The sequence below is a fragment of the Amborella trichopoda genome, chromosome 6 (genome assembly GCF_054954075.1).
Source record: "Amborella trichopoda isolate Santa Cruz 75 chromosome 6, AtrichopodaSantaCruz75HAP2 v2.0, whole genome shotgun sequence".
Classification (NCBI taxonomy): Eukaryota; Viridiplantae; Streptophyta; class Magnoliopsida; order Amborellales; family Amborellaceae; genus Amborella; species Amborella trichopoda.
Window position 1 is genome coordinate 19,768,631 of NC_142341.1, and position 72,089 is coordinate 19,840,719.

Sequence of the window (72,089 nt, forward strand, 5' to 3'; positions counted from 1 at the left end):
GATGCAGACAAAATTTGAATTGATAGTGGAGAAAGAGGAGGCGGGCTTTAAAAAGAGAGAGAGGAAGATGCAGACGTAATTTTAATTGATAGTTGAGAAAGAGCAGGCGGGTTTTAAAGAGAGAGAGAGGAAGATGAAAACAAAATTTTTGGAACGAATATGAGCCAACAACAGGGCAGACGGTCTTGAAATATCCCGACCTGAGATTTAAGGTTGGCGAGCTCAGATATGAGCTAAGACGAAGAGTCTACGACTCTGATACTATGTGAGAAACTCAGAATACTACGGGAACTCTCTGTATATTAAATTCATAAAAAATACAAGACTCCGTATAATTATATGGCTAGTAATAATTCTGGATAGATACCAACAGTTAGATAATTACTAATTAATATTATCATAATCAATAGATGCTAGACATCTAATCTTATCAAGAGATATATACCCAAGAGATATATACTCATACAACCATACAGATATGTATCCATACATATACTCATAAATATCCATAATGATGTATATCACTACGCTAACATTTTGCTATATATATATATATATATATATATATATATATATATATATATATATATATATAAATGGCAAACCATGATGGCCTCTGACCCAATAAACCATTCATTCACAGTGTGTGAAATCTGGATTTTCCGATGATCTTCGTGTCCAAACCTCTCTCATTAGCTTCTATTCCAAATTTGGGAAGTTGGGTTCAGCAAACCAAGTCTTCAATGGCATATGAAGACCCGATACCATCTCATGGAACTACACTTGCCAAATGAGAGAACAAAGCAATGTCTACGACTTTTTTGCAGCATGATGAGGACTGGCGCGAAGCCAAATTGCTTCACTTTTGCATTGGCTTTGAATGATTGTAGTAAAAGGATGGATGGGCTTGGAGGGAGAAGCATACATGGTGTTTTGCTGGTCATATTCGTAAATGGCTTTAAACACCACATTTCAGACTTGGTAGAATTGTCCTATATTGAAGAGATGTGGGAGAAAAGGGCCCTACAAAGTACCGTGAACTCAACCTCTCTCACAGGTGTGTGATGGGGATGCAATGGGCCACTTGAAAGCTACACAGGTGGAGTTAGGGACTTGGTGTGCTATCCTATATGCGGGGGACGATAGAATCAATATTTTCTCTATATCTAGGACGGTCTAGACAATACCTGATCCGCTTGATTCTAGATCAGGTCACTGATTTTTTAAACATTGATTCCTATAGACTCTTTTTTTAAGTGATGTGAATGATTTTTAAACACTAATTATTAGACTCTTTTTTCAGTGATATGAATGAATGATTAATACAATAGATATCTAGACAGGAAAACAGTAACTTAGACTCTCAATATTCACCTATTTTTACGAAGTACTAAAAGTACATAATGCACCACTCCTAAATTATTTTAAAAACTAAAAGAACGCTATTTTTAGAGATTTATAATGATTTTTTAAAGACTTTTTGAGACATAAATTTCCAATTCCACCAACTCTCCAATCCGATCCACCAATTCCCCGATCTGACATGGGTATGGATGTGATTGATTCGAGTCACGATCCTGTTTTTAAACACTGCTTCTATCTATTGGATTTAACTAAGAGTGAATGTACTTTCTTATACCCAAAATAAATAATAACATAATATACAATCCCTAAAGATAAATGGTCTCTTTGTAGACAATCTCTATTATTATAAGGGATGGTATATATTGAGACCATTTACCTTTTACACAAGGTGGTCATAATTAACCTTAACTGTTGGATGTGAAATTGGGTGGCTGCATTTATTTCATTGAACAAGCTCAAAGTTCAAACAAAGTTTTCTCAAACTTTGTGACACGCCTAAATTTTCAAATTTCATATCGGATAGTTGTAAATAATTGTGACATCTTTATACAAAAGGTAAATAGTCTCATTGTATACAATTCCTTATTATAAAGGTGTGATTTGTGTAAGGTTAACCAATTAGAGGATTTCCCAACATCAAAAAAGGTTATGAATTTTTGAGGTGCACCTCAATTATACACTTTTCAAAGTTGCAATCTTATATAAACCTTTTCCTTATTATAAGCCGCTGTTGAGATTGAACGGCTTCATTAAAGGATGATCTAACGGTCCAAGCAACTCAAATGGCAGAAACCAAAGAAACCTCGAAAAGGAACTCACCTACACAAATGGCCATTCTTCGAAAGATAATCCATAAGCACTCAAAGCACAAACTCCACGAAAATAAAAAAGAAAACCTAGACATTAATACTAAAAAAAACGCGCCACCAGCACTGGCACCAGCACCAGAGAATATCCTTCAGTGCGGGGTACTCCAATGGTGGTACTTGTAACAAAAAAAGCAAGCAAAGAAGGCCCCAACCTCAAACGCATGTATCACCCATAATTAGGAAAAGGTCTTTTTTCTTTCTTTTTTCTTTTTTTTTCTACTTTATAAGTAGGCCCCTTGGGAGCACAACCATTATTTTCTAACCCTACAAATGATCTTCAAATATAATAAGAATCAAACTCCAAATATGATACAGTAAATGTGGGGCTCCAAGACGCTTCCAAATCCACCGTTTATTTATACCGACGGTCAAGATTAGATCTAGGGGAGATGATACATTGAGCATTATCTCACGGTGAAAAAACATTCAAGGTGGATGTCCACCGCCCATCGTTTGTAGCAGATGTGGCCACGTTTGGATCCTAGAGTAGCCAAAACCATGTTATGTATACCCAAGGTATCTTGAATAAAAACATGTTTGGCAACTTTTTGGATACATACCCATGTTTTCTATAACCAAGAAAGAAGGCCAAAACATGTGTATAAAAAACCAAGAAAAAAATGGAGTTATCCAAAACATGGTTTTGTAAAGCATGAAATAGGGAATACAACTTGTGACAATACAATTTTAACACATCTGAGCTGCCCAATTTATTAAATGCAATTATTTATTCCAAAACATCCACACAAATTAGAAAGAGAAACCTCCTCAAATTTTAACTTTTAGAGAGAGAAATTATCTTATATTTTAAAAAGAGAAATTATATCAAATTTTAAAGATAAAAACTACGAAAATTTTTTTACAGAGAGAAACTATCTCAAATTCTTTAGAAAGAGAAACTATATCAAATTTTAAGTTTTCAAGAGAGAAAGTATCTTAAAATTTTAGAGAGAGAAACTATATCACATTTTAGAGAGAGAAATTACGTTAAAACTTTAGAGAGATAACCCTTCTCCAAAAAATTGGAGAGAGAAATTATATCAAATTATAAAATTTAGATGAATAAAATATCTTAAAATTTTAGAGAGAAAATAATATATCTAGGGAAAAGTTTATATAGAGCTGAGGCTCTAACCAATCAAATTTGAGCCTACCTCAAAAATTTCACTAAAAGATGTTGGTTTGATGCCCAAATATTTTTAGATTGATCAACTCGACATCATGATATATAGACATGAGAAAAAAAATAGATTGCAAATTTTGGAAATAGTGTATTTTGTAATGTATTTTTGGACCATCAACTTTCAAGATTATCAACTTTTCAAAGATATGTCAATCTACACTATTTTTGAAACTTTAAACTCTATAAATAAATATGAAAATATATTTTAAGGCTATCATGAAGATTTCCAATATTAAAACCACATTTCTCGACACTATTTGAAGGTAGACTCTAATTTGATTGTTTAGAGCTTAGGCTCTATGTTGGGTTTATGTGACTATTAAAGGCCTTATGAGTTCTTATAAAATGAAATGATATAGTGGAACATGAACTCAGTAGGGGTGTGGTCCCTCGTGGACCATACGAAGTAAACGATGTTTCCTGATACCGATCTAAGCCAGTCGGTTAGGAAAAAACCATGTTACCTGGGTATAAAGAACAAACCGGGAAGGGTTCTGATGGGTTAGCCCTTAATGAGGTCAGAGCATATGTTCGGATGAATGAGTCGAGGGACTGTGTGACCCTTGTGTGTAATGATGATTTATAGAGACGAGGGTCAAAGCCTCATCCATGTGCCAACACACGACATGCATATCGATAGATCGTTCAAGAAAGTCAGAAGTCCACATTTCAGGGTGAAGTGTATGCATGTACAAGAGATACCTCAACTGGCCATAGAGCTGCTGTCACTTTAGGTCTAGGTGACATTGACTCGTCTCTAGGGGGAAGACCTGTAATCCACAAACTCGGATTGCGACCCCTTGGCTCATCGGCCAGACTTTGGTGACCCACTAATGAACCCCTGCTTGAACTGTGGCTCATGGGAAACCGATGTTGGTCTTATAAAGCAAGTGTGATATGTAGTTCACAGTTGAAAGGTGGAGTACCCCATGATTGTTGATTTAATTCCTAAACCATATGAATCTTTTTCCCATCAAATTAATTTAATTATGCTTGTTTTATGATAGAAATTATTTTAGAATTATTATTTGAATTTGTATGAACCACTAGATATTTTATTTATAATTTTTGGATTTATAAAATTAAAGATGTTGATTTTACAATGGTTTAAATATTCAAATAATATTCTACTTTTTTTATTAATTTTGAAAATATAAAAATATCATGGGGGCCCATTGTGCATATGGGCCCACCATATTTCTAAAAGGTGGGGCCCATGAGTGCCTCCCTTGGATGGCACCCCCCACCCTTATTCTCTTTCCTATTTTTGTGGTGATGTGGCATGTGGCCATATGGTTGGAAAATATTGACTTGATATCTCCTTGAAAGACTTTGTAGAAAGATTGAGTAGACATGTACTATTTTATAGTATGCACAATATTTTGATTAAATTTATTTTATCTAATTTCTATTGATGAGAAAATGGTTTAGAAAATGGGAATAAGGGTTCATGCACCTTCCATAATATTAATGGCCCATCTATAGAATGGATGACTCAGATCTCTCACCCTACGAGTCACCCTTGATCGACGGTCCATGTTCAATCTTATAAGAAGAGGCAAGCCAAAGAAAACCCTAAAAAACCTTAATCTTGTTCAAGCCTATAAAAAATGGATTGTCTCTACCCAAAATTTCTACACCTTATCTTTCTATCTCTCTCTCTTAAAAAAATTTTCTCTATCTCGTAAAAAAGTTTCTCTCTCATGTTTGTTCTCTCTCTCTCAAATTGTGAAAAGGGGCTAAGGGTTTAGGCTATGGAGTTCTTCTATCTGCCATCTCTCAACTATAGATTTATGGCTAAGGGTTTTAGGGTTAGCAAAAAGAAAATCCATCTCTCTCAAACTGGGTTGATAATGGAATTCACTCAGGGTTTGAGTTTGTGATCAAAGAGGTTCATGTTCCATTGGTGTGGCTTGGCCTAAACTTGCTGTCCCAGTTTGAGATTGAAGCAAAATCGTCTATCCCGTGCCATCGGATGGTGGTGACTCGGTGTGAGGTATAATAAGCCTGATTGAGGTAATCTCTGACACTCTTTCTTTTTTATTTCTTGTAATCTTATCTCTTATTCTCAAGCATAGTGCATAGTTATTTCAATGGCATCAAGTTTTAATATATTTGTTTTATTGTTACGTTGATTTTATTTTGAAGCATATGTTGTTGTAATAAGACCACCTGTAAGTGATCTTTTGCCAAAATAAAATGGGTAAAATTAAAAAAAAAAAAAAATTTCCCTTATAAAAGATCACATAGGGTTTTCTTTCATTGGTAATAGAGCTATTGACACTTGATGTTATTAGTTATCTTTTCTATTTATTGAGTTTAGATCAAGCTTGGGAATGATATATACGAAAGCTAATGACCTTTGTGGTCAAGAAATACACCCACGGTAAAGAATTATTGAAATATTCCAACACCGAAAAGGCACACTGCATAATGGATATTTTGGGCTATTTTAGAGTAGTGATATGAAGAAGATAAAGATGTATTTTTTTATTACATACTTCAGTGATATTGTATGTCTTTAAGAGTAGGATCCACCTGCAAAATTTCAGTGGGAGATCATACGGGAATTGAGAGTTATGGACTCAACAATGAAAGGTATCAGTTCTGACCTTGCAAATTCCAGGAACTGCCTATTGAGTTTCGTGATTTTTCCCACCAATCATATGATTTTATTTATTGCTTAAATTTTACTATGACTTATAAAATTGTGTCTAATTTCAAACAAAAAATGTTTCATCAAGAAAGTCCATCTAGTTTGGAAGATATGGTCAATTTATTGAAGGGTACGCAAGGGTTGTTTTTTGCAACGAAAACTATTTCCATGACGTGGAAGTCATGATTTTATTTCTATTATTAAAAATAATATTTATGGCTCACACTAAGTTTTTAGACGTCCATTATGAGTCTAGTTTCTAATAAATATATTTGAGAGAGAAATATCTATGGTAAAGGAGGAATAAAAATTTTGGATTGAGTCTTCCTGAAGTTTCTTCAATTTTGGTATGTTCTTCATTGAGACATGAATTTCTATATTTATCAAGCCTACGTAACGGAGTCATATGAGGTTATGGAAATATATGTACTATCAGTATGTGTCTACTTTCAAACAAAATTGAATTGAAAGGGAAACTCTATGAAAGTAGAGAGAAAAGAAAATTTTACTAGATAGTGATCACCCTAGAATTCTGTAGTATGATTTATTTTTGTGATGTGAATGTTACTTATTTATTTCTTTAAAAAAAAATATTATTTGGGATTTACACCATGATGTTGTGAGTTGGTTTTGAGTCTAGTTTTGAACATAAACTATTTCAAGACTAAATTCCTTGAGGATTTAAAGAAACAAATTTTTTATTGAGATGTGCTCAACCTAATTTTCTGTTGAGAAAATTGCATTGTAACAGAAAAGTCACTATGACGATGACCCATTAAATGGTATGATCTAGCGATGAAACTTCGCACTATTTTATATTTTTGAGTCAATTTCAATACTCAAAAGGATTAGGAGATAAACTCTTTATAAGTTGAGAGATATCATATTTTTATTATGGGATGCTCATATTCAATTCTGCATTAAATTAAAAAGAAGTGGCATGCTAAGGCACATCTTTAGATTCCTAATTATGCAGACCTTTTTAGGGCTCATTTAAAAAGGTTTTAGAGTGTGCCATGAGAATGATTTATTATAATAAAATTTTAATCAGAGGTAATATAGAGATGACGAGATATGACACTATATAAAGAGTGTTCGATCTGAGAATAACAGAAAGAAGAAGAAACACAATACTATAAAAGCATCTTGGTTTCTTCGAAATAAAGGGATACATAGAGAGACTTAGTGGCAGCAAGGAAATGTTAAAGATCAGTGGGAGAATTGAATTTGTGATATTTGAAATAATAGGATAAAGAATAGTATTTCTTCATGGTATGAGAAAGGGAGAATCCAAGTGCCGAAGAGATGGACACTTCGTGACATGTGAAACCGATGTCCAATATATTCTCCATCAGTTACGTGCTCTTCCAAGATCACAAAAGCTTGTCAATAATTATGAGCAAAGAATCAAGAAAGCCCAAGTACCACATTACATGATTTTGAGATATGAAATTTATCATATATTACGTGGTAAGATCAAATAAGAAAAGAGAATTTAGTAAGCATTTTATTTTAAGTTTCATATACTTCTTTGGTTTTTGGCTATTTATTTTATGAATATATATGAAGTGTATAAACATTAGGTGATAGGCGCTAAAAAATTTGAAAGAGCCGGTGTTGAAGACCCTATGTTTTTTGTGCCTCCTTGTGCTTGAGTATGACTACTTAAGGTAGTGATACATATGGAGCTGTGGTTTGATCGAGGGTTTTAAGACTAAGAATAAAACACGAGATATATGTGTGGCTCATTCAAATATGTAAGCATGAAAGGAGTGATCTGATGGAACTCGGTCTTAGTGACCATCTTCTCAAGAATGTCTATAATATGATGTATTGTATGTGATGATAATCTCTTGATAAAATCTCCATATTTACCAAAAATGAAGTATTTTGTCAAGGCTTTAATAACCATTCTTTAGTCATGTTTTACTTTGGATAAAATTATAAGATGGTACTTATGATTTATTTTTGTGGCCATGAATTTGACTTGGTAGGAAATTAAAGGTGAATGTGATAAAATGATTTATGAAGGCTAAGCATGCATTTTAAAAATTAAAATGAATGATTTGAGAAAAACCTAACTCTATGAATATGGTCTTAAAAAAAACCACATAGCCTTGCAAGGTCTACTAATTCTTTATGAAAAATCATTTTAAACTGTCATTCTATTATCGATTGTTTGTGAATGCATATATATATTTATATACCAAGTCAATTTTTTTTCTTATTAAAGAGAAAAACATTGTGTCTTGAAGGTATTTATAAAATTTGGAGAAAAATTGTCATGCACTATTTTTTTTAAATACCCATATGCCTTGACCCATTTTTCTAATAATTTAGAACCTTCGATTACCTAAGACCTTGAACCATAAGAAATGTTGCAGGAATGCAAACTTGTTAGGCTTCCTTGACCTATGTTTTATTGTTTAGATAATTTGGTTTGTATGGATTTACTACCAAAACGACTAGTGTGGTTCAGGAAGGTTTTGCATATTGTGAAACCAACGGGCATTAAATTGCATATTGCATTAAACTTGCTATGCTACCTCATGATATAAGTATACGAATGTTGAGAATATATATTTTATATGTGTAATAATTGAGTGGGAGCTACTACAGTCCCATGTTTCTTTAGTTGCTTGGATATTCAGATATACAGGTACAAGCTATCTCACAAATCCAGATAATACAAACTCTACATCTAGATATGTGTTCATGCTTGGAGGAGGTAGAGTTTCTTGAAAATCAAAGAAGCAGGATGTGGTGGAATTGTCCACCATAGAGACAGAGTACGTGACGTGCTGCTTGGCGATTAAGGAGGCCGTAATTTCTCAATTGACTTGACCTTCACCTTGTGCATTGTGAGGCAGTAAGGTTTTTCTACTACAATACGACGGTGATATGCGTGTCAGAAGAGCCATGATTCCATAAGAGCTCCAAATATATAAAACTATGTTTCTATCACCTGAGGAATGAGGTGAGATCGAGAAAGATCGAGATATCGATAAACTAAATATTCCAATAAGAGCACCTTCTAGTATTTGGCAGGTCAGCTGGAACAACAGACTATGTTGTTGTTCACTCATGAAATCCGAATGTGTGGCGCTGGTTGTATGGCTACAAAAGGGAGCAGTTAGTTTGAAGAAATCCTTTGAGCCCATAAACATACGACCCCATACGATGAGGGTCCATGATGATCTTCTGCAACAATAGGTCCATGATTCGCGATGCGATATGAAAGATGGATGACGACCATTTTTGGGATGAGTTTTGAGTAGCAAAGAGAAAAAGATGTTACCTCTATAAGTCATTTTGTGAAAGGATTGGTGACAAAAGCATGATTAATGTATTGAGAGAGAATAAGTGAAAAATACTTGAGAGATATATTGTAAGTGGGAGAGAGAGATAGGGATGAGAGAAAGTGATGAAGAGATAATGTAAGGCCTTCAAAGGCCAAGTGGGAGATGTTAGGTTTATGTCGCCATTAAAGGCCAAGTGGGGGTGTGGTCCATCGTGGATCATACTAAAGAAACGATGTTTGCTAATACTGATCTGTGCTTGATAATCTAGGCCAGTCGGTTGGAAAAAACTCATGTTACCTGGGCATAAAGAACTGTAAGGACGACAAAATATTCCCCAGTCATGAGGAGGTCACGACGACAGAGTTCGTGGAGGGGTAGCACCGTGTGTATAGTAGAGGAGGCAGGCACCCGACGCTAAGACTGGACTATCGTCGCACGCATAAGGGACTCTCACCATGTGCGTAAGGGACTATCGACGCTCGCATAAGGGACTATCGCCGTGCGCGTAAGGGGCTATCGCCGCACGTGAACTGGAGCATCACCATGTGTGAAGGCAGAAAAGAGTTGACCTCGCGTGTGAAGGAAGATGTGACCGTGTTGTACGTGTCAGCATCGCGCCTGTCAAAACCATACACGTCAGCTATAGTGAACCTAACCCTTGAGTACTTTAGCCCTTCCCCTCCCTTCGAGCCACCACCTCCCTCATTCTCTCAACTTTCTCGACTCTCACTTTCTCTTTCTAGAGCTCAAGCGTGAGCCCTTTGCTGCTGTTGTGTCCTTGGAAAGCCTTTGCTTGGAGTTAAGGAAAGCCATTAAAAGCCATGAGGGAAGGTCAATGGCACTTTGAGAGGCAAGATAAGTGGGTTTAACTCTTATGCATCCATGGTGGGTAGGATGATAGAATGAAAATGCATTGTATGAATGGGTTGATGGGAGATTGAAATTTTAGATTAGTGCTTCTCAATATCATGACTATTTCAACCATGTAAACGATCTCGTTATTCATGAAAACTCATGATATAGTTCTTTGTGAGACTTGTTAACATGAACAAGGTTCCACGCCCCAAGGGTACCTTGGCCATGAAACATTTGAGTGTTTTTTTTTTAAAGGCATGCTAATTTGAGAATAAGAATATTCAGGACTGTTACTTTATTTGCATCAAATGTCAGTGAACAAATGGTATCCAAATAGGACCAAATTGGTCTCAAATGGAGGATATGTATGTCTAATTCAAGTTTGCTTTCCATTTCATGACAAAATCTCACACATATTCAAAGATACAGCCTAAAATGTAGAGATATGTCATTACTCATAGTCGCTGTAAATTCCAGCAAATGTGACCCTTGATGGGCCGTGTTTTTAGCCTAGCAAACAATGCCCAAAAAGCCTCAAATCATAACCAATGGAAAGGTCTTTGAATGTACTAAAAGTTACATGTTTTGAAGTTTTTGAATTTTCCCATACATTGAGAGTTATGCCCCGAAATTTGATGATATGTCATGATTCAGTGGAGCAGAAAGCGTGACGCCGTGCACGTAATGCCCGGCGTGTAACACCGTGTGCTTGATGCTATGTTCATAAGGTCGTGTGCTCAATGCCATGCGTGTAATGTCATGCGTGTAAATTCGAGCGCATAGCGCCTTGCGTGTAGCACTGTCTGTGTAACGCTGCCTATGTAAAGCCGTCTGTATTATCTTTGATAGGTAATAAGCATGAATGCGATGTAATAATTTTCATGTTATGAATATTAAATGCGATAATATTGTGTAAACGGTGCTATACGGCTATGCGTTATGTGAAAATTGATAAATGCCATGCCTATGTGATAGCTCTATGACGAATGTTACATAACAAGTGTAGTAAACGGTGCTATGCGGCTATGGGTTATGTGAAAATTGATAAATGCCATGCCTATGTGATAGCTCCATGATGAATGTTACATGACAAGTGTCGTAATGCTAATACTGCTTGTTAGGGTTATGTGAAAATTGATAAATGCCATGCCTATGTGATAGCTCCATGATGAATGTTACATGACAAGTGTCGTAATGCTAATACTGCTTGTTAAGCATAAACGCAATGTGATAGCTCTCACATAATGGGTGTTTTATGCTAAGTGTCATGACATTATGTGACTGCTGAATAGTTTTGAGTAAGACACAAACTTTGCATAATGAAACTTGGAATTATCTATCATAAGGCACTGAAGCATGAATGAATTAAATGCTTGAGCATGATATGGTGCCGTGATATTGGCTACGACGCAGTGGGATACTCACCAGTAGTGGATATTATTATGATGTTGTGATGAATGGCCACAATTTATGTTGATATTAACCACTACGTGGTGGGACACTCAACGGTAGTGGATACTGTTATGATATCACTTGCTACGCGATAGGACACTCATCGGTAGTGAGGAACATGATGTCGGCATATCCCCTAACTTGCAAAATGATAGGAATGGATTAGGGGAGAAGATAGAGGGTCGCACCCTTGATTCATGAAACGAAATGAAATGAGATGAGATATACGATTGATGGCTTGCAAGGTAAGGGCCTATCGAACCCCCATTGCGCGATGAGGACCGTGTGTGTGTGTTGAGGGTATTACGAAGTGGATTACCCCACTTGTCATTACTCTCCCTTCTGTGTATCGATAGAGGTCTTAAGCAATGAGATTGGCTTAGCCTGATGGATAGGGCCTCTACTGCAGTAGTATGTGATTTAAGGTGTGAGTGGGTGTTGATCAAATTTCTGGATAATGGATGTTTTATGATTGCACTAATTGAATGCTCATGATCGCATTGATTTAAATGTTAACTGCCATTTGAATGAAATGTTCATATTCGTTGTCTAGACCTGATATTCATATATGCTAATTATGACTTCGTATTGATGGATTGATTTGTAATCCCACATGGATAGAATTGTTATAGATGCATAACACTAGATCTGCTTACTGGGCTTTCTAGCTCATCCCATCATTTGTCTTTCCCCTCCTTATAGACTGAGAGGAATAAGAGTAGCCACCTCGAGAAGGAGTTCGTACTTGTATAAAGTTGGGCTCTTAGCCCTATTTGTAATTGTTTTATGTAAACTATGTAATCACGGGCCTTGGGTGCTTAGAACTTTATTGTAGAAATTTTGGGGAGGATTTAATGTAATATCTTTTGGATTATTGGGTTTGCCAAGGTTTTAAATTGTTTGTTGTATTTCCATGGTTTGCTCGTTTACTGAATTTAAAGGCGTTGAATCCACTCTGGCATGAGTGACAAACGTTACATTGGGATCACGAACCCACGCTCGAGTGCTTGTCACCGTGTAAGGTACGGTGGTCAGGGGCAGGGTCGTGACAGTTATGGTATCAGAGCAGCCATGATAGGATTCTTGGCTTAAGGAGTTTAGGAGAATCCTTAGATTAACAATGGGGTAGACAAGTGTCTGGGTGTTCTTGTGACTAGTTTAAAAGATACCGAGAGCTCGTAACCACAACGTGATTTCCAGTAATGAAAATATCAGGCACTCGACGAGTTCTACATGATTTTAGAGACTATGACCCAAATGATGAAGGAATCGATGCCAACCTAGTCTACCCCTACACCAGAGCAGAATGACAGTAGCCTCATGGAGAAGTTTAGGAGAATGGCACACCCAACCTTTTTGGGGCACGGAGGAGTGGAGAAGGCTGAGAGGTGGAAGAAGCAAATAAAGAAAATTTTAGAGGTGTTGCACTGCTCGGATGAGCAAAAAGTTAGGTTAGGGGCCTTAATGCTAGAAGGGGAAGCAAAATATTGGTGGGACTCGATGAATCAGACTTGAAGGGAGATAGGGATCGAGGTCACCTAGGAGAACGTTTGGCAACATTTGATGAGAAGTACTTCCCCGATTCAGTCAAGGAAAAGAAAGAAGTATAATTTATTGAACTCTAGCAAGGCAGTATGACTGTCGAAAAATATGCTGCCCAATTTGTTGAGCTCTCTAAGTATGCGCCCCACATCATAAATACTGAGGTGCGAAAGGCAGCTAAATTTGAAAGGGGCTTGCGACCAGATATCAGGAGTAGGGTGATGTCAGTCAATATAAAGTTGGACCCCCCGATGCTAGACCATGCCCTGAAGATTGAAGTAGACTGCGAGGATCACAGATCAAGGAAGGAAGGAAAAATGAAAGCCATGCAGTCGGGAAGGTTTGAGAAGAAACCCCAGCAGTTTTCAAGGAGAAACGCTAGAGGACGGCCATACCCACCTAATTTGAGGATCCCAAAGAGTCTCCCAGGCATTATGCACACTGATCGACGCCCGAATTGTACTTATTGTGGGAGAGACAACCACACTACCGCGGAATGTTACCGAAGGAAGAATGTGTGTTTGAAATGCGGCAAACCTGACCACTGGGCAAGGGGCTGCCCGATGATGAAGCCCAAGGATTGCCCAAAGACCCAAGGTCGAGTGTTCGCACGCACCGAACAAGAGGCCAAGACATTCACCTCGGTGATAAGAGGTACGCTATCAATTTGTGATATTGATGCTAAAGTCTTAATTGACCCTAGATCCCCTCATTCATTTGTTCCACCCCATTTTATCTGTTACATGAATGTTACACCTGCATGTCACAATTATACTTTAGTAGTATGCACACCTGTGGGAGGCTTTATGGAAACTGATACAGTATATAGACGGTGTAAGCTTACGATTGATGGTTGCGACCTACCTGTGGATCTAATCCACCTAGATATTCAGGATTTGTTGTGATTCTAGGCATGGATTGGTTGTTTAAACATCATGCCACTGTCAACTGCCATGAAAAGACGGTAACCTTTAAACATCCCGACCAAGCAAAAATACACTTCAAGGGCATTAAAGGCAAATCCCCAGTGCACCTCATCTCTGTCCTCCGGGCCTCTTGCCTTCTGGCTAAGGAGTGTGAAGGGTACCTAGCTTATGTTGTAGAGAATTGGGGTGTCCAGACTCAGTTGGAAGGGATATCAGTAGTAAAGGAATACCTTGAGGTGTTCTTAGAGGAACTGTCACCCCTACCATCAGGAAGAGAAATCGAATTTGAGATAGAAGTAGTACATGTCACTGCTGCCATCTCCAAAGTCTTGTATAGAATGGCTCCATAGGAATTAAAAGAGCTAAAAGAGCAGTCACAAGAATTATTGGATAAGGGATTCATTCGACCTAGCGTGTTGCCTTGGGTTGCACTAGTTTTGTTTGTGAAGAAGAAGGATGGGTCTTTGAGACTGTGTATTGACTATAGGTAGTTGAACCAAGTGACAGTGAAAAATAAGTACCCTGTACCTAGAATTGATGACCTCTTTGATCAACTCTGGGGGGGCCCAAGTGTTTTCAAAGATTGACGTTCGATCGGGGTATCATCAACTACGAGTCAAGGAGGGAGACATCTCAAAGACTGCTTTCAGAACTTGATACCGTTCGGGTTAACTAATGCCCTCGCCGTGTTCATGGATTTGATGAATAAGGTGTTCAGACTGCTCCTAGATGATTTTGTAGTGGTATTTATTGATGATAACTACCTTGCAAACTCTGAAGTCAGAAAGATTATATGCTAAATTAAACAAGAGTGAGTTTTGGCTCCCTGGTGTGCCTTTTCTTGGACACATCATTTCTAAAGATGGGATCACGGTCGACCCCTCCAAGATTGAAGCCATACTTAAGAGGGAGAGATCGACAAATGTGACCGAAATTTGTAGCTTTCTAGGGTTAGTAGGGTATTACAGGCATTTCGTGGAGGGATTCTCAAAGATAGCGCTCCCCCTTACTCGACTAACCCAGAAGAATGTGCGATTTGTATGGTTAAAGGGTTGTGAAGAGAGTTTCCAAGAACTCAATAGAAGATTAACCATAGCCCCAGTACTGACCCTACTTGATGAAAATAAAGATTTTGTGGTTTATACCGATGCATCCCATAAAGGGCTCGGGTGTGTACTAATGCAGAGAAGTATGGTTATTGTGTTTTCCTCCAGGCAGCGAAAGCCGTATGAGCAAAACTATTTGACTCATGCCTTGGAGCTCGCGGTTGTAGTGTACACGTTGAAAATCTAGAGGTACTACCTTTATGAGGCCCAGTTTAAAGTGTTCACGAACCACAAGAGCCTCAAGTACCTATTTTCCCAAAAGGAATTGAATATGAGGCAAAGAAAATGGATGGACTTATTGAATGATTATGATTATATAATCGAGTACCACCCAGGAAAAACTAATAAAGTAGCCGATGCCTTGATTTGCAAAGCCGTAGTCTCAGTGGCACACCTGATGGTCAGGGAGATGAGATTACTAGAAGATGCAGTGGAATGACACCCAACTCCACCCCTTGATGATGCGGCCTGGATGCTTTCGTATATGAGGATAGAGCCCCAGCTCTTTCAACAGATCTGGGTGGAGTAAAAAGAAGATCATCAACTTATGACGGTCCTTGAAGAAATAAAAATGGGAGGAAGAGAGGATTTCATTATGAGCAGTGATGAGTTGTTAAGGTTTAAGGGCCGAGTATGTATCCCTGATATTGAAAGTATAAAAAGGGGCTCTTCTAGAAGAAACACACGACTTTTGCTACATGGTATACTTAGGGAGTACAAAAATGTATCAGCATCTAAAAAAGACCTTCTGGTGGAACAACATGAACAGAGAGGTAGCACAATTTGTCGCTAAGTGCTTGACGTATCAACAAGTAAAGGTGGAACATTAGAAACCCGCTAGACTGTTATAACCCTTACCCATACCAGAGTGGAAATGGGAACACATTACAATGGATTTTGTTTTTGGATTGCCAAGATTGAGTGCGGGGCATGATAGTATTTGGGTCGTTGTGTACCGACTAGTTAAAGTTGCTCATTTTTTACCAGTTCGCACGACCTATACCCTGGATAAGCTGGCCCAGTTATAAATCAGAGAAATTGTGACGCTGCATGGTATACCTATCAGCATCGTGTCCGACTAGGACACTAGGTTCACCTCTAGGTTTTGGGCAAGTATGCAGTCAGTCTTGGGAACCAAGCCACCTTTAGCACTGCCTTTCACCCTCAGACAGACGGGCAATCAAGAGGACCATTCAGATTTTAGAAGACATGATAAGGGCGCATGTCACTGACTTTAAGGGAAACTGGGAAGACCATTTGCCTTTAACAGAATTTTCCTACACAACAGCTTCCAAGTCGGTATTCAAATGGCGACTTTTGATGTATGGAAGAAAGTGTAGGTCACCTATCTGTTGGAATGAAGTGGGCGAAATAAAATTATTGGGGCTTGAAATTGTTCAAATGGCCTTTGAGAAGATTGTCTCAATTCGAGAGCAGCTCAAGACAGCCCAAAGTCGGCAAAAGAGTTACGCCAACAACCACAGGAAAGACCTCGAGTTTGATGTAGGTAACATGGTTTTCTTGAAGGTATCATTGACGAAGGGCTTAATGAGATTTGCAGAAAGGGAAAAATGAGCCCACGATTTATTGGGCCTTTTGAGATTTTGGAAAGAATTGGAAACGTGGCATACCGACTTGTCCTGCCACCTGAACTGGCCAACATTCACAATGTTTTTCATGTATCGTTGTTAAGAAAATATCACCCTGACCCATCCTATGTTTTGGAGTACTAACCAATCCTGATTATGGAAGACTTGACCTATGTTGAACGACCAATTGGGATAGTAAACAAGAGAGTATAGGTTTTGTGTAGTACAGAAATCCCCCTGGTCCGGGTACAATGGCAATATCATTCAAGAGAAGAATCAACATGAGAACGGGAGGATGGAATCCGGGAGAAGGACCCCCACCTTTTTTTTATTAATAACAGTTTGATTTTGAGGACAAAATCTTTTTTTGGGGGGGGGGGATGATGTAAGGACCACAGAATTTTCCCCAGTCATGAGGAGCTCACGACGATAGAGTCCATAGAGGGGCAGCACCATGTGTATAATAGAGGAGGAAGGACGCAGCCGGCGCTAAGACTGGACTATCGCCATGTGCATAAGGGACTATCGTCATACGCATAACGAACTATTTGTGCGCCCCTGAGAGACTATCGCTGCATGCGTGAGGGACTATCGCCACGCGTGTAAGGGTATATTGTCGTGAGTGAACTGGAGCATCGTCGGCCTTGAAGGTAAAACAGAGTTGACGTCGCACGTGAAAAAGGAACATGTGACCACCGCCAGCGCCGCACTTGACAGTGCTGTACGTGTCAGCACCGCACCTGTCAGAACCGTATACGTTAGCTACAGTGACCTTCACCTAACCCTTGAGTACTTTATCCCTTCCCCTCCCCTTCGAGCCGCCGCCTCCCTCATTCTCTCAACTTTCTCAACTCTCACTTTCTCTCTCTAAAGCTCAAGCGTGAGCCCTCTGGTGTTGTTGAGTCTTTGGAAAGCCATCATAGGCCCTGAGGGAAGGTCAACAACACCGTGAGAGGCAAGGTAAGTGGGTTTAACTCTTATGTATCCATGGTGGGTAAGATGATAGAATGAAAATGCAATGTATGAATGGGTTGTTGGGAGATTGAAATTTTAGATTCGTGCTTCTCAATATCATGACTGTTTCAACCATGTGAATGATCTGGTTATTCATGAAAACTCATGATATAGTTATTTGTGAGACTTGTTAACATGAACAAGGTTCCACGCCCCAAGGGTACCTTGGCCATGAAACATTGGAGCGTTTTTTTTTTTTTAAAGGCATGTTAATTTGAGAATAAGAATTTTTAAGACTGTGATTGTTTTTGCATAAAATGTTCAGTGACCAAATAACGTCCAAATAGGACCAAATCAGTCTCAAATGGAAGATATGTATGTCTACTTCAAGTTTTCTTTCTATGTCATGATAAAATCTTGCACATATTAAAAGATATAGCCTAAAATGTAGAGACATGTTACTGTTTACAGTCGCTGTAAATTCTAGCAATTGTGACCCTTGTTGGGCCGCGCTTTTAGCCTAGAAAATGATGCCCAAAAACCTGCAAATCACTACTATTGGAAAGGTCTGTGAATGTACTCAAAGTTGCATGTTTTGAAGTTTTTGAATTTCCCCATAGATTGAGAGTTATACGCTGAAATTTGATGATATGTCATGATTCACTGTAGCAGAAAGCGTAACGCCGTGTGCACAATGCCATTCGTGTAATGCCATGCATGTAACGCCATACGCTAACGCCGCGTGCTCGAAGTCATGCGCTCAATGTCATGCGTGTAACACCCCAGCGCATAGCGCTGTGCTGTAGCACCATGGGTGTAGTGTCGTCTGTGTAACGCCGCATGTGTGAAGCCATATGGATTTTCTTTGATAGGTAATAAGCATGAATGCTATGTAATAATTTTCATGTGATAAATATTAAATGCGACAGTCTTCTTTCTAGAGAGAGGAAAGCACTTCTAGAGAGAGAAAGATCCTCAAGCTCTAGAGAGAAAGGATAGATTTGCTGCCCAAGGCAATGTGACCGCAAGCAGTAAGGTTATGATGGTTAGATAAAGCCTGTTTGCATAAAAGGCAAAAAGCAACTAAGAAGATTGTCTCTCACAACCCATTATGCAAAGAGGCAAAAAAGAAAGCATGTCTCTCAATAACCCATTAAGCGAAGAAGGCATTTTAAAAGGAAAGTGGCTGCAAAATGGAGGAACGAAGAGGCATCATCGATTGAAGCTCTGCTCAAAGAAGACAACTCTCAGCATGTGCTCTTCATCTCCCTTCTCGGAGACGCCATCAAAAGTGGTTGGTCACCAGAAACAGAAACTTGATGCAAAACCCCCCCAGAAAAATCAAATCCCGACTAAAACCAGCCTGATAACCTCCAGATCCACCGTTCTCAGTCTGAAAACCACTAAAATCAGCCAGAAACCCAACAGACCCAAAAAAAAAAAAAAAAACACGTGTAGCTAAACTAGAAACCAGCAAAGGGAAAACATTGTCGAGGGTTTGGCTGGGTACCTTTGAGACAACTAAAGCAGCCACTCAGGTCACCGGCAAATGATGTTCCGACGAAGAGGGTCATGGAAAATAGACCAAGGTCGGCGGGAAATTGCCAAAGCAGTTGTAGGGACTACGCTCTCAAGAAAGAGAGTAGGTCATCTCATCTCTCTTTCTCTCTCTATCTCTAGAAAATGCTAGCTCTGATACCATGTAAAGATTGAGAAGAAATCGTATATTTTTCATTGACCCAAGGGAAGATTATATACAACAAGTACATGCCAAATATGATCTATTGATTATGGGGATTTTAAAGGATATGATATATACTAAATATATTTTACAAATGTAATCCCTGGATTTTAGGGATTTACAATTTGAAATGAAACCGTCTAACATCTATCATCTCCAATTCCATCTCACGTGCTCTTGCTCTCCCTGGACTTTTGTCTTTTTGGGCAAACCCAGGGTGAATGATCTTTCTTACCCTTATCCAAAAGCAAATGAGGTAACATCTCTCTTTCTCTCTCTCATCAATGTTTAGATATTCAACTCGGCTAAGGTATTTGAGCCTTGGCTGGGGCGAGTTATTTGGACAAGCTCAAGTAACTCGGCCAAGTCAAACTCAAATTTTATTTTAAGAAAATGAAGATAAAATTTGTATATATATGTAATATAGTGTCCAACTTAACGCACGTGCACTCTAGGCAAAGAACCTTTCAGACGTTGTTGAACTTAAAATTAACAAACTAATATATATATATATATATATATATATATATATATATTATCTTAAAAGCATACATGGCCAAAACCAGTTTTTGGAATTTTAAAATTCATAACTATTATTGGATATCAATTATCAAGCCATCATAAAAATTTTGATAAAATTTATAGCCTATGTAATGCTCCAAAAAGACTTTATATTTGTGTAGAATAATTTTTGTTATTCACCCCAATTCCTTTAATGTGGATATATTAAGGGAATTAGGGTGAATAACAAAAATTATTCTGCACAAGCATGTAGTTGGCCATCGTGTCTGATTCGTTTTTATTTAATATTTTTATTTTTTATTATTTTAATAGTTGCATTTTTATGGGAGTTGGTGTGCCGCCCAAGGGACAACCAGAGACATTTGTTACCTTCGTTACCTCTTTGATAGTAAATTTTGTATCAACCCAAAATCTGGATTTTGGCACAAGCAGTATTATCTGTGTCACGCCATTGACTAGGTCTTATGAGTGTAGGTACTAGTTGGGATTGGGATTGTAAAGTTCGTTATAAAATAAAGTAAACGAGAAAAATGGAAATAATCATACTCAATAGGTATATTCTTATAGAAGCATCGGATTTGAGTTACTAATGGTATCCTCTCGAAGCCATGGAAGCCATCCATGTTTGAACCCTGCATTGTCAGTCATCTAAGAAACAAAAATAAGAGTTATTAGAAACAAAAATCTATTCAATTATCCATGCAACAACATAAATAAGAGTTATTAGAAACAAAAAACTAAACTGGCGTCACTTGGCTATTCATTTTCAGTTACCTAAGCAACTTTAATACGAGCTATTAGAACAAAAATCTAAACTGGTATCAAATGGGATGAGAGAGATCAATTTTTTTTTCTTAAGTAAACAAATTTAATACCTCTTTAGTCTCTGCCAATGCCCTAATATATTTTGTCATCCAATATAATCACCAATCTTTCTAGTTTGTAAACAAACTTATCTTCAACCTATAATTTTTTAATGTTAGCCTCACAAATGAGTTGGAAGTTATATAGATAAATGCATGAAAGACTTACAACAAAAAAAGGAAAAAAATAAAAGCTTAACACTAGAAAAACATATTATTCCAAAAGCCCATCATATTAAAAGCATGCGATTCCAAATCAAAAATCAAATGTACACAAAAGGTTTAGTAAGTTCATATGCCTTATACGCTTAAATTTAAACTGTATGTTATTGGATTTCTATATGCATCACATTTTACTAAAATAAAAAAATATAAGTGCAAAAAATAAAAATAAGGGTGTGGTTTGTGTAAGGGTATAATCTTAAGCCATTAAACTAAGGAGCACCTCCACATTTCGTCATAAATGTAATTTTGGTGTAAAAAATTCTTTGGATGGCTTGAGAACATATTTTCACCTCTAACTATAAAATCTTAAACTCCAAAAGGATTCAAATCAAGTATATCTATAAACATTTGAAAATTTAGAAAATGGACGGTCTAGATAATATATTGCGAGATACACAATTTTTAGGTCTCAAAATCTTTTTTTCCTTTCATATTCACACATCTCTACATCGAGTTGATCAATTGCAAGGTTTCCCAACATTGAAACAACATTCTATGATGGATTTTTGAGATGCTCCTTAATTCTACATTTTAAGGTTGCAACCTTATATAAACGTTTTCCTAAGAAAATAATAGTCAAAATTAGCAGTCCCAACAGTATTTTTAGGTGGATGATCCACCCCACCTATTTAATTTTGAAATACTAGTTACTATTATTCCGGTCATTATGAAACTCGTGATTTATTGTCACCATATTGTAGAATTCATTCCAGATTTGATTTTATCACTGAATTCTAATACCTTGGATCATACTATCGCAGTACACAATAGGACACACTGAACTATAGTCAACCCCAAACCATAGTCTAACCTTGAATATTCCAAGAATATGACAAAGATCCAGAATATCGCATTTTAGGAAGCCAAATACCCTTAGAAACCTGAAATCCTTAAGATTAGGAAACCAAATCACCTAATATAAGCAGGTTCCTATGCAAAATAGGGAGTGAATATTATAAGATTTGTCAAACTGAGATTATTTTATCAAAATCGGAAAAAAAAAAAAAAACATTAGATCTCAAATCCCAGATAAATCTCTGTAAGTTGGTAGTGCACATAGGAGCCCAAGTTCTTCTTTATTTTCTGCTTTATTTTTTTTATTTTATCGTTTTATTACTTTATTTAATTTTATCATCGCTTAGTTTTATTATTTTAGTAGATATGCTATTCCTGTTTTCTTTTATTTTTTGTTTCTTTTGAGATTTCGCACTACCTAAACTAGCTCGGCCGCATATCTGTAAAGAATAGGTTTTTAAGTTTGATTTCTCTATAGATCTGAATGCGACAGAACCTACCTCTCTCGACTATTTAAGTATTAATTTTAGGAAGTATCTTAAATAGGTTGGACTTTGATTAGTTTTGTCAGTTTCATAATCACGTGAAAACACATATTTATATCTTATAACTTGTACAGTCTACAACTATATCAATATCTATATCCATACTACATTAGTAAGTCATAATTAACGGGTGGATATGTGTCACGAAAATAAGAAGGGACTCTAATTCTATAGACAAGGTAGGATACATTCCTATCTTTAGAGGAAGAGAGAGACATAGAGTACACACAAATTTAAGAGAGAGAGAGAGAGAGGAAGCACCTATTTTAGGTGGGAAATAAGGAGAGTCTTTGACATTCTTTATCTCCTAAAACCAATCTTTATTTGAACATTGTTTCCATATCCTAATGAGAGAGAGAGAGAAGAGAGAGAGAGAGAGAAGAGAGAGAGAGAGAGAGAGAGATATACGTACGACATTTACAAAAAACAAAACTCAAGGTGCCTAATCCCTATCTTTAAGAGAGAGAAAAACATGGACATGATATTGAGAGAGAGAGAGAATGTATGGAGAGGAAATTGAGAGTGAGAGAGAGAGATAAATCAAAGAGATAGGTTATCCATTGTCCCCATTTCTTTTCATGATTATGGGGGAGGCTTTTAGCCGAAGCATTGGGAATGTGGTGAATAGGGGTCGGTTCAATGGCTTTATAGTTTTCGATGGAAGTCATTAGATCTCACACCTTCAGTATGCAGATGATATGCTGCTTTTCTGTGATGCATCTGTGGAGCAGATTCTGTATATAAGAAGAACATTGTTGTACTGCGAAGTGAGATTAGGCTTGAAGGTAAATTTTTTATAAGAGTTTGATTATTGGAGTGGCATGTGGGGATGAGATCGTATGTATTTAGCATATAAATTGGGGTGTAAAGTGGAGGTTGTTTCAATAAAGTATTTGGGATTATCGATTTCAGATAAGAGGCTGCCTAAGTATGTATGGGATCTTGTCATTGAAAGAATGAACCCTAAACTGGATATATGAAAATTGAAAAATCTTTCACTAGGAGGTAGGATGATTCTGATTAAGCCTTATTTATCTAATTTGTCGGTGTATCAAATGTCATTACTAATGATGCCGGTCTCCGTTTCAAAGGCCATTGAGAAATTGATGTGTAGTTTCCTTTGGGGTTCTGGTGCCTTTAGAAATAAATATCACTAGGTGAGTTGGGATAAAATTTGTACACTGGTCTCGGAAGGAGCCCTAGAAGAGTTAAGTATGTAAACCATGCTCTATTGGCTAAGTGCTGGTGGCGATCAATGGATGGCGAAGAGGCTCTGTGGAAAGAGGTAATTCCAGATAAATATAGTTTGTGAATGGACTCAATTTGGGGTTTGGAAATAGTAGGAGGTCGAGATCGCAGTCGATGGTTTGAAAATGTGTGATGCAAAATAGAACCTTCTTGCTGTCTGGTATGAGATGGGACGTGCGTGATAGTCTGCGGACTCCGTTTTCGCACATGAAATGGATGGGAGATACACCTCTTAGATATTCCTTCCTGCTGGTTTATATTGTTGTGGCTAACCCAATGGCAAACGTGAATGACATGTACTGCCGGGAGAGAGGAACTTAGGACAACATTACATGTGTTTACAATAGGGTTAGTGACAAGTTCATCATACAGATGGCGGAGTTGTTGAGATTGCGGGAAAACATGAAATTATATCAAGGTTTTTAGGATGAATTGGTGTGGGAGTTTGAATGTGATGGGATATTCTCCGTGAAATCAACTTATAATATGTTATTTCATGCCATGATTAGGTGGTGTAAGGGCTCTCTACGTAAAGTTTGGACTTGGAAGATACCATAAAAGGTGAAGGTATTTCTCTGGGTGTTGTTTCAAGAGAAGAGTTTGACAATAGATAATCTTATGACGCGACGTAGGATTCTTTCAAATAACAGTAGCTTTGTAAGTAATATGATAAGTATGGTGACCATTTATTTTTACGATAAGTATGGTGACCATTTATTTTTAAATTTCCCTTTTACTAATGACATATGGTACTGGTTGCTTAGTACTTGGGGCATTACTGGACCCTTATCCCAAAGCCATACCAATATCATTGAGAATCTATCCTTTGATAGACTGCCTAAGGTTGGAAATGTAATTTTCCAGATTGGGAGGGCAGTAGTTTTGCGGGGAATCTGGCTGGAGAGGACTAGACGGGTGTTTGAGGGGCTAGTACTAGAGAGTGATTTGGTGCAAAAGAGAATTCAACATACAATGTGGAATTGGTTCTCAATCATGAAGAAAGGTTTTGGGGTCTCAAAGGTGGGATATGGATGTAAATGTTAGGAATTTAATGCAGAAAAGGTCGGTCAAGGTGAGATGCAGAGGACGGTGGATTGCTCATGTAGGTGGAGTTTAAAATTGAACTGGGACGGTAGCTCGGTTGGGAATCCGAGGGTAGTAGGTATTGGGGGTGTATTGAGGAATCACTTGGGCAACTGTATCTTTTGTTTTTCAGGGCCGTGTAGTATTAAAACTGCAAATAAGGCAGAATTGCTCGTTGTGTTTCAAGGGCTGAAAATATTCAAAGAGTGTGGGTTGCAGGAAGGCTATGTGATAGAATGTGATTCCTTAAATGTGGTAAATTGGTACAATTGTTAGTCTAAGCCATCATGGAAGTTGAGATTGGTATGCATGGAGATTATGGATTTGAGTTGTGACATGATTGCTTCTTTCCAACATGTCTATAGAGAAGGGAATGAGATAGCAGATGCCTTGGCCAAGAATGGTGGATTATTGCAAGATCTTATCATTTCAGATGCTTTATCAGTAGAATTGCGATGTAATTTCTTTTGATCAATAAAATTATGGAATTTTGTCAAAAAAAAAAAAAATCAAAGAGATAGGTTTCCATATTAGGGAAAGAAAAAAGGACAGAGAAAAATTGAGAGAGAGAGAGAAGAGTACGTGAGTAAAGGAAATAGAGAGGAAATCAAGGAGAGAGAGATTATTAAAGATTTGTCTTAGGTAAATATATAGGTTTACGTCTAATTTTCAATAAAGATGGCATCTTCATTTACAGAAACTTTACAAAAAGAACAACAAAAGTAGAGAGAGATAATACCCATGTAGAGAGAGCAAATTTATAGAAATATAGGCTTGGGATGCCTATATGTTTAGAATTAAGTTGGATATTTTAGGCAAGAGATAGGCATTGAGTTAGGAAGAATAAGAGCTATTGGCATGGGCTCAATGAATTTGCTATGAGGACTTTTAGGAGTCATAACTTTTAAGAGTCAGGATAATGGACCACGAGGGAATTTTTGATGGTTTGAATTTGCTTAAAGCACGAAAGAAAATTTGGTGTTTCTAAAAAATTTGATAAGGTTACAAGGTTAGTTTTGGTCTGATTTGAGATATTTTCGGATCTTGGGATTACTAGGTATTGTGCACCAGGCTAGTGTTATCTAATAGTTCTAAGGTTTTAGGCTTTTCAATATTTTTGGATCTTGGGATTACCAAAGTATTTTTAAATTTATTTTGGTCTCAACCTTAAAAAATCCAATAAAGGCATACCTCCAAAGCTCATCCAAGGATGTAATTTTGGTGTCGAAAATTTTAATACTGACTTAAAAAACTACTTCAAATTTAATTATGAAATTTAAAACTAAAAACAATAGTATAGATCGAGAAGATCTATAAACAGATGTAAATCTTGAGAATGGATAGTCCAGATAATGTATTATAAAATATACATTTATTGATACTTTGAAATATTTTTTCTTTTATCTCAAGGTTGAGATGATCAATTATAAGGTTTTTCACATCAAAACAACATTTTTTGATGGAGTTTTGAAGCGTGCACTTTTTGTACCGTTTCAAGTTGCAACATTTTATAAATTTTTCCTTTTCAAAATTCCCTTGGCCAAAATTTCATAGGATGTTTGCACATCTCGATATATCCAAGTTTTTCCCTCTGTTTTTTCAGCCAAATTTGAAATAGACACTTTTCTAACTTACCTATGTTTGCTGATCTATACGTTTGACTCAAATTTTTACCTAAGTTTACCTGATCTATACTTTTGACTCAAATTCTACTTCCCAAACATTCTCCTCCCACAACTTTTTAAGACACTAAAAATACCCCATGACCATTTTTTTGCACTTCCCTCCATTAAAAAAGTTAATAACTTTATGATCAACATACCCCTCTCCCCCTTATGCCCATTTCATAGTGCCGGTCCAACACTATGAAATTAATGTGCTAGACCGGTTTGGCAGGTTTTGTGTGCAGGATCGGATTCAAGTTCTAATCCAACACAAAAAAAGGTTGGTCCACAACATGTGGACGCTTTAAAGGTGCGCATGCACCTTTTAATGGTTGCCCATTGAAGGCCAATAATGAATCCCGTTTTTATTGAAAAAATGATGTTAATATAAAATTTTCCTTTTAGGTTCATTTTTATAAGTAAGATTGAATAAAATTAATAAAAAATTTGAATAAAAAATATTGACGAAATTAAATTTAAAAATACTTTGGTAATTTTTATTTTAAATATTCTTTAATCATTTTTATTTCATTATAGAAAAATTATTTCATACAGGCTGAGCCGCATTTCTACATATGCGGGGGGCTAGTAAGGGTCAAGCACCCATTTTAAAGTTGGATGCAAGTAGGTGTTCCATTTGAAAACAATAAAACCTAACGGTCTAAATGTTTCTTTGCTAGAATTATTATTTTTAATTTTTAAAATTTATTTATTTATTCATATACATGATTTGAGATTATATATGTCTTCAAAAATTAAGTTTTAGGATCCACCTCAAAATAGATTTATTAAGAAGCCCTAGAAACTGGTCCAATTGTTTTTAGATGGACCACCTATTTGAATCATTTACCTTTAGACGGCACATAAAAAAGTATGGTCCAAATACACTCTAGTATGCAGAAAACAAATTTTTTATACTAATTTTTATTTTAAAATATGAGTAATGATGTAAGACTACAAAAAATTATTATTAAATTTGATATAGATATTTAGAAAAGCCAAAGCCAAATCCAACGACTATATGATAATGTTTTTAGAAATTTATTTCAAATTTAATGATGACCTTCTAAAACTCTACTCAAATAAACGTAAAATGGCCACTGCTGATATTTTAATATCCCAATGTATACTATTATTTCCCATATTGCCAGTAATTCCCTCCAAGTACTAACTGGACTCCACGTCCCTCGATACGCGGCACACCGTCTCGCCCTCATACCCATCTTTCTCTCATTAAAACCGCGCCTTCTGTCATACCAGCCCCAAAAGCAATGGCGTTCTCTGCGTCCTTCTCTCGCTCTTTCTCTCTCTTAGTCATTTTCTCTTTCCTCTCCCTTCGTTTCTCTTCTGCTCTCAGGCCAGGAGGGAGGTCGGCGATCCCAAACGTGAAATCGAACACAGAGGTTCAGGACTTAGGCAAGTTTTGTGTGGAAAAATACAACCAAGTTCACGATTCTCGACTAGTTTTCTCTGAGGTTGTTCAGGGAGAGAGACAAGTGGTCTCTGGTATGAAGTATTATCTTCTGATCGAGGCAAAAGATGGTGATGTCTTGAAGAAATTTGATGCCGTGGTCGTTGTCCAAGCATGGCGCCACTCTAAACAGATGCTTTCCTTCTCCCCTTCTACTGATTAGGGCAAATTTGCAGGTAAATTTTTTATTTTTGTCGTTTTCTTTTTATCTCTAGGGTTTCTTTCTAAGGTCTCTGCTCCCCGTTTACTAATTAGGGCAAATTTGCATTTTATCTCTAGGTTTCTTTGCCTTTGGTTTCTAGGGTTTTTCTTTAATGTTTGTAAGGATTTTCCATATGTAAATTCAGGTTAAGGGACACATTGGGCTCTCTTTCCTCTGCTAGTTAGGAAGACTTTGACTATCTGAATTTGTTTAACCTGAAATTGGGTTTAATTTAACTTCCATTTTTTTAATTGATTTTGGATGCAGAATAAGAGAGTAATGCCGCTGATGTTTTTAACTGAAGATTGATTAGTGGGTTTTCAGAGATGTAATTAGTTCAGTTGTGTTGAGGATATATCTTTTGTTTATATTATGGATCATGGACATATATTTACCTAAAAATGTAACAAAACAGTAAACACTTCTTAAAAAATATTTGGAGTGTGATTCGAAAATCATATATTTTTTTTTTGAGGTGTGACCCGACGATTATTTTTTGAGTTAGAAAATAATGGTTCCCCTCCCAATTAGAGGTGGCAATGGGTCGGGTCCGTCTGGACCTGGACCCAGACCCAAATGTATTTGGGTCCTGGTTTTGGACCCAAACCCGACCCGTTGGGTTCAAAGGTCCGTATGCGTTGGTTCCCTGGTCTGGTCGGGTCCACCCTCACTATGAGCTTGTTTTTTTTTGTTGCCAACAATGGTGAACGACATATAACTAATTTTTGAGGGGTGGATGATTAGAGCAAGACATTCGAGATCCAGAGAGAGAGGGAGAATTGCACAGAGGCAGGGAGGATGGCGATGGGGCTTATTGAAAAAGAACGATTTTAGGGCTCGGGCTTTGGCCTTTCCGTAAACTAAAAATTTGAGTTGGGGTACCCCGAGATTGGGTATAGCAGGACCGGTACCTGGATCCAGGACTATCAGGGTATTTTTTATTGGACTCAAATCCTACCGCGGGTCCAAAACTTGGACCCATACTCGGACCTGTGTCGGGTATAGTGTCGGGTATACTGGGTAGGTATGGCTCGGGTCCGGGTTCATTGCCACCCCTACTCCCAAGGGGCCTGCTTATAACCTCTCTTAGTTCTTGGGGATACACACATTTGAGGTTGGGCCTTCTTTGCCTTCATTTTCTGCACGGGTACCACCGTTGGGGTGCCCCGGCCACGTGTAAAAGGAACGTATATATTGTCGGTAAGGTTAATAGGAAATAGGAAAGGTGTATATCCTAATCTGTATATGTAGGAAGGATAGATATAATATTTTGTATTTATGGTAAATCTAGGTATAAAATAGAAATATGTGGTTTATTTCTGTTTTGGTTAACTGTAATTTCTGTAAAAAAGACAAATTTATATATTTATGCGATTAATGTACAACGAGTCTTTTCAGAGAAACCCGAGACTTTTCACGTAGTATAAGAGTTATATTCATTTTAGTTGTAACAATTTTTCATTCTTCAAGTAGTGTCACTTAATTTCAAGATGAGTTATGTACACCGAGTCTTTTCAGAAAAATCCGAGACTTTTCACATAGTATCAGAGCGAGATTAATTTTAGTTATGTCAATTTTTCATTTTTCAAGTAGTGTCACCTAGTTTCACGATGAGTCTGTTGTTCATCCGCTGCGATTGTTATTGAGTCGTGTTTTAATTCTTTGCTTAGTTGTGTATCGACTCTTGGATTTGTCTATTGAGTTGTTTTTGGACTTTTTGAACTATTTTTCTTTTTGGGATTCTTTCTCATTAATTTCTCGGATCCTGCTCCGTTCGTACTTTCTTTTATCTGAAAGAGCACCCTGATTTGAAACGTCGCATGTTGTTTCCATCTCTCTTTTTAAATATCCATTGATCTTTATTTTCTTGGCTTATCGTTACATTGTAGGGTTCTGTTAAGCCCCATCTTTCTATCATCTATTTCACTCAGCCGTCAAATTGCCCATCAACGACAAACCATTAAGTTTTTATTGGATTAATCTATTTCATAATAAAAAAAAAAAACATAAAGAGGGATTTCAAGTAAAGGAGATCGTACCTTCATGGAGTGCCATCTCGTGTTTTCACAATAGTCTCGGTATGCATGAGCACCGTACTCTCAGCCACTCTCCCCATGCCCCATGTTTGGGTCATCTGCAATGGGGGCAGTCGGTGGTGGGGCACACACTGAGAAAAAGCGATAAGAGGAGGGGGGAGAGAGAGAAAGAAGAGGGGAAAAAGCTTTTTGGAGGTTTTTGGCCAGATACGGTGGTTTCCGGCCTATCTCCATTTCTTTGGGAAGCCCGGGAGTCATTTGGTTTACTCTTGTTAAAGGTAATCATTCGGTTTACCCTTTGTTAAAGGTAAACACCTACTTTGGGAAGCATACAAGTAGCTTTTATTTTTAGGTAATTAAATAATGCTCCTCTTTTGGGTATTGAGGGATCATGTTATTTGTTTAAAGGGAAGTGGTAAACAAAACAAAAAAAAAAAAAAAAGCCTTCAAAAACAGTGGATATGCCCTATCTGAAAAACTACTTTCCACTTATCTGTTTGTTTTTGCCTTGAGATATTGATCTTAGGGTCCAAATCCATCTGAAATCTCGCCTAGGACCTAACCATTTTGATCTGATATTGGCATTGACCCTCTGAAAATTTGACAAAATATCCCATAAAAAATCTGTCTTTTTTGTAAGATCGAGTTTTTTGTTATTTGATTTTGTCTTATGCTCGAGTTCTCTATTACTCGATCATATCTGTTTTGGTCTGATGAATCTCTATCGGATCCACATTGAGTTCTATTGGCTCTTCCAAGTGTCATTCTTTTCTCTCAGCTGATTCGATTGTTTTGTCTGGAATTTTTATTTGATGGATCGAGCTTATTCTGATATGGCTTTTAGTTCTTGAGGCCATTTGATCTATTTATTCTGATATGGCTTTTAGTTCTTGAGGCCATTTGATCTGTTGTTCCTTTTTATACTTGTTAATCAAACAATCCAGTTCCTTTCAATGCTGGTTGATCAAATAATCTAATTCGTTTTTACAATTAGTGTTCAAACTCCTGTTGCTCTCATTCATATAGCATCTTTCATTCATACAGCATCTTGAGTTTGAAGGGGGTGTAAAAGAAAAAATGTATATTGTAATTTGTATATTTTAAAAAATATTGTATCTATTCTTTTTAAATATATAAATTACAATATACACCTTTCGTAACTTAAAGTTGTTTTCTTTTTGCGATGGGGGTAGTGGAGGTTATTTTCTTTTTGCGGTGGGGGTAGCGGTAGTGGTGGAGTATCCTCACGATCCAAGTTATTGAAGGTTATTCTCCTTAGGCGGTGGCGGAATTCGTTCAAGAAAAGTGGTAATTTATGCTTATAAGGGGGACAATATGAATACCTTTCCTTGTATTCGTGCTGATCCAAGTTGATCAAGAGGATCAAATGGAAGAGGTGGATGAGACAACGTTACGCATAACAATCTGGTTTCTGTCGGGATGTAATCAATGGAGCGCTGAACAATAGAAAACAGAGTTATTTGGGAAATGTTTCAAAAAAATTTGCATTCTCCCCTCTTTTTGGATAGAAAAGAAAAAAAAAATTTTCTTGAATCATAAACCTAATTTTTAGAGATTGGAATGGCGGCTTTTTTATTGTTAATGGTTTTCTTTTTGTTTTCCACCATTAGTGGAGTTTGTGTTTTGAGTGAGGATGGATTTTCTTTTGTAGAATGGCTGTTTGTGTAGGTGAGTTCCTTTTGAGTGTTTTTTTGGTTTCTCCCATTTGAGGAGCTTGAACCGTTTGATCACCCTTTAAAGAAGGCGGTTCCTTTTGAGTTTGTTTTTGGTGTCTCCCATTTGAGGAGCTTGAACCGTTTGATCACCCTTTAAAGAAGACGGTTCCTTTTGAGTTTTTTTTTGGTTTCTCCAATTTGAGGAGCTTGAACCGTTTGATCACCCTTTAAAGAAGGCGGTTTGATCTCAACAGCTTTAATAAACCAAGGTTTATAATAAGGAAAAGGTTTATACAAGATTGCAAAATTTAAAATGTAGAAAAAAGGTACACCTAAAAAAATTCATAGCTTTCTTTGATGTTGGGAAATCTTCTAATTGAACAATCTTATACAAATGACACCTTTATAATAATAGGGATTCTAAAAAGGACCATTTATCTTTAGGGATTAGGGATTGTATATTATGAGAGTTTATTTTTGGTACAAGGAAGTTACATTCGTTTCTAGTGAAATTCAATTGATAGAAGTGTTGAAAAAATTTATTTTGAACTTTGTGCCCAAACTTGAACCACTTATTTAAATCTAATTGTGAGTTCCTTATTTCAAAAGTAAATGGTCAATGTACATTTTTTTATCTTTATTATAAGGTAGTCACAAGTCAAAACTATTGCACTATGTCAGAATTTTTTTTTTGGGAACTTTGCAAAAAAACGATTTCTTCAAGAACTTGTGTCATCTTCCAAGGAGCTGTGGAGGGTTCATTGCACCACTTAATCACATATAAAGAATGTCCCTCGTTGATGACCCGAGAGTAGTTCTCTTGTAAATTAAGAACACCAAGCTCCGCCTCTATCGCGTGATGGTTGCAATTCAAAGTCCATGTAACTTGCCCCTCATTGTCCCTAAGTACCGTCCTAAAGCCAACTCTAACTCCATTACTACACTACCATCAAAGTTCAGTTAACAACTGGGGGGAGGTACTCAAAGGGAGGTTTTCTGAAGCTGTTAAGCTCATCAGGTAATGAAAATTGTCTTCAAAATTTTCTCTAACAATTCCTTTAAATGAGCTAAAAGAATGCACCCACAGCACTGAAGTCTCGCATGGTGACTGATTTTAATATGTCCAAATCCTTAAAACGACCATATAAAATTCTGGCATTCCTCCCCTTCCAAATGTGCCGGAGTACCGCACCAATAACGAGGACTAAACCCGGTTTTGAACACGGTAGAGATGGTATCCCAAGGAAGAGATGTTGAATCTCCTCCGGCATTATCCAGCAACATGACACAGCTCCATAAAGCAGAGGCCATAGGGGCAGAGTAAAAAAGATGATCATTAGTTTTTGCGGCGGCTCTATAGAGGATACAAACATTGGTTTTAATGAGAGAGGACAGGATTGGGATGGACGATGGGTTTTGTCCTCTCGCATTTAGACAGCATTTAGGATTGAACACTATTTTACATATTTGGGTTTTGTATTTTAGTTAATTGCAATCTTATACAGAGGATTTTTTTTTAGTTTTTTTTTCTTCGAACAATAATCCTATACATGGCATTACAATTCTTGTTATTTGCTAATGTAATTCTTGTGTTGGTATTGTTGTTGTTTCATTATATGTGCTCCATAAATTTATCATATACTTGTGTTGTGACAACGTGGCAAGCATCGTTGTTGTATTTATTATTCACAAAAAACTTTTTAACTATTACTCTAATGATACTAGGTAAAGATATAAAATTATTGTCCAAAGCTTTAATATATCCATACAATAACTTCAATTCATAATGTAACTTTGTATCATCATGTTTATAGACAAAATCTGAGAGAATTTCACAGGAAATCCTTTCTGATTTGTGCTTAGAATTAAATAATTAAACCTAAGTTGAGATAAGTGGGGTCTGTTGAATTACAATTCAAAGACAGATATGATATCAAAAGATCAAGCCTGTCTAAGGACTGCTGTTAGCGCTGCTTTGAAGTTGTGCAAAGCCAATAAATGAAACCAGGAAACAAGAAAAATAGAGGGTTAAGGTCAACTAAAATTAAACTAAAGAAAGATGAAAAAAATTTACCTGAGAAATAGGGAGTTGGGGCCCATATCATCACTATGGGTTGATTTACACCTTTTGTTATTTTTATTTCTCTTTTAAAATTGATTTGATAGGATTTTGTTTGAATTGAATTGGACATGGGCTTGAAGGGTCAGCAGTTGAAGTCAAGTAATGCTACATCTCAAGTTTGATTGCTACCATTGAACTACCGAAAAAAAGAAGAAGGGGAAAATAACACTTGTAGAGAATGATGGTGAAAATTTTGAAGAGATCTAGTTTGGGGTTTCAAGACTAACCTAGGGTTTTCAAGGGTTTCCAAACCAAAGGAAATTTTTTGGATAAGTTCTAGGATTTTCCTATGATTCTTTTAGGGATTTTAGGAATTTCGGTTATTTTTCTAACATTTTCTAGGGATTTGAAATTATGATTTATGGAGGGTTAGATGGGGTTTATATGGACTAGCATTGAGGAATATCGAGGGAATATTCCTTATAAGATTAGGATTCTAAGGCTCAAATCTAGTCAAAACAGATCAAGAGATCCATAAATGTTAGGAACCTACTGGAACTTTCCAAATTTCCAAACTAGATTTTATGACCTGCAAAGTTTTAGCAAAGGATGTGTTGCTAATCCAAAGCTTCCTCTTTCTCACATTGGAAATTGTTCTGAGTCGAGGGCTAGTGGTTTGGTTTAGCTCCAAAGCGTCTTTTGGATCATTATCAGTTTTTGTTTTATTTTATTTTATTATTTATTTATTTATGTTTATGCGATGTCAAGATTTGGTTACAAGGTTAGTTTTGGTTTGATTTGAGATTTTAGGATACCGAGACTCCAAGGTATTGTGCACTAGGCTAATATGATTCAAGGTTTAAAAAATTGGTGATTCAATCCGGAATTGGGCGATTCAGATCGGGTATCGGTTTGACCACTCTCGATCCAGCCATAAAATGGGATTCACTGTTTTTCCTGTTCAAACTCGGTGTGATGACATCATAATACGATAATATGATGTCACCAGCTGGCCAGTCTGATGGAAAAGCGGACACTTCACTGATTCGATGCAGTAAATGTTTTTTGAATCTTTTTGCTAAGGCTACTTTTGAATATTTTTCCAAAATTAAAGGTATGGATGCCCACTATCTCATTATGAGCAGCTCCACATGCTTTTAAGCAAATGCAGATAGTCGTCGTCGAGTTTTTTTATATAGGCAAAACCTGAAAGCTGGACTTGTGATCTAGCCGGCGTATATATTCTTTTTATTCTATTTTTTTTGTTCTTTTCTGGCTTAGATAACTCACAAGTCCATTACAATAAATTTACTTGAAAGGAAATAATGAAAGCAAATTTAGGATCCAAAACTTGATGCCACTAAAACCTCTCTTTTATAAATCAAAGAAAATCACAATACTATGCTTGGAAATAATAAAAGATAAAAAAAAAAAAAAAAATGGCAATAAACTAGAAAGAGAGTGTCGGAGATTACCTCAACTAGGCTTATTACATCCCACACCGAGCCATCACCTTCTAATGGCATGGGATAAATGGTCAACCTTCAATCTCAAATATGATAAAGCAAATATGTCAAACTCTCAAATAGAACAAAAACTCTTTTCAAAGCATAGATCCCAAACTAATGCTTTACCTCATGATAACCTAGTTGAGAGAGATAACATCTCATTACTTAAACCCTTAACCTGTAGATGAGACAGAGGATGAGAGAAAGAGATATCTTCATAATCCAAATGGGGTGTGCCCCTTTTGAGAGATGGGAGAGAGATAGAGGTCTCTTGATATGTGGGGCGTACCCCTATTTTTGAACTAGAGAGAGGGAACTCTATGGTGCTTGAATGAGGTTAGAGTTTCATGGGGTTTCCTCATGGTTTGCCTATTTAGTGAGATTAAATATGTATCATTGATCTTGGATGACTTGTGGGGTAAGAGATGTGAGCCCTCCATTTCATACATTAGCTATTACGATCATATGAGAGGTGCTAGAATATTTATCCCCTATTTTCTAAAACATTTTCCCATCAATTTAATTTAAACATGAAAATATCAATAACAATATTATACTTGCCAATTTCATATACAAGCCTCTTCACACTTTCCTAACTTGATTTTAAAGCTTATTCAAAATCAAGCTTTCCAAAAACTTATTATCTTTTCCCTCAAGCCATATGGCTTGAGCTAACAAAATAGAAAGTGTATGGGGTGGGGTGTGCCACCCTATGGTGGCTTCCATGGGCTCCACCAAATTGTCATGGTGGGCCCATATGTATTATTACTTCCCCCCCCCCCCCCCCCCCCCCTCCCCCCGCCGCTGTGCAATAAACTCATTTTTAAATTATGTATGATTTTTTGAAATTCATAAAATCTCATTTGTATAAATAAAACAATAGAAAATTAATATTTCTATTTTTATAAATCCAGATTTCGTAAATAAAATACTTAAAGATTCAGAAAAATTCAAACAACAATTCTAAAAATAAAAAAACCTTAAAACAAATATAATTAAATACTTTTAATGGAAAATGAATCTATATGCAATAAATAAACACTAGGGCATTTTACTTTCTACTGTGGAGTATGGTCCACACTTGCTTTCTCAAACTGACCCAATGTTTCCATGACCCACAGTCAATCACAAGGGCTCATTAGTGGGTCACCAAAGTCAACCAATAGACAAGGGGTCGTAATCCCAGTATGTGGATTCTAGGTTCTCTCCTAGAGACGTACCAAGGTAACCTAGACCTGATGTGACCACAACTCTATAGTATATAGGGGTAATCTCTCGTACATGCATAAGCTTTATCTTAAAAGATGGATTGTTTTCCCATAATGGCTATAATATGTACATGTCATGTGATGATATATAGATGAGGTTTTGGCTCCCGGCTTTGAAGGCATCCATCACACACAAGGGTCACACTGTCCATCAGCTCACTCATCCAAGCATACTCTGAGTTCATCAAGGGATGATCTATTATAACCCTCATCGGTTTAATCTCTATACCCAGGTAACATGGGTTTTTCCAACCGACTGACCTAACTCATTGAGCTAAATTTAGTATCAACAAACATCATTTGCTTAATATGGTTCGCACATGACCACACTGCCACTAAGTTTGTGTTCCATTTTATCAAAAAGTTAATTTATAAGCACTCATAAGGCCTTTAATGATCATATATACCCAACATCTTCTATTTGACCTTTGAGGGCCTTACATTCACTCTTTCTCACTTTCTCTCATCCCCATCTCTCTCTCTCTCATGTCTCAAGAGGGTCTGAAATCATTACCTCTTTAGATATATAGCTAATTTCGATCTCTCTCAATTACAATCTCTTTCTTAAGTATGTTTCACTTATTCTCTCTCATTACATGAATCATGACTTTCTTCATTAATCATTTTACAAAGGATTTATGGAGGCAGTGTCTCTTTCTCTCTACTGCTCGGATCTCATCCCGAATATGGTCGTAGTCCATCTTTCATGTCGCATAACGAATCATAGACTCATTGTCGCAAAAAATCATCACATGTCATCATCTCATGTGGTCGTATATTCAAGGGCTCAAAGAAGTTCTTCAATCAAGCTGCTCTCTTTTATACTTATACAACTTATGCCACATATTTGGGTTCCATGGGTGAACAACATTATACTCTGTTGTTTCAGCTGGTCCGTAAAACACAAACATGTGTTCTCACTGGAATATTTAGTTTATTTAGATCTTTCATGATAAAATACCTATATATCTGAATATCTAATAAGCTAAAAAGAATCGTAAGACTGTAGCAGCTCCCATTCAATTATAGCACATATAATATATACATTCTCAACATTCTTATACCTATTTCACGAGGTAGTATAGCAATTGTCATGTAATAAGTCATTTAATTCCTATTGGTTTCACAATATACAAAACCTTCTTGAACCATAAAGGTTCAACCATATGAATCTTCTTTGTAGTAAATCCATATAAACCAAGTTATCTATTCGCATAGTATGTCTTTAAGAGACTACCAAGATGACCTTCCTATGACATTCTCTATGGTTCATGGTCTTAAATGACCAAGGATTCTAAATAACTAAAAATCATGGGCTAAGCCATATAGGTACTTAAAAACCAGTGCATGAATAAATGACAGTTTTTTTCAAAGTTTATAAATACCTTCAAGACTCAATAATTTTCCCTTATATATATATATATATATATATATATATATATATATAGGGAAAGGATCATGTATGCTAATGGGTGTACTGCTACAGTAAACGTCCACGGCCTAGATTGAATCTGGGCCGATCTACGATCTGACGATCACGGATGTCTGGTAGTGTTTGAACTTTAATTGTTTTCTACGAATCCAAATCATTTGAAAGTTTAAGCGTGCGTTTTTAAAAAATAGGTGAATCTACGAAAAATATTAAAAAATATTTTACATGAAAAAATGATCAAAATACCCTGAAAACGTTTTGGGGTTATTTTGGTCAATTTATGTTTTAATATTTTTATTAGATGTGCCTTGATGGGAAGAACTTGCACGTAAAATTTTAAATGATTTGAACTCGTAGAAAAAAAGTTAAAATTCAAACAAGGTGGTGAGGAAGTGACCGTCAGATCGGCCCAGATTCAATCTCGACGTACAAAATCCATTCCCATATATATATATATATATATATATATATATATATATATATATATATATATATATATATATATATATATATATATATATATATATATATATATATATATATATATATATATATATATATATATATATATATATATATTCACAAGCAATGGTTAAATAATAGTATGACGGTTTAAAATGATTTTCCATAAAAACTTAATAGGCCTTGCAAGAGTATGAGGTTTTTTCAAAACGATATTCATAGATTTAGGTTTTTTCTCAAATTCTCCAATTTAATTCTTTAAAATACATATTTACTCTTCATTAATTATTTTACCGCAATCACCTTTAATTACCTACCAAGTCATGTTTATGGTCACAAGAACAAATTATAAAGACCATCTTAAAATATTATCTAAAATAAAACATGGCTAAATAATGGTTATTAAAAAATGATAAAATACTTCTTTTTGGCAAATAAAGACTTTATCATGAGATCTTTATCATATGCAACACATCATATTACTGGACATTATTGGGATGATGGTCACTAATAACGAGTTTCATCAGAACACTCTTTTCATGCTTACATACTTGAATGAGCCATACTCATCTCTTATGTTTTATACTTAATATCCTTGATCAAACTAAATTTTCATATGTATCACTACCTTAAGTAGTTCATACTCAAGCTCAAGGAGGCACAAAAGCACAGGATATTTATAAAGCGACTCTTTCAAATTTGTTAACACCTATCACTTCATGTCCATACATTCCATACATATCCATAAATAAATAACCAAAACAATAATAAAAAAAGTATATAAAACATAAAATAAAAGGTTACTAAATCTTTTTTTCCTATATAACTTTACCATGTAATGTGAGATAGATTTCATTTCTCAAAATTATGTAGTTTGTTACCTGAGCTTTCTTGATTCTTTGTTTTTACTTGTTGATAAGTTTTTATGATCTTGAAAGAGCACACAACTGATGAAGAAGCTCTTGGTCATATCTTTTATATATTGATGTAGCATCCACCTCTTTGACCTTTGGATTCCTCCTTACATATATGAATAAATAATCTTCTTAATGTCATCACTCCAAAAGTCACAATCTTGATATTTCTACTTATCGTTGGGTTTCTATGCTGCCACTAAGGCTCGCTTCACATCACTTCATTGCGAATAGAAACCAAGATGTTTTTACAAGTATTGTGTTTCTTCCTCTTTCTACAATTCTCAGATTAAGCACTCTTTACATAGATTGTCATATCTCGTCAATTTTGTATTACCTATCTCTAAAGTTTTACTATTCACATAGAGTGTCATATATCACCACCTATGTATTATTCTTCTCTGAAGTTTTACTATTCACATAGCTTGTCATATATCTCTAACTCTATATTTTCTCTCTCTGAAGTTTTACAGTCATAAACCATGCTATGGTACACTATAAAACCTTTTAAATGAGCCCTAAAAAGGTTTCCATTATGAGGAATGCAAAAATGTGCCTTAACATGCCACATATTTTAATTTACTACAGAATAAAAGGTGAGCATCCCATGATAAAAATATAACATCTCTCAACTTATAAAGAGTTTATTTTTGAAACTTTTAGAGTATGAAATAGAATAAAAAAAAAAGAAGAAATAAAATAGTTCTCAATTCCATCCCTAAATCACACTATTTAGTGAGTCTTTGATTTAATGACCTTCATGTTACAATACAGTTTTTCACAGCAGAAAATCAGGTTGCCTACCTCTCAATAAAATAAGTGTTTCTCTCAATTCATAAAAGATTTTTCCTTCAAACGTTTCTGTTGAAAATTAGACTCAAAACTAAAACATAATACCATGATGTAAATTCCAGATAATACTTTTCTTCAGAGAAATAAAGAATTGGTATTTATGTCACAAAACATATCATACTGTAAAATTTCAGGATTAACACTATTTAGTAAAATTGTCTTATCTCTCTACCCACAAGGAATTTCCTTTTCAAACCTCTTTCGTTTGAAAGTAGGCACAAAAAGGAAAAAGTTATTTATCTGTAGGCTTTATATCATTTTGTTTAGTAGGCTTGACAAATATAGATATTCTTATCTCAATGAAAACGCATCAAACTGTAGAAATTCAGGTTGATCTCTCTCAATAAAGTTTTTTAATTCCTTACTTCTCATAGATATTTCTCTCTCAAATAATTTTTATTAGAAACTAAACTCAAAGTCGCAGTTTAAAAACTTAGTGTGTGATATAAAACATTATGTTGAGAATGGAAATAAAATCATGATTTCCAAGTTATTGAAACAATTTTCATTTGCAGAAAACAACACTTATGCACCATTCAATAAAATGACCATATCTTTCAAACCATAAGGGTTTTCTTCATCAAATAAAGTACACTCAATTTGATGAGTTGCATTCAAATTTTAGCTAAAAATAAAATCATATGATTAGTGAAAACATTCATGAAACTCAATGTACATTTCCTAGATTTTACAGGGTCAGAACTGATGCCCTTCATTTATAAGTCCATAATTTTCAATTCCCCCAGGTTCTCCTACTGAAATGTTGCAGGTAGATCTTACTCTAAAAAACACATAATATCACTAAAGTATGCAATAGATAAATACCTCATTATTACCTTTATATCACTGCTCCAAAACATCATAGGATACCCCATTTTGTAGAGTGTCTTTCAGTGTTTAAATATTCCAATAATTCTTTCGGAGGTGTATCACTTAACTACAAAGGTTATCGACTTTTTTATATCTCATTCCCAACTAACCAAAATAGTGAAATAAAAAAAATAGGGCAGCAAGTAGACCTAGCTCTAATACTAATGAAAATTGGACTTATGTGATCTAGCACGTGTGTATATATATATATATATATATATGGAAAAAACTACGCAACGCCTATAGGCCAAAATGAACAATGATTTCGCCACTCCCATCACCGTCCAAAGTTCATCGTGTAGTCACGATTCTCTAATAGTGTTTCATTTTTCGTTTTTTTTCTACAAATCGGAATGACCTAAAATTTGGAGCGTGTATTCATTAAAAATATAGAAATCTTCAAAAATTATTAAAAAATATTTTAAATGAAAAAATTTATCAAAATACCCCCGAAAACGTTTGGAGGTATTTTGGTCAATTTATTTTTCACGTATATTTTTTTTATATTTTTATTAGATGTGCCTCATTAAGATGTACATACCCTCCAAATTTCAGATCATTCCAATTTGTAAAAAAAAATGAAAAATAAAATACTATTGGACAATCGTGAATGTGCGATGAACTTTGGACGGTAATGAGGGTAGGCAAAATCACTATTCATTTTCACTTATAGGCAAAATCACGATTGTGCGGTTGTATTTTATTTTTCATTTTGTTTATACAAATCGGAATGACCTAAAATTTTGAGCATGTATACATATGAATAAGGTGCTTCTAATAAAAATATAAAAAAAATTCATAAAATAATTTGACCAAAATACCCCCAAAACATTTCGTGGGTATTTTGATCAATTGTTTTTATGTAAAATATTTTTTTGATATTTTTTTGTAGATTTTCCTATTTTTGATGAGCATACATTCCAAATTTCAGGTCATTCCAATTTATAGTAAAAAAAATGAAAAATAAAATACTACTAGACAATTGTGACTATGCAATAAATTTTGGACAGTGATGAGGGTAGGCGAAATCACTGTTTAGTTTCTCTTATAGGCATTTGTAGTATCTTCCGTATATATATTTATTTATTTTATTTATTTATTTTCAAATTTTTTTCTTTTTCTTTTCCTACTTAAGTCACTCATAAATAGTCCATTACAATAAATTTACTTGAAAAGAAATAACGAAATCCAATCTTGGATCTAAAACTTGATGCCACTAAAACTTCTCTTATATTAATAAAAAATCACAATCCTATGACTGGGAATAACAAAAGACATATGAAATAAATATGGTTAGAAATAAAAAAGAGAGTGTCGGAGATTATCTCAACCGGGTTTATTACACTCCACACCTAGTCACCAATTTCTAATGGTGTGAGATCAATGATCAACCTTCATTATCAAATATGGAAAACCAAATAGGTCAAACTCTCCAATGGAACAAGAACTCTTTTCAAAGCTTAGATCCCAAACTAAAGATTTACCCCATGATAACCTAGTTGAGAGAGATAGCATCTCATTACAACCCATAACCCACAGGTCATGAGACACAGAGGATGAGAGAGAGAGAGAGATCTTTATAATTTAAGTGGGCCATGCCCTTTTTGAGAGATGGGAGAGAGATAGATGTCTCTTGCTATGTGGGGCATATCCCTTTTTTTTGAACTAGAGAGAGAGAACTGTATGTTTGGGGTGTGCTCCCTAATCTTTATGGGAGAGAGAGAGGAGATTTGGGAAAGCACTACATTATGAATGAGGTTAGAGTTTTTTAAAGTTTTCTCATAGTTTGCCTATTTAGTGAGATTGAATATGTATCATTGATATTGGGTAACTTATGGGGTGAGAGATATGAGCTCTTATTTCCGTAAATTAGCCATCATGTTCATATGAAAGATGCTAGAATATTTATCTTGCATTTCCTAAACCATTTTCTCATCAATTTAATTTAAACATGAAAATATCAATAATAATATTATACTTGTCAATTTTACATGCAAGCCTTCTCACACTTTCTTTACTTGCGCATTTGAATATACAAAATAATCTAAAATCAATAAATTTGTTTTCATAAATTCAAATATCATAAATAAAATATCTAGATATTCAGAAAAATTCAAATAACAATTTTAAAAATCAAATAACATTAAAATAAATATAATTAAATACTTTTGATGAGAAATTGATCTATATAGTCTAGGAATAAATAAATAAACAGTGGCACTTCGCCTTCTACTGTGAACTAGGGCTCATTGGTGGGTCACCAAAGACAGCCAATGGTATTGGCAGCCAGCTAGCTCGTCCAGCCTAGTCCGGTATCAGCAAATATTATTTGCTTAGTATAGTCTAGTGTTCGTAAAATCGGCTGATCAAACCGGCAACCGCCCGATTAGATCGGAATCGGCCAGTAGCCGGTTTCGGTTTTGAGCGGTTTTGGTGATCAACCAATATTTTAAACTTTATATGCAATACTAGTTCAAATTTATCGTAGATATGTTGGAATGTTTTATTGGTTAGCTTTGACGGTTAAATTGCATTTGAATCATGATTCCAAACCCCACTATTTTTGCATTTTTTATTTTAAGAAGTCAAATTCATATCAGACCCATTAACCAATTCACCATTTACTACTTAGTTGATAAAAAGAAGGGCTTATATTATATATAACTTTGCAATTTTTCTTTTAAGAAGCCAAATTCATATCAGACCCACTAACCAATTCACTATTTACTACTTAGTTGATAAAAAGAAGGGCTCATATTATATATAACTTAAATTTTTTTTCATTTTTTTTTTAAAAAAAGGAGTTGGTCAAGTCGATTTTTTTAACACTATTTTAATATTCTTTACATTATGGGAAAGAATAAAAATTTTTTTGGTCAATTAAACTCTTATACTTTTCCCTTTTTTTTCAATTTTTTTTTAAAAATACCCCAAGCCACAAATGGATTCGTTAAAATCCATTTTTTTTATTAATTTTCAACTTTATTTGAGCGTATTTTGTTTTAAACACATTCTTTTTCATTAATTTTCAACTTCATTTGAGTGTGTTCTGTTTTATTTCAACTTCATTTGAGTGTGTTTTGTTTCTATTTCAACTTCATTTGAGTGTGTTTTGTTTTAAACACATTCTTTATATGTTTTTCATAGTTTAATAGACTTTTTTTGTATCATTTTTATTTTTTTAACATATTAAATTTTATTAGAGTTTTTTTGTATCTTTTTTAGTTTTTTGTATCTTTTTTATTTTTTAAAATATTAAATTTTAATAAAAAAATTTTTGTATCTTTTTTATGTTTTTTAGGACTTTTTTGATTTTGCAAGCACTGGTATGGTAAGTCCAGTTAGAGCAATTGATTTTGCAAGCACTGGTATGGTAAGTCCAGTTAGAGCAATTGATTTTGCAAGCACTGGTATGGTAAGTCCAATTAAAGCCATTGAATCGGGAGCAATTGATTTTGCAAACACTGGTATGGTAAGTCCAGTTAAAGCAATTGAATCGGGAGCAATTGATTTTGCAAGCACTTGAATCGGGAGCAATTGATTTTGCAAGCACTGGTATGGTAAGTCCAGTTAAAGCAATTGAATCGGCCAAGGAGCAATTGATTTTGCAAGCACTGGTATGGTAAGTCCAATTAAAGCAATTGAATCGGCCAAATTTACTGGTAAGTCCAGTTAAAGCAAATACAAGTTAAAGCAATTGAATCGGCCAAATTTACTGGTAAGTCCAGTTAAAGCAAATTGAGTTGGGAGCAATTGATTTTGCAAGCACCGGTATAGTAAGTCCAGTTAAAGCAATTGAATCGGCCAAATTTACTGGTAAGTCCAGTTAAAGCAATTGAATCGGCCAAATTAACTGGTAAGTCCAATTAAAGCAATTGAATTGGGAGCAATTGATTTTGCAAGCACTGGTATAGTAAGTCCAGTTGAAGCAATTGAATTGGGAGTCCAGTTAAAGCAATTGAATTGGGAGGCAATTGATTTTGCAAGCACTGGTATAGTAAGTCCAGTTAAAGCAATTGCTCCAATTGATTTTGCAAGCACCGGTATAGTAAATCCAGTTAAAGCAAGCACTGGTATAGTAAGTCCAGTTAAAGCAATTGCTCCAATTGATTTTGCAAGCACCGGTATAGTAAGTCCAGTTAAAGCAATTGAATTTGCAAGCACCGGTATAGTAAGTCCAGTTAAAGCAATTGAATTTGCAAGCACTGGTATAATAAGTCCAGTTAAAGCAATAAGTCCAGCTAAAGCAATTGAATCGGCCATGGACTTAAAGCAATTGAATCGGCCAATTTATTGGTGAAGCAATTGAATTGGGAGTCCAGTTAAAGCAATTGAATTGGGAGGCAATTGATTTTGCAAGCACTGGTATAGTAAGTCCAGTTAAAGCAATTGCTCCAATTGATTTTGCAAGCACCGGCATAGTAAATCCAGTTAAAGCAAGCACTGGTATAGTAAGTCCAGTTAAAGCAATTGCTCCAATTGATTTTGCAAGCACCGGTAAGTCCAGTTAAAGCAATTGAATTTGCAAGCACTGGTATAATAAGTCCAGTTAAAGCAATAAGTCCAGCTAAAGCAATTGAATCGGCCATGGACTTAAAGCAATTGAATCGGCCAATTTATTGGTTGGCCTAAATCGCTAATTTATTGATTAGGCCTAAATCGCTTCCGGGTTTACTAGTTAGACCGGCTAAATCGTTTGGAAAATGAACTATTTCAGATTCCACTTAATTCATGTTTTGGCACTCACTAAGCCTTTAATGACACATATACGTAACAAAACCTTCTTTGGTTTTTCGGTGTGGGACTAATTAAATCTACACCTTTGCATCTCTCTCTCGCATCCTTTGCCTCTCTCGTCTAAAGAAATTTGGGTCACTTGATTGCCCAAAACACATTTTGGTGTCTGTCTCTCTCACCTTGGCTTCTCTCTCTCTAAACTCCTAGTCTATTAAGTATTAACAGTGTTGTATACTATTTATTAAGTTTTTTTTGTATTATAAGTTATATATGCATTATTTTTTGCTATAGATGTAAATAAAGTTTATAAATTAAAATATATTATAAAAAAAATTAATTATATTCTAATTTTTATAGTAAAATAATTATAAAATATAGAATAATAATTCAAATTTCGATGTATAATATTATAGCTAGTTAGGTTGCTGCAATTTGGATGAGCAAAGATAATTAATAAATATTTAATGTGATATTAATTTCAATATATAAAGGGTAATAAAATGAAGTATTTTAAAAATTTTAAAACATTTTATGCAATATTATAGTATTAAATTATAATTAATTAATAATTATAGAGACTTTCAAATAGGGAAATGTCTCTGTAGTTATGTACTTTTGAAAAAAAATGAAAGTACATAATGTAACACCCCCAAGTTTTTTTGGAAATTTTAGTGATAACAAAAATGTCTATTATAATATTATAATTTATGATTCTATATTGATAACCAAATCTTGTATTTTATGTATTAATTTATTTTCATTATAAATTATGTAATATATTGTTTTTTTTATAGTTATATATAAGAGTTTTTAATTTTTTAAATATAATAAGGTTTTTTTAAAATTAGATGATGTTACTAGATATTTTTTATTTGTGCTTATTTGCATAGTTAAATAATTATAAAATATTTAGTAACAATTTGAATTTAGGTATATAATATTGTAGTTAGTTAGGTTGTGATAATTTTGGATGAGTAAAGAGAATTAATAATGTTTGATACTTTGATGTGATACTAATTTCACTTTATATGAGAAATTATTATTTTTTAAAATTTTATAATATGAAAATGTTTTCTAATATTTTAAATTAATTTGATGCAAATTATAACGTTATATTATTATTAATAATTATATAAACATCCAGACAGAAAAACAACATCTCAGTATTCACCTATTTTTACAAAGTAATGAAAGTACATAGTACACCACTCCTAATTTTTTTAGAAACTAAAAGAATAATATTTTTAACGAATTTATGAAAAAATTTTGGGACAAAAAATTGCCAATTCTACCGATTCTTCAATTCGACACGGATATGGGTGTAACCGATTTGAGTCACCGATATGTTTTTTTAAACACTGGTGTGATCTAATAATTCAAGGTTGTGGGTTTTTCAAAAGGGTGTGGTTTGTATAAGGTCTCAACCTTAAACAATCAAGGCATACCTCCAAAGCTCATCCAAGGATGTAATTGTGGTGTCAAAAATTTTAATACTGACTTGAAAAACTACTTTAAATTTAATTATGAAATTTACAAACTCAAAAAATAGTAGAGATCGAGCAAATCTACAAACACATGTAAATCCTGAGAATAGGCAGTCTAGATAATGTATTACAAAATATACAATTTTTAGTGCTTTGAAATATTTTTTCTTTTAAATCCATGTATCTAGAGATTGAGATGATCAATTATAAGGTTTTTATGATCAAAAAGACATTTTTCTTATGGAGTTTTGAAACGTTGCCAACTTTTTTCTTTTCAAAATTCCCTTGGCCAAAATTTCATGGGATGGTTGCACACCTCTATATATCCGAGTTTTCTCCTCTATTGTTTCAGCCAAATTTGGAATAGTCACTTCTCTTTTGATTGTAAAACTTAGATCGGGTATGGTGGAAATAGTCACTTCTCTTACTTACCTAAGTTTGTCTATATATATACTTTTGACTCAAATTTTTACCAAAACTTAAAGAGAAAATTATTGAAACTCCCTTTGATTTTACTTTCTAGACAACCACCTCCCACAAATATATTTTTTTTTGGGTTAAATCAGTGGGGGAATAGCTCCCTACTCGAATTTACTTCAATGAGGATTTAGGCCCTTACTCTTTGACAAGAATGGAGTGAGAGACTTTACCATGAGGCTCGACAATGCTACTGCCAAGGCCCCAGGCCATTCTCAACTCCCCACAACTTTTTAAAATAGTAAAAATACCCCATTACCATATTTTTTCGCACTTCCCCCCATTAAAAAAGTTTTTTTTTAATAAATTTATGATCAAAAGACTCTCTTCCCCTTATACCCATGTTTCTTCCCCTTATACCGGTCCAACACTATGAAATTAATATGCCAAACCGGTTTGTCCCATCCCATTTTGTTTGCAAGAGGAACTCATTTTCTAGTCCAAACATACAAAAAAAAAAAAAAGGGTTGGTATTGTGTCCACAACATGTGGACATTTTAAAGGTGGACATATACCTTTTAATGGTTCAGATTGAACCATGTTCATCCAAGGGCCAATAATAAATCTCGTTTTTCTATTTAAAAAATAATGTAAATATGAAATTTTGGTTTTAGGTTCATTTTTATAAGTAAGATTAAATAAAATTAACAAAAAATTTGAATAAAAAATATGGGTGTAGTTTGTATAGAGCCGAGACTCTAAACAATCAAAGTAAAATACACTTTCAAATAGTATTGAGAAATATAGTTTCAACACTGGAAATCTTTCTGATAGCTTTAAATATATTTCATCTCTAATTATAAAATTTAAAGCTTCAAAACTAGTGTAGATCGAGTAGATCTATGAAAACTTGAAAATCTTGAAAATTGACGGTCCCAAAATTCATTACAAGATGCAATATTTCCAAAACTTGAAATCCATTTTTTTCTCATGTTAATGGATCTTGAGTTCGAGATGTTCAATTTGAGGATATTTGGGCATCAAAACAATCTCTTCTAGTAAAAATTTTGAGAAGCGCCGTAACTTGATTGTTTAGACCCTTGCACTTATGTAATTTTTTTCCAAAAAATATTGACCAAAATAACTTTAAAATATTTTGGTAATTTTTTATTTAAAATATTCTTTAAATCATTTTTTATTATATTTATAAAAGCACACCTACATACCAAAATTCAGATAAGTATCCCCTTATAAATAAGGAAAAGTATATAAAGGTAAAGAAACCATTTCTTACCCAAGAAAAAAAAAAAAAAAAAAAAAGGAGACTATTTCTCTTTGGTATAAGGTGGTCACAATTAATCTCGACCATTAAATGTGAAATTGGATGGCTACATATCTATATCATTGACCAAACTCAAACTTCAAAAGAAATTTTCACATGAGATGGTTGTTAAGTAATCGTCACCTCCCTATATCAAAAGTAAATTATCATTGTATACTGTTCCTTTAAATAAATAAAAAAAAAATACAATACAAGAGTAATTTTGGGCAGTTGGATATAACCATATGAGATCTCAACAATCCAAAGGGTGTGTTGTGCACCCATCTTTCTCGTGATCAGATGGGATATCTTATTAAAAAAAAAAAAAAAAAAAGAAAGAAAAAACATAATCCTAAATATGGGTCAAATTAAAGGTATTTTAGTCCAAAACTATTCTTAAGTAGCAAAAGAAATTAGTATCAAGAGTTTACGGAGTGATATCAAACATTTGGAGGGGAGGGGAGAGAATGGGTAGAAAGTTTATATTAATTTTCGATTTAGCTAATGTACTCCATCTTACCAACTGTAAACCCAAGGAACCATTAATACGTTCCTCTATCACTGCTCCCTCCAACTTCTCTCTCTTTCCAATTTCCCTGTTTCTTCCAAACTGGATACGCGGCACACCGTCTCGCTCTCATACCCATCCTGCTTACGTCTGTCTCTATCTCTACATGCACCGACACGCAATTCTCTCTCCACATTAACTCCTCTCTCTCTCTCATTAAAACTGCGTCTCTCCTCTCCTCTCCTTTCGTTCCAGCCCCAAAAGCAATGGCGTTCTCTGCGTCCTTCTCTCGCTCTTTCTCTCTCTTCGTCATTTTCTCTCTCCTCTCCCTTCATTTCTCTTCTCCTCTCAGGCTAGGAGGGAGGGCAGAGATCCCAAACGTGAAATCGAGCACAGAGGTTCAGGACTTGGGCAAGTTCTGCGTGGAAACATACAACCAAGATCACCACCCTCAACTGGATTTCAATGAGGTTGTGAAGGGAGAGAGACAAGTGGTCTCTGGTATAAAGTATTATCTTCTGATCGAGGCAAAAGATGGTGGTGTCTTGAAGAAATTCGATGCCGTGGTTGTTGTCCAGGCATGGCGCCACTCTAAACAGATGCTTTCCTTCTCTCCTTCTACTGATTAGGGCAATTTGCAAGGTTTTATTTTTTTTGTTTTCTTTTTATCTCTAGGGTTTCTTTCTAAGGTTTGTAGTTTCCAGGGTATAATGTTTGTAAGGGTTTCCAGCATCAATATTGAGGTTAAGGGACAAATTAGGCTCTATTTCCTCGGTTAGTTAGGGTTTTGCTCTTATGTCTATGAATATCAGAATTTATTTGACATGAAATTGGGGTTTTATTTTAACTTCCATTTTCTAAATGATTTTAGATGCAGAATAAGAAAGAATAAGAAAGTACTGCGGCTGATGTTTTTAACTGAAGATTGATTAGTGTGGTTTGTGAGATGTAATTAGTTTAGATGTGTTGAATTGTGTATTTTGTGCTTATGTTATGGATCATGGACATATACCAAAAATGAACATAAGACTTTTTCCTTGTTTGGTATGCCCACTAATTTGCAAGGTGCACCTAAAAACCTGGAGTATAAGGTTGTTCCTATGCTACAAAACCTTCAAATCGATCATCTTGAACTTGAAATTCATATAGAAGGATAAAAAAAAAAAAAAAAAAGAAGAAGAGGGATTTCCAATCTTAAAAATAGTTTAACTTTTAACACATTATCTAGACCATCCATTTCAAGATTTTTAAGTATTTATAGATTTGCTTAATAGTCTTTCGTTATAAAATATTAAATTTCATAATTTGGCTTTAGGGCACAATAGTATAAGGTGCTTCAACAGTATAATTTTGTTACCCTATACAAACCATGTTGGACTTTTGATGGGAAGTGATGAAAAACACCAAGCTCCTAAAATTAATGGCAGTGTCATGAAATTAGGGATCAAACAGATCAGACTTTACCAGAACAACTAAGAATTCAAAATAACTCTCTGTGTATGCCTCTCAATGGTCATAAAAAACCTTAGTTATAGAGGGATGGAGGAAGTCGTTTTTCAACGTTGGGCTTTCTCTTGGAATATCTGAGAAACGTGGCCCCCTAATTTTGAGAGATAGGTTTTTATCATCTACTCGTTGGATAAAGACATATTCTCAAAAGTATAAAACACTAAAATAAATAGTAAGAGAGAAAAATATGGGACATGAGGCTATGTTGCCACTCACACGTACCAATACCTCCAATACTTCCCATTTGTTCACGAGGGTTAGATACATTAAAATATTATAAAGTTTATATCATTTAGTGGGTTAACATTTACAAGCACATTATTGTTATGAGGCTTTTCAATGTGGTTATGCATCTCATAACATAAAAGCAATATCTAAAGTCATATTATGGGGTTTTTTCTCTTGTGATCAAGATATTAAAAGAAAAAAATTATTACATTTGAGAGTTTTTGACTTAGATATTTCTTAGTCTCATTAAAGTTACATGTTTTGATAATATTTTTTAACGTAATCTTTTTGTTAAAGGGTATGTAATCATATCTGAAAATGATAAATAATTTACAATTATTTCATTCTTTCCAATAATATCATAAACATAATGATGATCAATTTCAATGTGTTTACTTTTGGAATTATAAGCTCCATTTCTAATTGAGGAGATAACAGCCTGATTATCACAAAAATATTTAATAGGTCCGTCGGCTATATCCAGTTTCAAATCATATATGAAGCATTTAATCTAGATGACATAAGTTGTAGTAATGCTACAAGCAATATACTCGACGTTCATAGTATATCGAGCTATACAACTTTGTTTCTGGCTAGACCAAGAAATACATCCACTTCTAAAGAGGAATACAAGTCCTGATGTTGATTTTCCATCATCTGGGTCTCCTGTAAAGTCTGCATCAGAGTACCCAGTAACTTCTAAATTATCAGCTTGGAAACACAACTTATATTTTTTAGTTTTCTGAATATATCTGAATATCCTTGTTACGGCTTGCCAATGAGCCATCACATGCTTACTCTGAAATCTACTCACAAAACTATATGCACGACTCAAATCAGGTCATGTACACATGACATAATTTATATATCCTACATCTTGAACATATGTAATTCTTTCCATTTCATCTTTGTTATTATCATTTAATGAACATATTTTCTTTGACAATTTTAAGCATTTACAAACTGGTGTATTTATGGGCTTGCAATTTTTCATTTTAAATCTCTTTAAAAGACATTCTAAATAATTTTCTTGAGATAAACATAGAAGTCTTGAATTTCTATCTCTTGTTAGTTTAATGTCCAATACATATGAGGCTTCTTGCATATTTTTCATCTCAAAATGAGAACTTAAATATGATTTGATATGGTTAATCATGCCAATATCATTACCAGCCATCAAAATATCATCTACATATAGTGACAATATAATAAAATTGCTCACATTGTTCCAAACATATACACAATAGTCTAACCTATTGGCTACGTTACCAATTTCAGTGATTGCATTATGAAAAGTAATGTACCACTGCCTAGAATAATGTTTTAAACTATATAAAGAGTTATTAAGTTTATATATTTCGTCTTCTTGGCCTTTAATTACATATCTTTCTGGTTGTTTCATGTATATATCTTCTTTTAATTCTCCATTTAAGAAAGCTGTTTTGGCATCCATTTGAATAATTTTCGATCATAATATGCAACTAATGCTATGATGATCCTAATAGATGAAAATTTTGCTACTGGATAATAAGTATCTACATACTCTATGCCCTCCCTTTAGGTGAATCCTTTTGTTACCAACCTAGCTTTATATTTATCAATGGATCTATTTGCATTAAGCTTTTTCTTTAAGGCCCATTTGCAACCAATGATTTTTCTATCTTTATGGAGGTTAACCAACTCCCAAACTTGATTTCTTTTAATAGAGTTAGTTCATCATCCATGGCTTGAGTCCACTTCGCTGAGTCATGTGAGTTAATAGCTTTACTGTAGCTTCGAGATTCATCTATTGATCGTCACTCATTGGAAAATAATTATATCTTGTAGGCGTTGCTCTAGTTCCTTTAGGCGTATCTGATATACTTGATTCAATTGAATCATTCTCACAAATTGTAGAGGGAGATTGATAAATAGGGTCTTGGAGACCCTTATCTTTATCAATTTCGTGTAAGTCAATAGACTTACTTAAAATATTTTCATCATCTATATTTTCTAAGAAATGAGCATCACGACTCTCTATTAGTGATTTAATTCTTAATTTTTTTTGAATAACCTATAAAAGAGCATTTTATAGTTTTACTTTTGTATGTTATCTCTATTTTATGGTGGTATAAATACATGTGCTAGATAACCCCAAATTTTCAAGATAGTAAGGTCAAGTTTCCTACCTATCCATAATTCATATGGGGTCAAGTCTACAGATTTAGTTGGAAGATAATTAATAATATAAATTGCAATGTTGAGAGCCTCACCCCAAAAAATAGGTGGAAAGTTTGAATGACTCATCATAGACTTAATCATGTCCATTAGAGTTCTATTTCTTCTTTCGTCTACACCATTTTGTTTTAGTGTATATGGTATAATTGTTTGGTGAATTATATCATGCTTCTTACAAAGTTCGGTAAATAAGGTGAAACAATATTCACCTCCCCTATATGTGCGAAGAATTTTAATATGTCTACGTAATTTTGATTTTCTACCTCAGCTTTATATCATTAAAAATTTCTAAAGCATCTGATTTTTTACTAATTAGGTATACATATCCATAACGTGAATAATCATCTATAAATGTTATGAAATATTTCATATCTCTATATGTTTTTACATTTAATGGGCCACATATATCAGAGTGAATAATACTAAGTAGTTCACTAAACGTTTTCCCTTTAGGGAAAGGCTTCTTAGTTAATTTACCAGAAATACATGATTCACATGTTTTAAATACAATTTCTGCTAAATTCGGGAGTAAGCCTCTGTTATCCATTTGATTCATTTTGTCTTTATTTATATGTCTTAAACTTAAGTGCCATAAATATGAATCATCCACACACACAAAAGCATCAAAAGAGGCACAAAATAACCAGAAAAAGATGAACTTTCATTAATATTCAATCGATACAAATTGTCAACTTTAGTACCATGCATCAATGCTCTAGAATCCTTCCCAATTGTGACCAGACCAAACCTGAACTTTATTTCATAACCCTTGTCGTCTAGCCTAGGGAAAGAAATCAAATTGCATCTCATATTGGGCGCATACAAAGTATCAGTCAATAGAAGATTTGTTCATCTTGATAAACACAACTTGAAAGTACCAACACTAACTACATCATAATAGGTATCATTCCTTATATAAATCCGTTGGTTACTGGCTACGATCTCATTCAACTCCGTGAATTCGTCCTTAATCCTCGAGACATGTCGAGTGGAGGCTGAGTCGACCCACCAATTCCTCAAATCATTGTCGGCAACTAAATATTCTAGGACTACGCAGATCAAGTCATTTCTTTTATTTTGATTATTTCGAGCATGGTTGTTATTCTAGTTCATATTTTTATTTTTCAGCTTATGACAATTAAACTTGATGTGCCTAATTTTCTTACAATAAAAACAGGTATTCTTAACCTTATTCTTTTGATTTTTAAAATTTCTCTCGTTTCCCTTATACCTATTATTGTTCAGATTATTATAAGGTTTATTGGGGATCTGAAAAGATGAACTTTCAGCAAAGTGGAGCTCATTTGATTTCTTTCTCATTCTCCTCTCAGCTTCAATACTGAGGTGCATGAGAAGATTCAACATAGTTATCCCTTGTGCAGAAATGATTTAGTGAAATTAAAATAAGCTCCCAAGATGGAGAGAGACTCTTAAGGACAATGGACACTCGCATGCAATCAGGGACTGGATTCACGACCGTAACAAGGTCCTTTGCGAGCACTATCATTTTATTGACATGATCGGTCACTGAGTCTGATTCTTTCATTTTGCAAAAATTATATTTTTTCTAATAACAATTGCACATGGGTCTCAAAAGTGGTCTCATACTTTTCAGATAAAGTTCCCATCAAACTTTGAGCTATTGTGTGATCCTCAAATACTCTAATTAAATCTTCCATAAAACTCAACATAGTAGTCGTAGCTACTTTGTCATCTTCTAACCATTTGTCATGTCGCCTTCTGGCTTGACCATTGACATTAGGCCCTAACGTTAGTAGTTATATATCTAGAACATAATCCACCTTATCTTGGAAGAGAATATATTCAATTTTTCTTTTCCACATAGAAAAATTGGTTCCATTGAGTTTTTCAAGTTTTCTAATTTTAGATAATACCTACAGGTTCAAAAAATTCAATTGTGTTTAAGAATATAATTGTCTGCTAGTCAAATCAATATGTTACCAACTTTGTATGGGCAGTGAATTCAATGAAGAATTCTCTCAAAAGGTTTATGTTCACACTGTTGTGATGCAAGAAAATCAAAAGGTAAGGCAACAATCTACTTTATGTAATTATTGCACAAGACTAATTTTCATAAAAATATGAATATGTTTTAGCTCTAGAGAGAGTCTACAATGATATTTAATATTTTTCAACAAAATTATGATATAATATAATCGCAAAAATTTAATTCAAAAAATCAAGATCATGAAGTTTTTCAACTCAAAGATATCAAAGCATAGGATAATTATGCAAAACATTAACAATTATTATGCAAATAGAATATGCAGAAATATCTCTAAATTTTATTCCAAGCATATAAAAAAATATATTGCAGCAGAAATTTAATTATCGACAGCAGTTATATATCTCTTTCTCTCTCTCAATTTCATCAGTATCTCTCTAAAAATATATAAAGGCTCCCTAAAGACCTAGGTGGAATGTGAATGCTTGGTAAAAATACAAAAAAATAATGGGATGTGAAGGCTTGGTAAAAATTAAAAAAAAAAAAAAAAAGTGCCTGCTACTCTTTATAGGTTGACCCTGGCGATATTTACCTAAAAAATTGTGCGACCCAGTGAATTTTAGCGTGGGTGGTAGATACTTCTATCTCTATACTTTCAAGTTTGATTAAGCAAGAAACGAGGCCCATAGTCAAAATGGTAGGTTTAAAGCATCAATATCACAGTAGAGAGAGAAACATAGGAAAATAAAATATTAAAAAAAATAAAACAGTGAGAAATGAAAGACAAAAATACTGTTTCTTTAAGGGGTGAAGTTTGTATAAGGTGTCGATTTTATATTATTGAAGTAAGGTCACCACAAAACTTTGTTGAAATGTACTTTCGGTACCACAAATCTTTGAAATGATGTGAAAATCTATTGTTGTCCTTAATTATGAAATTTAAAATTTTAAAAATGGTGACAATTATAGACATTTGAAAATCTTAAAAATAGATGGTCCAGGTTAGAAGATAGACTAATTTTAAGATTAAAAATGCCCTTTTTTCATATCTAAAAATCTCGAGGTCGAGATAATACATTTGTGGGTTTTCTACGATAAGAACGACCTTCTCTAGTTAGTTTTTTAGATCCACCTTACTCGTATAGTATAAAGTTGACATCTTATGTAAACTTTTTCCTTTTTTAAAATACTCTTTTTTGCCAACTTTTATTTCTTTTCTCGAGGCTTGAAGTTTGCTTGAGTATAAAACAGACAGAAAACGGGGAAAGCGATTAAGATTGCTCGAGTATCAGACAAAAAAATGAGAGAGAGTGGAAGGAAAGAAAAACAAAAAAGGGCAACGAAATTTTTTTTTATGGGGGGGACTCTTACGGTTGCTATGAAATTCTTTTGCAGTGAATTTCAGCGAAGTCGTGAGAATGTTCTATGTTGGCAATGAGTGGAAAAATAATTGATAGTACAATAACAAACAAATAACGAGTATGACTCACGGCTTGGGCGTAACTCACGATTCAGACGATGGTAGTATGAAATTGAGAACGCAAAATTTAGAGCAATACACTTGACAACAACCTCGTTCTCATACCAATGTTAGACTTTTGATGAGAAGAGATGAAAAACATTAAGCTCTGAGGACTTTTGATGGGAAAAGATGAAACACCAAGTTCACAGGATTAATGGGAGTGTTGTGAGACTAGGGATCGCAGATATCATCTTTTATTAGAACAATTGATAACTCAAAAATAACTCTCTGCGTATGTCTCTCCATGGTCATAAAAAACCCTAGTTATAGATGGATGGAGGAGGCCGTTCTCCAACATTCGGCTTCTTTCTGGGATCTCTGAAAAACATGCCCGTCTAATCCTGACAGATTGGTAGTTATCATTTACCTATTGGATAAAAGCAACTTCTCTCTAAGAAGCTTTTTAAGTGATCAATATTAAAACATTAAGATAAATAATAAGAGAGAAAAATATGAGACATGTGAGGCCCTATGGCCACTCACACATACCAACAAACTATACCCATAAGTAAAAGCCAATTTTTGGGGAGTTTTGAGTTGAAGTTCTACATACTTTGATGAGGAAAAATTTATATAAGGTTGCAACCTTAAAATGTAGAATTAAAGATGTACCTCAAAAATCCATCCAAAAAGGTTGTTTTAAGGTTAAAAACCCTCGAATTGATCATCTTGACATTGAGATGTGTGAATATAGAAAAATAATAATAATTTAAATCTCAAAAATAGTGCATCTTGCAACACATTATCTAGACCGTCAATTTTCAAGATTTTCATATGTTTATAGATCTACTTGATTTTACTCATACTTGATTTTACCGATTTTTGGAGTTTAAAATTTTATAATTATAAATGAAAATAAATTTTAAAATACTCTTAAATATTTTTTACACTAGAATTACATAGTAAAATTTGGAGATACGCCCACGATTGTTTTAAGTTGCAACCTTATAGAAACCACACCCTTTTGACAAAGTTTAGTTTTTATTTTTATTTTTAATAATGTTAACCTCACCCTTTTGACAAAGTTGCAGCCCAATCAAAATTTTTCGTAATTTGTACGCTGCCTTGGACTAAAATCACTAGCCCCATCCCCCACCCTTTCTTCAAAGAAAATGTTAATTAGGCGAGCCTCCAATTGTGGGTTCATGGGTTTTTGTGTGAATGGTACAGAAGATGGAAAACTTAGGGCTGGTTTGGATTTTAGGTAAAAAAAAACATGTTTTAGATCATAACATGGTTATGCAAACCCTTCTTATGTCAAGACTTGGTTATTAAAAAATGACTGTTTGGATAGTTTGTAGATAATACCCAGGTTATACAAATCCCTCGTTTGGATCATCTATTAGCGTAGCTTAGGGAACATGGGTTTACACTATTTAGGACACAATTGGTAGGTATGAAACATTTTTATGTAAAATATTTTCATGCGAAAATTGTACTACACATATTTTATATTTTTTTGGGTAAGTAAAAGTAGTATGTCAATAGGGATTTGGGCCCCTACCTTATGGTGTAAATGGAGACTGAGACCTTGCCATGGGGCTCGACAATACCACTACCTGAAAAAAAGGCCAATGTGATTTTTTACCGGAGAATAATAATAATAATACTAATAATATATATATATATATATATATTGTTCACCCTTTTTGTTTTAACAAAAGATCACTTACAAGTGGTCTTATTACAATAACATACACTTCAAATTAAAATCAACAAAACAATAAAACCAAGATCTTGAAACTTGATGCCATTGAAATAACTGTTTCTTATCCTCAAGAATATAAAGATGAAATTACAAGAAAATAAAATAGAGAATGCCAGAGATTATCTCAACTGGGCTTATTACACCCCACACTAAAGCACCACCATCTGATGGCACAGGATCAACGATCGCGCTTCAATCTCAACTGGGAAAGCAAGTTTAAGCCGAACCCTATAGTGGAACTAAGAACCCCACTTGATCACAAAACCTTAAGCCTAGGTTTAAACCCTCAAAATCTAGTCTAGGATATCTCTTAATTCTACCCAACCCTTAAGCAAGATGAGAGAGAAAGAAAACCTTCTATTTGAGGCATGCTCCTTAGGTCACCCTAGAGAGAGAACCTAAGAGGCTGGGGGGTGCCCCTTAATTTAGGCTAGAGAGAGAGAGAGCTCTAGGGTTGGGGCGTGCCCCTATAACTTCTAGGAGAGAGAGGAATTCTAGAGAGAGAGAGAAAAGAAAGGTTTTTGGTGTGGAGAATTAAAGGGGGAGAGGACCTCTATTTATAATGCAAAATAAGGTATAGGGTTTCTTAGGGTTTTTCATGGCTTGCCTCTTTAGTGAGTTTGAACACGAACTGTTCATCAAGGGTGACTTGTGGGTACCTCTTAAGTGAGATTTGAGCCATCAATTCCATAGATGGGCCATCAACATTATGGAAGGTGCATGAACCCTTATCCCCCTTTCCTAAATCATTTTCCATCAATATGATTATCTAATCAAAATATTATGCATTCCATAAAATACCACAAGCTTTCTGATACTTTCACAAAATCTTTCAAAATTATATCAAGTCAAATATTTAATCAATATATTCCAACCACAAGCCAATCTTTGCCTACAAGTCAAATTTGACCATTTCCAAAATGGTAAAAGAAACATACAAAGAGTGGAGCATGCCACCCATGAGATAGCCTCATGGGCTCCACCTTTAGAACATGGTGGGCCCATGTGCACAATAGGTCGCCATGAAATTTTTATATATTTAAAAATTAATAAAATAAATTTTAAAATATCTAAACTATTATAAAATCAATATCCTTAATTTTATAAATCCAAATATTATAAATAAAATATCTAGAAATTTATAAAAATTCATATAATTATTCGAAAATAATTTCTATCATAAAACAAACATAATTAAATTAATTTGATGGGAAAAAAAGTCCATATGGTTTAGGGATTATCAACAATCATGGGGCACTCCACCTTAAACTATGGACTACAGACCACACTTGCTTTATCAAGTCGACCCAGTGTTTTCCATGACCAACAGCCCAAGCAAGGGCTCATTAGTGAGCAAATGGGTCACAATCACAGTATGTGGATTTCAAAGTTTTTCCCTAGAGACGAGTCAGTTCAAGTTGGGGCCCCATTAGTGGGTTACCAAAGTCTGGCCGATGAGCCAAGGGGTCACAATCACAGTATGTGGATTTCAAGGTTCTCCCCTAGAGACGAGTCAAGGTCACCTAGCCCTGATGCGACCACAACTCCTATGGTGCATAAGGTATCTCTCACACATGGTGCATAGGGGTAATCTCTCGCACATGGTTCATACACCACACTTGCTTTATCATGTCGACCCAGTGTTTCTCATGACCCACAGTTCAAATAGGAGCTCATTAGTGGGCCACCAAAGGCTCAATTCCAGTCTGTGGATTTTAGGTTCTCCCCCTAGAGCTCATAGAGATCATCCTACTATGTGGATTTCAGGTTCTCCTCCTAAAGATCATAGAGATCATTAGTGGGTCACCAAAGTCGCAATCTCAGTCTGTAGATTTCATGTTCTCTCCCTAGAGACAAGTCAATGTACATTTGCTTTATCAGGCCGACCCAGTGTTTTCCATGACCCATAACCTAAGTAGTAGTAGGTCACCAAAGTTTGGCCGATGAGACAAGGTACTCTTGCTTTATCAGGCCAACCTAGTGTTTCTCACGACCCACAGTTCAAACAATAGTAGGTCACTAAAGTTTGGCCGATGAGCCAAGGGGTCACAATCCCAGTCTGTGGATTTTCCTATATGCCATGTGATAACTGGGATTTCCCTACATGTGACCAAAGTTTGGTCGATGAGCCAAGGGATCACAATCCCAATAGATTTCCTACATGCTGTGTGATGATACATGGATGAAGCTTTGACTCCCATCTCTGTAGGCCTCCATTACACACAAGGGTCATACAATCCTCTTGGCTTACTAATTCAAGAATACTCCAAACTCATCAAAGGATGAATGCGGACCTCATTAAAGAATGACCCATTACTATGCACTTTTTACTTGTATGGAAGGAGCCCTCCCACAATGGCCTTGTTCCCAAACCACTCATTGGCAATGATGTTGTTGCACCTCACTTTATATGCCTTTTTCGTCCCACATCTCTTTGATGTAGGACAATTCTCAAAGCTCAACCCAAAAAATGACGACATTGAATGAGGATTAATACTATTAGTTGGGGATGGGTGGGCTCTATAAATAGATCTTTCTCTCTTACCCAATGACATCTATAAAATGAAATGGTTTATAATTTTTTTTAAGATTAATTATATTTATTTATTTTTAAGATTTAATCTTTTTTAAGATTAATTATATTTATTTATTTTTTATAATATTCAAACATAAAGTACATATTATTAATCTTTAATTATATATAATTACAAAAATAAAATTCCATATAATAATTTACCAAAGTTAAAATAATTATATGAAATTGTTGTACGAGCTCATTGGATATTAAAAAAGCAAAAAATAATATTAATACTAGTTTATTGAACATTAAAAATATACTAGTTAATGAGATATTTGAAGAGAGAAAAATAACACTAGCTCATACTACTTTAGAATTTATTTCAAGTTGCTTTATCAATTATCTCACATTGCAAATATGAATTTCTTTATTTATTTTTCTAATTTTATTAAAATATGATTGTAAATTTATGTTACTAAATTATATATTTTTATCAACACTAATTATTATATATTAGATTTATTTATTTGTGACAGTCATACTCTTGTTTTTTAATCATGTTTATTATAATATTGGAATTAATAATTATACTAATTACAATGATAATCAAATATTATATTATTATTATTAATTTATTTAAATTATAAATCATGCTATGTTTTATTTTTTTTGTTATAATTATAAATTATATTTTTAAATTAGATGATATTATAAGATAAATTTCAAATTTATTCTTATTTGTATAGTAAAATAATGATGAAATAATAAAATACAAACCAATAATTCTAATTTCAATGTATAATATTGTATTTAGTTAGGTTTTAATAAATGTTTGATGAGAATCTTCATACTGGAAAAGAACATCTAAATATTCGCATATTGATGCAAAAAATAAAAGTTATTAATGTAGTACCTTTATTTCTTATTGGATTCCTAAAAAAAGAACATTTATAATGATTTTTTTGAGGCCGAATTCGACCGATTTGTCCGATTCCGGATCCGAAACATCGATTTACCGATCCAGATGGGTGTTTGGGGTGCGCGATCTGGGGCACAGATCTGTTTTTTAAACTACTGGTTTCTCTCTCTAAATTTTGATGGAGTTTTTCTCTCTAAAACGTAAAATTTGATATAGTTTCTCTCTCTAAATTTTTTAAGATAAGTTACTAACTAGAAAAATTTTAGGTAATTTCTCTCCAAATTTTGATATAGTTTCTCTCTAAAATTTGAAGATACTCTTTCTGTCCAAAGCTTAAACTTTGACATAATTTCTCTTTAAAAATTTTGAGATAGTTTCTCTCTCTAAAAATTTAGATATTTTCTCTTTAAAATTTTAAGATACTTTCTCTCCCTAAATTTTTTAGATAGTCTCTCTCTCTAAAATTATAAGATACTCTCTTTCTAAAACTTGTAATTTTGAGATAGTTTCTCTCACTAAAAATTTTCAGATATTTCTCTTTAAAAAATTTTAAGTAGTTTCTCTCCATAAAATTTGACATAGTGTCACTCTAAAAAATTTTACAATACTTCTCTCTAAACTTTAAAATTTTTGATAGTTTCTCTCTAAAAAAAATCAAATAATCTCTCTCTAAAATTTTATATAATTTCTCTTACTAAAATTTTAATATTTGTTTTATTTCTAAAACTTGAAATTTGAGATAATTTCTCTCTCTAAAATTTAAAGGTAGTTTATCTCTCTTTTTGAAAATTTTAGTAGTTTCTCTCTCTAAAATTTAATATAATTTCTTTCTTTAATTTTGAGATATGTTCTTTATCTAAAACTTAAACTTTGAGAAACTTTCTCCATCTAAAAATTTGGAGATAGTTTCTATCTCTAAAATTTTTCAAGTAATTTCTCTCTCTAAAATTTGATTAGTTTCTCTCTAAAGTTTTAAGATACTCTATCTCTCTAAATATTCAAATTTGAGATAATCTGCTTCTCTAAAAAGTTTCGGGTTGTTTCTCTCTCTAGAATTTGATATATGGGTATGGTTTGTATAGAGTGAAAGAAAGACCTGTGCGATCTTTTAACGGGGAATATATATATATATATATATATATATATATATATATATATATATATATATATATATATATATATATATATATATATATATATATATATATTTATTTATTTATTTATTTAAATTATTTTTTTAATTTTACCCCTTATATTTTGGCAAAAAGAACACTTACAGGTGGTTGACAACAACATATAAATAACACCAAGATCTTAAAACTTGATGCCATTGAAATAACTACGCACTATGCGTGAGAATAAAAGATAAGATTACAATAAATAAAAGAGAAAAGTGTCGGAGATTACCTCAACCAGGCTTGTTACATTACACACCGAGTCACCACCATCCGATGGCATGGGGTCAACGATCTTACTTCAATCTCAAATCGAGAAAGCAAGTTTAAGTCAAGCCACACTAATGAAACATGAACCCCTTTGATCACAAACTCAAACCCTAAGTGAATTCCCTTAGCAATCTAGTTTAAGAGAGATGGATTATATTTTTGCTAACCCTAAAACCCTTAATCATAAATCCATAGTTGAGAGATGGGGGAGAGAATAACTTCATAGCCTAAACCCTTAGCCCCTTTTCACAATGCGAGAGAGATCAAAAATGAGAGAGAGAAATTTTCTTAAGAGATAAACTTTTTTTAAGAGAGAGATAGAAATATAAGGTGTAAAGATTTTGAGTAAAGACAATCCCTTTTTTATAGGTTTGAACAAGATTAGGGTTTCTTAGGGTTTTTCTTGACTTTCCTTTTCTTGTGAGAATGAACATGGACCATCGATCAAGGGTGACTTGTGAGGTGAGAGATCTGAGGCATCAATTCTATAGATGACCATCAACATTATGGAAAGTGCATAAACCCTTATCCTCATTTCCTAAACCATTTTTCTATCAATAGAAATTAGATAAAATAAATTTAATCAAAATATTGTGCATACTATAAAACAACACAATTCCACTCAATCTTTCCACAAAATCTTTCAAAGATATATCAAGTCAATATCTTCCAACCATATGGCCACATGCCATATCACGACAAAAATAAGAAAGAGAATAAGGGTGGGGCATGCCACCTAAGGAAGGCACTCATGGGCCCCACCTTCTAGAAATATGGTAGGCCCATGTACACAATGGGCCCTCACGGTATTTTATATTTTTAAAATTAATAAAAAATTAGAATATTATTTGAATATTTAAACCATTGTAAAATCAATATTTTTAATTTTATAAATCCAAAAATTATAAATAAAATATCCAGTGGTTAATAAAAATTCAAAGAATAATTCTAAAATAATTTCTATCATAAAACAAACAAAATTAAATTAATTTGATGGGAAAATGATCCATATGATTTAGGAATTGAATCAACAATCACTGGGCACTCCACCTTTCAACTATGGACTACAGACAACACTTGCTTTATCAGATTGACCCAGTATTTCCCATGACCCACAGTTTAAACAGGGGCTCTCACCAAAGTCTGGCCGATGAGCAAAGGGGTCGCAATTCTCATTTGTGAATTACAGGTCCTCCCTTAGAAACGAGTCAATGTCACCTAGATCTGATGCGACCACAGCTCTATGGCACAATGGGTTATCTTTCGTATGCGCTTCACCCTAAAAGGTGGACTTATGGCTTTCCTGAACGATAATTGATATGCATGCCGTATGATGGCACATGGATGAGGCTTTGACCCCCGTCTCTCTAGGCCACTGTCACACAGTCCTGCGGCTCACTCATCTTGGCATATGCTCCGACCTCACCAAGGGTTAACCCATTAGAACCCTTCTCGATTTGTTCTTGTCACGACCCCGCCCCCAACCACCGTACCATACGCGGTGACAAGCAATCGAGCACGAGTTTCCTTATCCGAATGTAGCGTCTGTCACTCATGCCGGAGTGGACTCAACGCCTTTAATTTTGATAATCGAGCAAACCATGGAAATACTACAAACAATTTAAAAACTTGGCAAACCCCATAATCCAAAAGATATTACATTAAAATCCTCTCCAAAATTTCTACAATAGACCCACAGCTCGTGATTACAGAGTTTACATAAAACAGTTACAAGTAGGGCTAAGAGCCCAACTTCATACAACCAGTAACTCCTTCTCGAGGTGGCTACTTTGATTCCCCACTGCAACCCGTGCTCCTGAGTCTGGACGTGTTGCTCTTAGTTTACAAGGAGGGGAAAGAAAAATAATGGGATGAGCTCGAAAGCCCGATACGCAGATCTAGTGTTATGCATCTATAGCATATCTATCCATGTGGGATTGCAGTTCAATTGATCAATATGAAGTCATAGTTAGCATATATAAATATCAGGTCAAGACAAAGAGTATGAACATTTTATTCAAATGGCAGTTAACATTAAATCAGTGCGATCATGAGCATTCAATCTGTGCAATCATAGAACATCCCTTATCCAAAAAGTCGACCATCACCCACTCACTCCTTAAACCACCTACTCTTGCAGTTGAAGCCCTATCCATCAGGCTAAGCCAATCTCATTGCTTAAGACCTCTGTCGTCACACAGGAAGAAGGGTAATGACAAGTGGGGTAATCTACTTTGTAATACCCTCAACACACGTACACGGTCCCCAACACGCAATAGGCCCTTACCTTGCAATGCATCAATCGTATATCTCATCTCATTTCATTTCGTTTCATGAATCTAGTGTGCGACCCTCTATCTTCTACCCTAACCCGTTCCTATCATTGTGCAAGTTAGGGGATATGTCGGCATCACGTTTCTCACTACCGATGAGTGTCTCATCGTGTAGCAAGAAATATCATAAAAGTATCCACTACCGGTGAGTGTCCCACCATGTAGGGGTCAATATCAATATAAACTGTGGCCATTCATCATAGTATCATAACAATATCCACTACTGGTGAGTGTCCCACAGTGTTGCGGTCAATATCAACATAAATTGGGCCCATTCATCATAGTATCATAATAGTATCCACTACCGGTGAGTGTCCCACCTTGTGATGGTCAATATCACGGCACCATATCATGCTCAAGCATTTAATTCATTCATGCTAAATCAGTGCCTTACGATAGATAATTCAAGTTTCATCATGCAAAGTTTGTGTCTTACTCAAAACTATTCAGCAGTCACATAATGTCTTAACACTTAGCATAAAACACCCATTATATGAGAGCTATCACATTGCATTAGCGCTTAACAATCAGCATTACCATTATGACACTTGTCATGCAACATTCGTCATGGAGCTATCACAGAGGCATGACATTTATCAATTTTCACATAACGCATAGCCGCATAGCACCGTATTCCATTTACGCAGTTCTGTCAAGTTTTCCTATTCGTCGTTATTGCCATGGACAAACAAATACCTCCTCTTTCTAAAGACTTCACTAATGTCATCCCTGATGGGAACACTACGAACAATGGTAATAGTTTTTCTTCCTCTATCATTGATTTCACTAGCCCTTTTTATTTTGCCAACAATAACAATCCTGGCAATATTCTTGTCTCTCACATCCTTGAAGGTGAGAATTATCCACAATGGAGTCGATCTATGACCATTGCTTTGAGTGTCAAAAATAAGCTCTCCTTTGTGGATAGTTCTTTAACCATACCTCCCATCTCTTCTACTAATCATCTTCTGTGGAAAAGATGCAATGACATGGTCCAATCTCGGATCCAAACTTCTATCAATAAAGAGATTGTTGATAGTATTTCCTATGAAACCACTGTTCAGAGCATGTGGGATGATATGAAAGATAGCTTTTCTCAAAACATTGCACCTCGTCTCTTCAAGTTACGACGAGATCTTATACTTGTTTCTCAAGATTCTTCCACTATTTCAGCTTATTATACCAAATTTAAATCTCTTTGGGAAGAACTTGCTTCACATACCCCTCTTCTACCCTGTTATTGTGGGTCTTCTAAGGCCTTACATGACTATCTACAATAGGATAGATTAATTCAATTTCTCATGAGACTTCATGAGTCTTATCATGCAATTCTATGCCAAATCCTTCTCATGGACCCTCTTCCTAATGTCAATAGAGCTTATTCTCTACTTCTTCAAGAAGAAAAGCTGCGACAGGTTGTTACAAAAACAATTCATTTAGAAGATGTTGCTGCCTTTGTAGTAAATACCACTATACCTACTACAAATCTCCAGCCCCGAAGTCTTTTCATCAGTATAGACAAACCAAAAGGTCCTCGCAAACAGTGGCCCAAATGTGGTCATTGTGGTTGGGTATGCCACACAATTAACACCTGTTTTGATCTTCATGGTTATCCACCGAGCCATCAATTTCACCAACCAGGCAAAGGGACATCTTCTAAACCTACAATCAATGAAAAAAACATCGTTGTAGTAAATTCAAGTCAAAGTAGCCCACAATTTATCCAGGATCAATATCATCACTTGTTCTCTATGCTTCCTGAAGGTAATGCACAGCCAACGGTCAACTTTGCAGGTAACTCCACGTCCTCTCCATCTTCCATTCCTGTCCATATTTGGATTGTAGACACATGTGCTTCTGATCACATGAGTTTTGACACACCTTTGTTTCATTCATCTACACAGGTTTCTCATAGCACTTGTAAAACTTCCAAATAGCTCCTTTGCTTCAGTAACTCATATTGGTTATATCTTTTTAACACTTACACTTTGCTTACATCAAGTATTGTGTGTTCTTTCTTTTTCATTCAATTTACTTTCCATCAGCAAACTTACTGCATCTTATCCATGCTCACTGACTTTTTCTAGTGATATGTGTATTTTTAGGACCAATACCAAAAGATGACTACTGGAACTGCTAAGCAGCTTAGTGGTCTCTACTATTTTGAAGCCCCTCTACTGACACGTACTGCTCTTTCGTCAATTTCATTTGGCTTTGATTTATGGCATACGTTTAGGTCATGTTTCTTCTACTTGTTTGAATTTGATAGCTAAGATTATTGATGGGTTCTCTATTCTCAATCCTAGTCATTGTGATATTTGTCTTTTAACAAAACAAGCAAGATTACCTTTTGTTTAGAGTTCTATTTCATCTACTGCACCTTTTGACTTGATTCATTGTGATATTTGGGGAGGTTATTCCACTCCTTCCCATTGTGGTGCTCGTTATTTTTTAACTCTTGTTGATGATTTTTCCCCTTTCTACGTGGGTATTTCTTATACGAAACAAATTTGAGACTCTATCCTTATTAAAATATTTGTTTTGCATTTGTGCATACTCATTTTCAATGCACTATTAAGCATATAATGACAAATAATGGATTCGAATTCTTTTCACATACTATTCAACTTTTTTTTATAGAACATGGGGTCATGCATCAACATAGTTCCGTTTACACACCGCAACAAAATGGTGTTGCCGAACGCAAACATCGTCACATACTTGAAATGAAACATGTCTTGCTTTGCGCTTTCAAAGTAATCTTCCTCTTACGTTTTGGGGAGATTGTATTCTTACTGCCACCTATTTAATAAATCCGTTACCAACAACTTTATTATCGAATAAATCCCCATTTGAAATTTTATTTAACAAACAACCATCTTACTCCCATTTGCGACTTTTTGGTTGCCTTTGTTATGCTTCTAACATTGCTTCACATGGAGATAAGTTCGACCCTCACGCTAGCAAATTTGTTTTCCTTGGTTATCCCCATGCTCAAATGGGCTATCGTCGTATTGACCTTACACCCAATTCTATTTTCACTTCTCATGACGTAGTATTTCATGAGAACATTTTCCCATATCAAAATCTCCCTTCCACTGATTCCTCTGTCATTTTATCGTTACCAATACCCAATGACTCCCCACCCCTTGATTCACACAATACCCCAAACACCACTGCACCAGATCCCATCACTTCCCTACCCAATTCCCCTCATCACGACCAACCCCATGACACCCGTTCGCCTTGTGTACCAACATCAATCTCTATGCCACCCATTCGACGTACTCAACGAGCTTCTCAACAACCTTCCTATTTGAAAGACTTTCACTTCTCTCACGCCAAGATTGACGCTGCTTCCACATCTTCTTCTGGCACTGGTTCCCCCAAAGGTATACATCATCTCCAGTCCCATTTCATTTATTATCACAACTTGTCTCCCTCTCATCGTAGTTTTGTTTTAGCCGTCTCTTCTATTCCAAAACCTACCTCATATTCTCAGGCTGTGCAAAACCCCAAATGGCAAGAGGCAATGCAATGCAAACTTCAGGCACTTGAGAAGAATCATACCTGGACCCTTACGGCTTTACCTCTTGGGAAAACTCCCATTGGATGTAAGTGGGTATATAAAGCCAAATACCTATCTTATGGTACAGTTGAACACTACAAGGCCCAGCTTGTTGGCAAGGGTTACACCCAATGTGCAGAATTGAACTACTATGAGAACTTTGCACCAGTTGCAAAGGTGGTCATTATTCACTATTTATTTGCAATTTCTTCTGTTCGTAATTGGACTTTGCACCAGTTAGGTGTGCAGAATGCATTTCTTCACAGTGACTTGAAAGAAGATGTATACATGAGTCTTCCTTTGGGACTTTCTCGATAGGGAGAGACAAGGGTTTGTCGGTTACACAAATCTATATATAGACTCAAGCAGGCATCCTATCAGTGGTTTGCAATGTCCTCCTCGGCCTATTGATGCTGGTTTTACCCAATCTAAAGTGGATTATTCCTTGTTTACTCGCAATCGTCATAATGATTGTTTGATAATCCTGGTTTATGTCGATGATATTATTGTTACAGGCACTAATTCACAGGCCATACAATCTCCCAAATCCTTGTGACATTGTCACTGTCACCTGAATGATCTTGGCCCTCTTAAATATGTTGTTGGTTTTGAAGTGGCACGGTCTAAAAAGGGTTTATGTATCTCATAACGCAAAAGGGTTCACTAAAGCTCTTGGCCGCGACCAATTCAATTCTTTTATTCGCAAGTTGGGTGTTCTCGATATTCATGCTCCAAATTGAGGGGGAGTGTTAGACGGTTCAATTCAAATTGTAAATCCCTACAATCCAGGAATTACATCCGTAAAATATATTTAGTATATATCATATCTTGTAAAATCCCCATAATCAATGGATCATATTTGGCATGTAATTGTTGTATACAATCTTCCCTTTGGGTCAATGAAAAATATACGATTTCTTCCCAATCTTTATAATAGAGTGAGGAAGAGGAAAAGTTGAAGAGCCATAGAAAGTTTAATAGAGATAGAAATCAACAGGGGTAAAGTTTTGTAACTCTTTAAGAAACAAACTATTACATCACCACCGTCCATTCAATTTTAATAGGATAGACAATGCTAGAGAGATGAACTGACTAATATACTTTTCTTAAATATTTGTTTGATACAAGGATATCACAATTACTTATAGGGTGCAGTTTGTAAAGCCACGGTTCTAAACAATCAAAGTAAAGGGCACCTTCAACTAGTGTCAAGAAATGTGCTTTCACTATTGGAAATCTTTATGATAGCCTCAAAATATATTTTCATCTTTAATTATAAAATTTAAAGTTTCAAAAATAGTATAGATCAAGCAAATCTATGAAAAATTGTAAATCTTGAAAATAGACGGTCCAAAAATGCATTACAAAATGCACTATTTCCAAAACTTGAAATCTATTTTTTTCTCATGTCCATGCGTCTTGAGGTCGATGTGATCAATTTGAAGTTATTTGAGTATCAAAACAACCTCTTCTAGTGAAATTTTTGAGGTGCGCCCTAATTTGATTGTTTGGAGCCTCGCACTTGTATGAACTTTTTCCTCACTTACAACCATCCAATGCCAAATTAGACAACTTTGTTTTTTGGGGGTGAATAATTAGAAAGCTTTGTTGTGACACAAAGTTTGAGAAAATCGTTTTTGAAGTTTGAGCTTGGTCAATGGAATAAATGCAGCCGTTAATCTCATATGCAATGGTCAAGATTAATTGTTACTACCTAGTACTCATCGTATACTCTTTCATATATATATATATATATATATGTGTGTGTGTGTGTGTGTGTGTGTGTGTGTGTGTGTGTGTGGAAAACACTACACAACTCCTATAGGCGAAAATGAACAGTGATTTCTCCTACCCCCATCATCATCCAAAGTTCATCGCACGGTCACGATTGTTTGGTAGTATTTCATTTATCATTTATTTTTCTACAAATTGGAATAATCCTGAAATGTTTTAGGGGTATTTTGGTCAATTTATTTACGGATAATTTTTTATATATTTTTATTAGATGCGCCTCAATAAGATGTACATACCTTTCAAATTTCAGGTCATTCCGATTTGTAAAAAAATGAAAAATAAAATACTACCAGACAATCGTGACCGCGCAATAAAATTTAAACGGTGATGAGGGTAAACGAAATCACTATTTATTTTCGCCTATAGGCGTTAGAACACTTTTCTTATATATATATATATATATATATATATATATATATATATATATATATATATATATGGATGATACTACAAAACGCCTATAGGTGAAAATGAACAGTGATTCACCTACCCTCATCACCTTTCAAAGTTCATCACACGGTTACGATTACCCGATAATATTTTATTTTTTATTATTTTTTTACAAATCAGAATGATTTTAAATTTGGAGCATGTGTTCATAAAAATAGGTGAATCTACGAAAAATATCAAAAAAATATTTTACATGGAAAAAAGTTA

The 72,089-nt window shown here is 34.8% G+C and overlaps 1 protein-coding gene and 1 long non-coding RNA gene across 2 annotated transcripts; one reads left to right on the forward strand and one right to left on the reverse strand.

Moving 5' to 3' along the window:
• Window positions 1-18,952: 18,952 nt before the first annotated feature.
• On the reverse strand, window positions 18,953-19,940 carry LOC148781660 (uncharacterized). Its single transcript, XR_016057683.1, has 2 exons — window positions 19,310-19,940; window positions 18,953-19,192 (listed from the first exon to the last, which is right to left on the reverse strand). It is a non-coding gene; the product is annotated as an uncharacterized LOC148781660 (long non-coding RNA).
• Window positions 19,941-27,650: 7,710 nt separating this feature from the next.
• On the forward strand, window positions 27,651-50,461 carry LOC148781661 (uncharacterized). Its single transcript, XM_088870875.1, has 7 exons — window positions 27,651-28,116; window positions 44,540-44,611; window positions 44,721-44,855; window positions 44,967-45,054; window positions 45,153-45,446; window positions 45,541-45,735; window positions 49,742-50,461. Exons 1-7 carry the CDS (start codon window positions 27,757-27,759, stop codon window positions 50,332-50,334), a joined length of 1,737 nt encoding a protein of 578 aa, XP_088727001.1. The 5' UTR covers window positions 27,651-27,756; the 3' UTR covers window positions 50,335-50,461.
• Window positions 50,462-72,089: the final 21,628 nt, after the last annotated feature.

Coding starts and splice junctions, on each gene's coding strand:
- LOC148781661 (XM_088870875.1), top strand. CDS start 27,757: ATGGCGTTCTCTGCGTCCTTCTCTCGCTCTTTCTCTCTCTTAGTCATT. Junction 44,856..44,966: donor AATTGATTTTGCAAGCACTG/GTATGGTAAGTC, acceptor TGGTAAGTCCAG/TTAAAGCAAATTGAGTTGGG. Junction 45,736..49,741: donor AATTGATTTTGCAAGCACCG/GTAAGTCCAGTT, acceptor CAAGGAACCATT/AATACGTTCCTCTATCACTG.